Source organism: Archocentrus centrarchus, chromosome 20 (assembly GCF_007364275.1).
Source record: "Archocentrus centrarchus isolate MPI-CPG fArcCen1 chromosome 20, fArcCen1, whole genome shotgun sequence".
In the NCBI taxonomy this organism is placed as follows: Eukaryota; Metazoa; Chordata; class Actinopteri; order Cichliformes; family Cichlidae; genus Archocentrus; species Archocentrus centrarchus.
The window spans coordinates 21,052,280-21,124,368 of record NC_044365.1 but is presented as its reverse complement, the minus strand read 5'-3'; the positions used below and the strand labels follow the sequence as shown (position 1 = coordinate 21,124,368).

At 38.9% G+C, this 72,089-nt stretch overlaps 1 protein-coding gene across 5 annotated transcripts; it reads left to right on the top strand.

The window, feature by feature from the left end:
- The first annotated feature begins 28,701 nt into the window (after positions 1–28,701).
- On the top strand, positions 28,702–66,705 carry cdh19 (cadherin 19, type 2). 5 transcript variants are annotated; one of them, XM_030756029.1, is made up of 13 exons: positions 28,702–28,832; positions 35,350–35,728; positions 35,880–36,174; positions 37,997–38,116; positions 41,049–41,216; positions 42,314–42,501; positions 44,899–45,152; positions 46,391–46,527; positions 49,151–49,272; positions 51,523–51,640; positions 53,189–53,440; positions 65,160–65,198; positions 65,836–65,926. In XM_030756029.1, the coding sequence occupies exons 2-12, from the start codon at positions 35,483–35,485 to the stop codon at positions 65,171–65,173; spliced, it is 1,914 nt and encodes a 637-aa protein (XP_030611889.1). In that variant the 5' UTR covers positions 28,702–28,832; positions 35,350–35,482; the 3' UTR covers positions 65,174–65,198; positions 65,836–65,926. The 5 variants fall into 5 exon arrangements, with proteins under 5 accessions (XP_030611889.1, XP_030611888.1, XP_030611886.1 ...); XM_030756028.1 differs by having other exon boundaries at positions 65,157–65,198; positions 65,836–65,920; XM_030756026.1 differs by lacking the exon at positions 65,160–65,198 and having other exon boundaries at positions 42,347–42,501; positions 65,836–66,705.
- Positions 66,706–72,089: the final 5,384 nt, after the last annotated feature.

Below are 72,089 nucleotides of genomic sequence, written 5' to 3'. Positions count from 1 at the left end.
ACTACACTGACACTTATGTTCATACAAAGGTTTTCGACTAGTTAAAAAAAAAATTTTATTATTATTTTTGAGAGTTTTATCAGTGTATGCCAAAGTTGTGTTGCTGTCTTTAGATGTGGAAGACAGTGTATGGAATAAAATGATTTAAAAAGTAATCTGAACTTTAACTATTTTAATTTCACTCATATCCAAATTAGCTATTCATGCAAATGTTTAAAAATGCAGGTGTGACGTATTTCATGAAAGGCCAAATTACCAAAGCAAGTATTTGTTTTTGTCCTGTCCTGTAATAGCCTTTAAGTTGGAATGGCTAAAGCATTTGCATACTGTTGTCTATTTACACATTAAGCACAATGCAATATTCACTCAAAACAATATTCAGCGCTCATTTTGTATTTCTCTGATAGATATCAGTCCAGTATTCACTCTGCTTTTATTTCTGTTTTTGCTCTCCACTATCGCCTGCAGGAAATATCATTTTAACTACTCCTCCACAGTGTCCAGCAGGTAGCAATCAGCGAGGCCATCAGCCAGTCTTCACATTTAGCCTTGGGGGGTAAAGGCCAGATTTTCATTTTTATTTATTTATTTATTTTTTACATGTAGTATTTACCCACATACAGCCATGCTTTCTCAGCTTTGCCAGTGAACAACTGTTTGTTGTATATGGTTATGATGCTACAGTAATGAGCACTGTGAGATAAATGACGTATTACAAGAGCAAAGTTGTAGCCCCTAAAATCAAAACACTTAAAACACTTGGTAACATATTCTGGGAGTTTATTACTATGAGCAACCACCTTTATTGATATCTAGATTAAGATGCAATATTGAGACTAATTACATTGTTGAAACAAAATCAACTTCTGCCTCTTGATACATTTACAAAATAAAGCAGCAGGTGGCTGAAACAAAAAAATCATAAAATCATCTGTTAATTGCATCATAAACAGTTAAACTCAGCCAGAATTCACTGCAGTGCAAGCAACAAATCTCAGTTACTAATGAAACAACTTTAGCCTCATGTTTAAATGTGAGGTTATAACATCTTTCTCCATTTATAATGATTTTTAACCTGTATTGATTGGCATGTTTAAGTGGCAGTGGAGCACAGAGAGTAATCAAGTTTGGCTAGGAGGAGGACAGAGCTGAAGTGAGGCCTGAAGAGACAATGAGCAGTACTTTATTTGCATTAAGCAAATTGGAGTTTTAGTTATATAAACATTTCTCAGCGGCGGTGCTGCTCCAGAGGCAGAAGTAATCTCATTAGTTTGCTTCAACCTGGCAGAGCGAAATGACCAGTTTGTCTCTTCCCCAGTTATCCTGAGCTCTAGTTCTAAAGGTTTTTGTTTGAGGCCATTTGCAGAAACAATTTTACACTCAGTTTTTAAGTTAAGGAGTAAGTACACTGAGAGATTCAGTCTGTACTAACCAAAATCTATTATTAGCTTTCATAGTTTTTATAATGTGCGATTTGACTTATTTGTATCATATAACTACTTGTCACCTAGAACTTAGATTATTAACATAAAAAGAAAATGTTCCTTATTGTGTTTTGCACTGCAAGATGTGTTTGCAGTTCCTACAATACAGCATGACATAACTTTTTAATGGTTCTCTTTGGACACTGACATCACCCGATCATTTAAATGTTCATGCAACACTCGAGGCTTACAATTTTGGTTAATATTCAACAACATTTCATTTAAAATCATTTACATTGTGCTATTATTTCTCTTGCCTAACCACAATTGTGAGTCTTTATCATCCCTGGACTCATGTTGTGCTCCTGAGGGTTGCGTGTTTGCGCCAAACACACTCCTGAAATTCTAGTGAATTTCATAAATGTGGTGCGCTTTTTGTTTCAAACAAGTGATCATATTTCAGGAAGTTTTTCTTTTTTTTTGCCACCATGTGGTACTATATAACCAGAATTAATAGGCGACACACTGTCACTATCTTATATATTCAGATTATATGTTGCCAGTGAAAGCTGTCCAATTTAAATGCTTCTAAATTTGTTGGAATCAGCCAGTATAATATCCTCCATATGTGCCCCTTTTTTTACTTGTAAACATGAACCTTCTGCAGTTTGATAAAGACCTCAGATTCACTGAAAAAAAAACTAAGAGCATGCCTGATGTCCTCAGTTTTAGCTTTAACCATTGGCCTGCCCAGTACCTATCTGATCACATCATATAGCAAAGCCACCAAAATGTCCACCCAGGCCTAAAGTTGTTATATATACTCCAAGTGTTGCTGCAGCTTTGACCTCTAAAGCTTTTTGCAAGAACTTCAGAGAACTGCCTTGTCATATAGTACAGTGCAAACCAAGGAAGGTGCTGTTGATGTTACTATTTGTGCACTATTGTTGACACTATGTGCCTGTTGTGGAGACAATAAAAGCAAGGCTCAATAACCCCTCTAAAGAGCAGAAAACACAAGCTGATGTTTGCTGTACCCAAAAGAAATTTGAAAAAGTAATTAAAGGACAGTATAAATATTTAACATGATGATCCTGTTCTACAGTCACTCATGTTTACTTTTCTAGTTGTTTTCCAGCCACATTGCTTGTTTTGGTATAGTTTAATACCCAGAGTGAAATGTTTGAGGTTTTTTTTTTTTTTTTTCTGAACTCCACCCAGCCTGCATGTCAGTGACTGATTAACGAGCGCACCCTGTAGGTGGTTGTCTGCTGCAGAGATAATGCCTGGCCTACTTTTAAGTGTCCTCCATCTTCAGTGGTCCTGATTTCATTATGTTTTTTTTTTTGCCTCATGTTCATTTAATGAATACATTTTCTTATTAAATGAATAAAATGTGGTGTGTGTGTGATACCCCCCTACCACACACAAAACTACACAAAAAAGCTAAGAACCTACGAATAAATTAGAAACACAAAAAAAAGCATCCAAATTACCGTGTCAGAGAGTTTCCTCAACAGCTATATGTTTTGTTAAATTTTGTCTTTTTAATTTTGTCTTTCAAAACTAGGGTAGGTCTTAAAGTGTCAGAAGACCTCACAGGAAATGAAATACATATTAATGATATTTTTTGTGCTCTTGATTTGTTTTTAAAAGCAGCTCTGACTACTTAAAGGTGCCCTGTGGAGTTTTTAGACCCTGCTGGTCCCTGTTTTGTTTGTTTCATGCATGCACATGAGAACACACATGCTCGCTGATGATAAGCTTCATATCGAATACGGGGTACCTAAAATTCAGTTTGCATACAAACATTTTGTATAAACATAATTTAGTCTGATTTAGTCTGGAAAAAAAAAAAATGTTCTTCTTGTGATCAGCTCAGTTTTGTAGAAAACGATCTGACCAAGTCTTCATTCATGTCATGTTATGTCACACTGTGTCCATTTAGGGTATGGTGTACAATAAGTTATCAAAAAAACATACTGGAGAAAAATCAAATAGGAGTTATTGCACCACATTTATACCACATTTGTTTTAATTTGGTTGATTTATTAAACTAAATAACAAAATATATGATTCTATAAGCAAAAAAAATGTTGGGGTGCAATCTATTCAAATGTCAGTACATTTGTGCTGTTTGTCTGCCTGTAGGGCCACGCTGACCGGATTTGTTCGGTTTTTATGAGGTAATGCAGCTGCTGACCGTTCTTGGTTAAAAAGGCTGAGGCAGCCTGGTTTATTATAGCTGTGAAAATGACAATAAATAATTAACTGGTTACACTTTCTTTGCTGCTGTGTTCCTGTTTGTTAACTTTTTCAAAGAACAATTATGCAAATTTTCTTAATTATTTTGATCTCTTTAATTGGTTTCTTCCCCAAGCACTTGTGTCTCCAGGTGGATTCCATTCTGTGTCTTTTAATGTTGTATGTTTATCTAATTCACAGTATTAATAATGTATTCCAAAAGAGCTGCCTGATGTATTTTTTTGAGGGGGAAAAATTTTTAGTTTTTCTTTGATATTCTCACATTACCAACAGATGCTCATTTTGTGGCACTAGAAATATACTTGACACTATTAAAGAAGAATTTAGTGAGAGCGCACTGGGCTCTTGATTATTGACAGATGGAGGACCAAATGGTCTGAGTCTACTGTACAGCATGTCCCATCCTCACTGCCACTGGGATGCGTAAGGCACCAGAGCGCATATACTCAGTAACTGCTATGGAGTTTATAAATCAGTAGTGATGGTTTCTGTATCCTTTCAGGTCCGACTATGTGCACATATGGAGTATTAGCAGTGTCAGGCAGAAAACGCCACATCTGCAGTTCCATTATATTAGTTTGCCCTCACCAGCTCAGACGACAAAGACGACATTGCCATGTATCTGCTGACAGATCAGTCTCCTAGCAGTAGGAGAAACTCTTGTGTCAACTCAGTGAGACTGCATAGTTCACCCTCCCCTCTGAACAAATAAGATCAGAGTCAAAATGAAAAGCATTATTACTGCTGACATCTTTATCTCCGGTCTGCCTTATTTAATAACCAATTTCTTTCAAGGCTTCCTGGAGGAGTTTATCCTTTGGGCAAGCCTCTCCATGCTGCTGAGAATCTGCTGTTTAGTTATGTACACACTGTTGCCAGAGGGAAGAGGGTGCGTCATTGCTGTTAGCCTTATATGCACACTGACTGTCATCCTGTCTAGTATTATGTTTATTCCAATAAAGCTTTGCAGAAGTGTTTCATTGGATGAAGGTGTTAAGAAAACAGCGTGAAAGAGGAGGAAAGGAAAAGGCAGTTTGTTAAAAAATGTTTGCATAATCTCGAATGTAATTTGTCATTTAAAACAGGAAAATTAATCATATGATTAATCATTTATTCAAATTTTGTGCCATTCCTTTCATTTTAGCTGCTGTACATTTTCATGCACAAGATTAATGCAATCCTTCTTTACCTAGTGGCTAAGAAGTCTGTGTCATTAATAATAAAGTGAGACAAGTCCATGCTAAATACATGTATACAGAGTGTACTACATATTAACTGTTAAAGAATGTATACAATATACCCTTTACCAATTTAAATTAGTAGGAAATGATACAGTACTGTGTGATGTCAGTCAACCAAAATAAAAATTTAGATTGTATCTACCACCTACACTTACCTCCTTTTACAGATATTTACTGTTTCTGTTTTAGTTTGTGTGGGCACGGCAACATTTGTTAATTGCCAAAAAATGTTTATCAACCACTGATGCTAATGCTATTAGCTTTATGACCAAATTAAATTAACATTTTGACTTGAAGGTGATGCTAAATATCAAGTAAGGGGATTGTTAAATGATCCAGATTAGTATGAGTAGACATATACACTAAATCTCTGCATTTAAAAAAAAAAAATCAGTCGTGGCACAGTCAATTATTAAGAAATTCTATTAAAAAACACAAATGTACCTTAAGCTTTGCATACTGTTTGAGTCAAATTTGACCTGTTTTGACACGTGACAGTAATAAAATAACCCTAAATGTTATCCTGAACTTTGATGACATTTCCCAAAGTTACCCAAAATGCATCAATCCACTGGCATGGATGTGAGGCAGGTAAAGTGTTTGAAGTGTATAGAATAAAGTGGTGCCTGAATGTACAGTATAAAGCGTGACTTGTAGTTAAAAGTACTTCGTGTCGGTGAATCTAAAAAACCACTATATAAATACAACTACCCAACATTGCATTTGCAAGTGCAAGCACAAGTTCCTGCAGTGCAACAAAATAATGTAAAAAGGAAAATTAGAATCCATTTATTTTGATCTAACTGAGATTAAAACAGAGCTCAAAAGAGGGGTTGAGGGTCGTGAGATTTTAGAGTCATCTGAGCTGCCATTTCAGTGTGTACGAAACACGTGACAGTCCAACACATGCAAGATTTTCTACCACTGCTTTGGACGCACAGACAAGTTTCTAGTAATAATTTTTTGTATGTTTTGTGTTCTGTTAATTAATGTTGAATCAATATTGATAATTATAGATGATATGCAAGAGTATTTTTTGTTTTTTAACCCATACAGCAGTGAGGACAGCCTTCGACGGCTGTAATTTTTATTCTTGGTTGTATAATAAATCCCAACAGTTCCAGAAAGTTCTTGACATTTTCACTTTCAATGAAATATATTTAAATAATTAATGCTGTTTGTCTTAGCAAATTTTTTTCTTTAAAAATACACTACTATGCATTAACTATGATTTTTTAAATGTCAGCTGGGCTGTTTATACATTTTTACATAGATTTGTAGTTCAAAATTCTTTGTCACTCATGATGCAGGAATTCTTGGCCTGCCCATACTGTAAATAATGAAGGGTAAAAGTGGTGATAATAGAAAAGTCAAAAGATTAACAAAGGAAGGATTCAACTGTTGGAGTCTATGAGCATCTAAAAAATTAAAAACATGCACTTTCTCTAGATATTAAAAGTGGTGGACCACTTATTTACATCCCTGGAATAGTGCTACCGGAGTGGCTGAAAGGAATGAAAACATCAATTATTAAATTTGATTTGGTTTGCAATGTGGTGTTTTGACAACAGGCCTCAGTGTGTTGACATCTTGATGAGAGTGCTCAGCTGTTAGTTATCAACCTTGACCTTTAAGCCATCCAGACACCGCATACAGTGCAGCTCAACACTCTGAGCAAGGCTGTGTCTCCTAGCTCCAGTGCAGCCTGCCACAGCCCAGTCATATTGAAAACCGATGTAGCGTCCACTGATAAATTAAGTTTTAGTTTTAGAGTACAACATGTGTAGTGCAGAGTTTGTGATTGAGACAGGGTTTACAATTAATGGTACAGCGGAGGAGATCAATTGCAATTAGGCATCTGTAACACACTGTGGTTGATAAGCATCCCTACCATCGATCAACATGCCAGCAGTACGGTCTCGTGAACCTGAGGCACTCTCTGTGTCTTGCAGCAAACGTAATTGACCCCACAGGGTCACTAAACAAAGCACAGGATTTGTCATGGCTCCGGGATGATCTCTTACGCGAGGGGAAAATAGCAGGCTTTGCATTTTCAGTCATTTTTATTTTTATGCAAATGCTCAGTAATCTACAAACACAGTGACACAGTTGGGGCAATATGGTGGCATCATGCTGTATGCTAATGCTGAACAAAAAAACTGTGGGATGTTGTGAATTCTTCTGCATTCTCAGCACTGCTCAGCAATCCAAAGATTAGCTCATGGAGTAGATTCTCAAAACAGGCTGAAAATGTCAAGTCTAGTCTTTTGACATATTCGACTTTTTTTCACTTCCTACTGTCTTGGTAATGGTTGGATACTAAATGATACAGCTCTTTTCATAATGGGTAATGTTTCCATGTCTGGCTTATTTTCACTGCTGCACTATAAACAATCCTGCTGCCTGATTAGATGCTGTGACTTGGTTAAAGTCATGGTATATGTGCATGTTTTTTGGTCTTTTACAAAAAGGGAAATTCCGTGTACTTAAATTTAATGACCTGGTTTTGCCAGACAAGTTTTATTAATGAGATTTGAAATTCTAAACGCAAAAAGTACAAAACCTGTTATGGGAAAGTAAATGTGTTCCCATGTTCTCAAGATTACTAAAGTACTAGAAGTTGGTACCTATGAATTTCATGAATGTGTAAGAATCATCACTGAAAGCAGCGTGCTAGAGATCAGTCTCACACAGGCCTAGAGACAGGTTGGCGAAAACCTGGCAACCATAGTTTGCTATGGAAAAATGTGCATTCCCCAACCTGTTGGTGAGTAGTTGCTGGAGGTTGATGGCAACAGCTGTGAAATCAATTGCTGACGCTCCAGAGGGCTGATTAGTGACCCCCTGGCAACCGTAGCTTGTCAAGGAAAAATGTGTATTCCTTGATCTGTTGGCAAGTTGTTGGTGGAGATTGTTGGCCAACTCTACGCCTGTGTGACTGAGGCCTAACTTGCTTATATTTCAACATCTGAGTAGAAAATATAAAAACAAATATTTTATCATTTCTATTAAATGTCTTTAAACGCTCCATTGAATGTGTGCATGTTCTTCACCATAGTTACATCATCAAACCTTGCCACTATTTTACAGGGTTGACACTATTTCAGAGCAGTCTTTACTCAAACTATTAAGATTGTTCTAAAATTTATTCAAGGCTGGCTGTAATTTCACTTCATGAAGTCTTCAATGGCACCAATCACAGCAGCAGAGCACCAGAGACTGTGCTGTGCCCTGAGGGATCCTGACCTAGTCAAAGGCTTCCAAGGAATAGAGGCAGGACAGATTAAGACGGGGGGGCATTCAAGAACTGACTGTGAGAGGAGTGGCTGAAGTAACAGAGATAGAGATAAGCTAACGAGAAGTGTTGAAGCTACAGAAGCCAAATGTCATATGTCAAATTTATCCACTTTAAGTATGAAGTTCAGTTAACATGGAAACAGTTGAGCCTAAGATTGGGTGAGGCTGACTAAATACACAAATACTGCAAGAAAACAAAAGTAATTTGTTCAAATGCTTAAAAGGATTCTTGTAGATGTTTTGTGGCTGTGTGAATTTTAACTGTGGCCACAGGCAAAGGTGGAAGTGGTTGGACTATAGCACCTCAAAAAACTGCAAGGAAGGAGGTTGGGATGAATGAACGGATCAACACACAGTTGTGTGCAATTTTGTGAGTATGCATCCCATTTTCTAACAGAAGTGAATATTGATTTCTTGCATTCAGACCTTCCTCAACCTTTCCACGGGGTTGGTAAATCAAAAACTTGGCTTCCTTTGTTTCTGTCCAGACACCTCACACCCTGGTAGGCTCATTTTTCTCATTTTTTACATCTGTACATAATCAGCTACACTGATGTGATGCAAATGCTGAATTGTGGAAAATTGGACGACTGAATTATTCTCATAACTAATCTGTTATGCTAGGGTTACATTGGGGAAAACAGCATTTGGAGATTGTGGCATGATCAAAATTATTGCGACCGTCTGCAACAAATTTGCAGCCTTGTTGCCTTTAAAATGGTTGCTGCAAAGAGGGGAGGCAGGTCTGCAATCACACACAGTCAGCTGCCATCTTCAAAGCTACTTTTTATTGAGAAAATGGCAATAAAACAGAATCAGTGTGCTGTCAGTTTGTAATTATATTGGGTCAAGCTGGCAAAAACACGCAGTTTGTTTATTATAATATGATGATTAACTGTGATAAACCCTTGAAAACTAAACAGAAATTCACATTAAGTACTTAAATTGCATTTTAGGTATGGGGCAAATGTTAGTTAGCTCTGGTCTCAGTCTTGAATTTACTGTAAAATGATGTCATGACTAAATGATACCCGGCTAATTAGGACTGAGTGAAACTAGACTTTATCTTTATATTTTGTGTACTGAAAAAATATCTACTTAAATCACACACTACCAGATCACTACCTATTCTGTTTACACTTGATAGGCTTGATACATTTTTGCTCAAACCTTCCTGGTATGGCAAAACAAATATGAGATCAGTGACCTTGACCTTGACTTGTTCTTGTAGATTAATAATGATAAGTCTTCCTCTGAGCATTCGCTGTGCTGATTTATGATTCTGAGATGTTTTTCCTGCAGCTATAAACCCTTTAAGGATTCTGATACACTTAAGATGTTTGTGCACATACGCAACTACTCATTCAAGCAAAAACAAACAAATAAGGCACTGTACAGGAATACTGTATGTTGCTGTTAAATTGTTTATTAAAGACTTGAATTGTACCTACAAGGTCAAAAAAAGGGGACACGTCTGCCTTCAAAGTAGGGAGAAAAGGAGAAAACAAAACAGCAGAAAGAGAAGCCACAGGCTTGACATCACTTCGTACATTAGCATCCTACCTAGAATATAATACCAAACATTTGCCTCCAATTATCCACCATGTACTTATTGTAAAGTCAAGAAGCCTAATTGGTTTTTAACAATACACAATGTGCAACTTATTACCATACTATGAATAAATACTTGGAAGGATTATGCTTGCTTTCCCCTCATTATCTAATAATCTACTGTTTATACTACTTAGAAAGATCTGCCTTAAATTCCTATTTATAGTGCATTATGTTGTCCATTTTTTAATCGGGTCCACAATGGGAGCGTTGAAAGAAAGACCAAACCAATTACCAAAATGCTTTGCAAGGTCCTGAGACTGATGATCAAGTCAACCGTAACATCAAAAGCGCAGTGACGTGATCGTGTGTTTTTAATTCATTAGATTCATTTAACGAGTTCTGATAGCTCATCCTGCGCAAATTGAATATTTGTTCTCATCAAACTGACAAATAAATAGCAGTCAGTGGGAGAATATTTAATCTAAATCTGTGTTTTCTGCTGGTTGCAAAGCTCTTAATACCCCCCTTTAATGCAATATGCATTCAACTATTGCAGATCACAGCCAAAAGAGAGATTCTCTGAAACAGACAACTTTAAGTGCTGAAGTTAATTCACTTTTTCCAGGAGCTAAATATAGAGAGGCAAAATGAAAAAAAAAAACCAAAATCTTGCAGCAGATCTTCAATATTCTTTAGTTTGGGGGGACATTTTTTATTGGGACTACCCTGTTGGTTTGTTTTTGGTGCCAAGAGGATTACATGAGCAATTACTTTCTCATATATTAAAATGTAACAATATAACTCTAAGAGGCCTAACACCTTGAGTCTTAGCAGGAATAGCTTGGTGTGTGTAAACACAATCCTATTCAAATTCATATTCAACAGATTGCTTTATTTAATTGGTTATGAATCTGTATCAACACTGTGTTGTGTGTATGTCCTTAGTTAATATTATTGTCCCAGATGCCTGTAGCTAAAGATAAGGTTCCAATGTGTTAACACCATTTCTATTTAAATTTACAGTCATGTGAAAAAAAGTTTTCTTTATGCAGTCCTGTGAAAAACTAAGTATGCCCAATGTTTCAGTAGCTTGTAGAACCCCCTTTAACAGCAGTTACATGAGATACTTGAGTTTTCATGTATAACTTGTGGAGGAATTTTGGCCCATCCTTCTTTGCAACATTGCTTCAGTTTATTGAGGTTTATTTATTTATTTTTTTTTTTTTAACCTTTATTTTACCAGGTAAAATGTTTGAGAACCAGTTCTCATTTACAAACATGACCAGGTTTGTGCACAGCTCTCTTAAGGTTGTGTCATGGTCCTGGGCTGTGTGCCCAGAGTTTTGTGTTTTAGTTCCTTTACGTTCTGTTTTCACTGAGTTCTGTTATGTTCCTAGTTTGTTTTGGTTTTGATTATCCATCATCATAGTGTTTCCTCCGCTGTGTGCCTCTCTGTCTTCCTGAGTTTCTGCAATAAAGCTGTGTCCAGAGTCCTGCTTTGGGGTCCTCATCGTGTCTGCCACACAGCGGTACATGACAGGTTGAGGTCTGGACTTTGACTGGGCCATTGCAACATTTTGACCAAGCTTTAGCTGTCAGACAGATGACCTCACACTTGGCTCTGTAATACTTTGGTATACAGAGGAGTTCATATCAACTAAATGGCTGCAGGCTCCCCAGGTCCTGTGGCTGCAAAACAAGCCCAAATCATCACCCCTCCACCACCGTACCTGACAGTTGGTATGAGTTGTTTGTGCTGATATGCTTTTGCCAAATGTGGTTCTGTGCATTATGTCCAAACATCTCCACCTTGGTCGCATCTGTCCAAAGGACATTGTTCCTTTGCAAACCTAAGCGTCATGTTTTTTTTTTAGAGGTGAGAGGCTTTCTTCTGGCAACTGTTCCAAACAAACCATACTCATTCAGTTTTTTTTTTTCTAATTGTACTGTTATGAGATTCAATGTTTAACATGCTAACTGAGGTCTTTAGAGTCTGAGATGTAGCTCTTGGGTTTTCTGCAATTTCTCTGAGTGCTGTACTGCACAGTTTCACCTTTGGGTGAATTTGCTGGGATCTCCACTCTGAGGAAGATTGTGGAATTGTTTTAACATATAAATGAATACTCAAGACCAGCAAAGTGCCATAATGTCAGCAAATGATGACATTTGCTGATGATTAACCAAGTACATATGCTTATCAGTACCTGCCTGCTACTTACCGGCATAAGTTTAAAAGGTGTACTGTGAAAGCTTTTACACATGACTACATCCTGACTGCTTGCCCAGCATGCACATTGCATGCCTCTCGGATGAGAACGTCTTCAAGAAACTTAAAGAAGTCCAGTCGCCTTTTTTTTTTTTCTTTTTTTTTAAAGCTCCATAGAGTCCTCTGACCTGGATCACCTACACAGATATTACATGCACATTTTCACACAGCTGCTAGATGCTCCTTAACTTCAAAACATTAATGTAATAGCTTGTAAAATACATGGTCATTTTTTAAAATCTTGACTATTAACTTTTGCTATCAAACATGCCAACTAAAAACAAGGCTTAAAGATGTACCTCATGTACATACTGTACACACAATGTGTGACTCTAAAGCTGGATGCCCATGACACAAATTTAGCATTGTTACCATCCTACCAAAGAAACATATTTGTTCTAATACTGTAGTGTGGAACTGGGTAACTTTAGAATTGTGCTCAGTTATACATACAGTACTTGTGTGTTTCAAAGTTTTTGCTCAGATATTCAAATGGTGTAGTTATCCTCTTTTGTTTTTAACTCTGATGCTCCTGTGCAGAAAAAAATGAATTTTTTTCTAATGTAACAGGAACCTCAGTGAAATCATATAACTTCTAATAGTATTCTCTTAATAAATAAAGCCAGGCTACCTGTGTAAGTAGTGAGCTGGTTAGTCTGCTTTACATAGATCAGCTTAGAATTAACACAGAATACTTTATTTATACTTATTTACTCATATAATTACTTACCTTTCTTTGACAGTAGGCCTACTAATTACTGGACAGCAGCAACTACATCAATGTTGCTTATTGCCTCAGAATTTTAATTTTACTCTACTATTCAGTAGAAGCTGCCTATATTTATTACTGCTCCGTGTCATCTTTGGATCACTGTGAGTAAATGAGACATAATGTATGCTTCTATCTCTTGTCATTATGAAATAATAAGAGACAGTTCAACTATTGCAATTATTCAATTGATTGTGATGATACTGATGTTCCCAGGCTTTTATTCTTTGTGATCTATGATGTAATAGTTGCACGAGGTGCATCAATAAATCATTACACAAATATAAATGCCAACAAGCTGTGTGACATATGAATATGCTGATTAGTCGACTCAACTTTAATTTTTTAAATGGTTTGAAACTTTACTAATGACGCCATTTTCTTTTTCAACCAGATGCAGTTCAGGCTGACAGACTTAGGTAAAATAAATTTCACATGTCATTTGGCAACCTTGAAGATACTAGCTCTGCTCCAGTTTTTACTTGTACAGATTGACAGAGCCACAGACAAGGTCAGCTCAGCTGATTATGAATCAAACCAAAGAGGGCATGCTCAGATCAAAAGCAAAGTTAGAAGAGGTAGAGATTTGCAAAGTCAATCCTCACCACCCTGTTAGTTTCAGATACACTCTTTGATAAGGTCTTTGGATCAATACCCTGATGGACACAGTGACTGAGACAGGTTGGTTATGTATTCCCAAGAGCTAGGATCTTTTGATGCTTGTGCTGTTAGACCCACTGCATGCTGCTGCCTACTGTATTGGATATTTATTGAATATCTTGAGTATCTATTTTGTATTGCTATACTACTGTCACGATCCTGGGTCTGTGACTATGTTTTAGACTTTTATTTTCTGTTTTTAATGTTTCTGCTTGATTCCTAGTTTATTATAGTTTTTGCAGTTTTGTAACCTTTTAGGGATATTTCTGAGTTGGTTTCTTTATGTTTATGTTCTCAGGCCTTCTTAGTTTCGCTCTTTCTTTGTCAGTATAGCTATCTGAATTCTGCTTATGGTTGTAGTTTGTTTATATTTAAGTCTTTGAGTTTTCAGTTTATTTTACCTCCTTGTGTTTAGTTAAGTCTCCATCCCCCTGTTAGAGTTCCCTGTTTAGTTACTTTGTGATGGGAGAGTGGAGCAGGATATTGATAGATGGATTGATGTTGCTGTGGTAAAGAGAGCTGAGCGTGAAAACAAAGCTGTCGATTTACCTCTCCTGCTATGTTCCTGCTCTTACCTATGGTCACAAGCTCCAGGTGAGGAGCTCAGTCACTCAGGAGGGACTCAGAGTAGAGCCGCTACTCCTCCACATCAGAAAGAGCCAGTTGAGGTGATATAGGCATCTTCTGTAACTAGGATGCCTCCTGGACACCTCTTGGATGAGATACTCCAGCCATGCCCTACTGGGAGGAGGCTCAGGGTCAGACCCAGGACAAGCTGCAGAGATTATATCTGGGTTGGGGACACGTAGGTGACCCCCGGAAGAGCTGGAGGAGGTGGCCTGGGAGAGGGTGGTCTGGGCTTCTGTGATAAAACTGCTGCGTTGACAACCTGGAACCGGATAAGCTGCAGTAAATGGATAGATGGATGGAAGGATGAATAGATACACCATTTATTACTGATCATTATTAAAAAGGTTATCGCAGTGGCTCCATAGTATAGTGGTTTACATATTTACCTAACAAGTGAAAGATTACTGGTTCCTGGGAGGAGACACAAATCTCTTGGGGGGATTGCATCAGGAGGGCCATCTGGTATAAAAACCAAATCAAATATGTGGAACTGCCCGCTGTGGTGATCCCTTGTGAATAAGGGAGTAGTCTTAAATAATTAAATGGGGATGTCATGCTTGGTTGTCCACTACTGGATAAGTATACACAGGTAGGATCAGATTCTGCAAAATGAACATTTCTTTTGTTTTCAGACATTTTTTTTTTTTTACTTTTGTAGGATTTTGAATGTCTTAAATTTGGCTGAACTCCAAAAACACAGCATTTAACATGCCCCATAACTGAATTCCTGCATGTATTATAATATTTGTATCAGTCTCTTTTTATCAGATGAAGCTACTATAATATTGCTGAGAAATGTGAGAATTTTTCTTAAACTCAAAAAACAGCTGTAAAGTCAAATAAGGTGTTATATAACTGTTTTCAGAATCTGAGTAATAATTCATGTCATTTCTAAATCTTACATGTAAAATTGATGATATCCCAACTGAAGTAAAAAACAATTTAGTACTCTTTTCACCATGACATTTCATTATCTATAATACAGAACAGTTTCCTTATCCAAAGAAGGTATCTGCATTGTTAGCACCTTTTTGAAGTCCATGCGTATGACCTCAAACAGCATTTACTAAAATACAACAAAGCACAAAGCTTTCCACTTTAGCTTCCCCTGAAAACTGAAACCTTACTGCTGTGGAAAATGCATTGAGCTGAACTGCAGGAGATGTGCTCACAAATGTTGTTTTCCTCACTAGTCTGATGGAGATTCTGCTGTTACCGGCACTAGGTCATCAACAAAACAAAGCCAGCCACGCCACCCCCCACTTCGTACCGCTCACAGACACTCTCTGTTCTTATCAGCAGGAGGGAGATTGAAAGTTTCAATTGGGTTTATCGTATCAATTGTCCAGACTGACATTCAGTGTTAGGCTTGGCGGCACTGTCATGGCAAAGGAAAAATTCGCTCTAAACTAAGTTGTAAAGCGCTTGTGACAGAGATACAAGTCAAGGTGCCAAAGAGTCAGTTTAATGTGTAATTCAAGAATCTCTCTCTCAATAAAGGTTGTAAATTTGATTTAAGCTGTTTGATATGATCAAATTATTGCACTGTATTTAAGATCAATAACTGAGAAGCAACTGATGTGGAGGCTCTAAGCTTTTTACATAAAAAATACCACTATTTTTGTACACAATTCCATGTTGTCAGGAGTTCAGATATCATTGGACAATTAACATTAAAATGCACCCTAGAAAAATAGCTAACTTCAACTGTGTTAGCAGGTTAGCAGTCTTTATCAACTGCTCACTGGCAGGTTTTCTTCAACAAACTGAGTTTGTCTGACTACTGACCTCCTGCTGCACACAAAGCAGCTGTCTGACACTCGGTTTAATTTCCTCATTCACATGGTTGGCATCAAAGCACACAAGCAGAAGATTAAATCTTCACAGACACTGAAATCCCCGTTAGATGTTCTTTTGTTTATTATTATATTTAACGTGAAGATTTCTATAATCAAGGACAGAGAAAGGACATGGAATTATTATGAGCTCAGAACAAAATCTATGGGTGCCATCTTTCTCTTGTGTGACTCTGTGGTGGGTAAGAGCTGTCAGGTTGTCAATCAGTTCCCATGCACTGAGACACTCATCATTCATTACTGTAGTAGTCACTTTTTAAAATAAAACAAGTCTGCGTGGAGCTTTACACTCATTAAACACTGATGAATGATCAATTTTTTGTCATATTGTGATCAGTCACACTGACTGAAAAATGCCTGTCACAGTTGTTGGAGATCCTCTCTGCAAACTTCCACCTTACCTTAGTGGAAAGATTTGTGTGTCCCAGGGATCCCAGGGGCCATGTTGTCAGCTTTTGCCCCAAGTAGGGTCTCCCACCGCAAATTGGTCCTGGGTGAGGGGCCAGACAAAGAGTGATAAGATGACCCCTACTGTATGAAAGAAAGACCAAGGGAACAGTTTACCCTGCCTGGGATAGGGTTACCAGGGCCCCACCCTATTTGATATATGAAGCTAAACTTTCACAGCAATCATTCTATATGTTCAAACTTGAACTTATCCTCAAGAAGGTAGTCAATCCAGAAACATCAAAAACAAAACTAAACATAAATAAAATCTAACTTATGGGGCTTTAATTGCATCATTCAGGGTCGTAAATCAATAGTACTATGATATATTGTCTTGAATCATGGATCAGAAATAAAATGCAGTGAGAAACCTTGTAAATCTTAAGATATCACTTGATGGTTGCAAACTTTGACATGGTTAAAGATAAAAAATCACAGCAATCCATCCTGTAGTTTTTGTGACACATCACTAAACATGTCAGCCTGTTAGCATCAGAAGGAAAATCAGTAGAATTCATTCTCCTTTGACCAGGAATCTTATATTCCCATTCCCTGGAGGTCTCATAAAACATTTTAGCCATTCTTACAGTAACTGCTGAGATTTTTAAATCTGAACAGAAAACCGTGGACTGGAAAAAACATTGTCATTCCAGATCCATGCTGCTAGTTTAGCAGAGTCTATTTCAATATGTTTCCATATTAAGTTTAACATTAGAAGAGTAATGTTCTCAGTATAACAGAGCTGATTAAGCATGCAGTCCTTTAGTCCTTCAACAGGCACATGGAATATTTTTGTGATAGATAGAGAAAGTAGTTGTGTTTTGAAGCTAAAAAAGAAGAGATTATACACTGTATATCATATGACTGGTGCTCACTGAATTCAGTTCATGATCTTTTTATTCTACCACTGTGGCAGGTGAGAGCTGAGGGTGGAAGAACTTCAACTCATGGCTTCTAGGATCTAGGTGTCTCATCTGGATTGTCTCACCGCTTTGATTAACTTCAACCAACAAAAAAAAACTCACCAGTGATGATCTTACTCATTTTCTTTCTAAAATGCCAGAAACGGTCAATTCTATTACCTCTAGTAACAAAGAACATAGGACAAGTGATTTTAAATAGCATTTACTTAAAAAACAAAACAAACAAAAAAGGAGTTTAAACTTGGCACATAGTTGACTTACTGTGGCTTTCCATTATGTTCAGTAATCCTATATCTATGCCAATTAAAAAGTAACATGTTGTTCCAGTATAAATCAGGTAAATAGCTATATTAACTACACAAAAATAAGCAAACATTTAACTTTTTTAGACGTATTTCAGTTTGAATGGTAAAAACTGTTTTAATTTAGTTCCACAACAGTGCTCTAATGGCACTCCTTATCATTGCTCCACTCGTTGCTTCTAATTTTGCTAGCTCCAGGCTTCTTCTCACAAACTCATTAGCTTAGCCCAGCAACTAATTATGCAGCATTTATTTATCTTTACTATGACTCACCGATTGAGAGGTCCGCTCAGCAGGATTCAGGAAGCAAAGACAAAATCCATCAAACATCTAGAAGCTTGTAACAAAGTGTTGACTGCTTCTAATAATTTTATTAATTTTCTTTGTTTTATCTTGCAGCCAAAAGTCTCTTGTAAGTTTATCCCAGCCTTGGATAGCATATCATTGCCTATGTTACGACTGGTTTGCAACAGCACTGAGATCCAAAACTGGCCTGTAATATGCTGTTCCGTAAGGGTTGGTGTAAGAATGTGTGCTGCTGCTATTGGATGATATTCTAAAGACAACTACTTATCTGAAAATGGCGGGATCACCTTGATATTGGTTGTCCCACTTGACCAGTGATCAGACCGTCACATTATCTGTGTATACTTGTGTAAATCTAATAGCCATGACCTAATGCTGCTTTTCCACTGGTACCTACTCAGCTTGACTCGACTTAACTCGGCTCAGTTTTCAGAGTTTCCATTGGGTGCTAGTACGTGGTACCAGGTACTTTTTTAGTATCCACTCAGCCTCGGTTCTAAGTGTGCTGAGTGAGTCTGAAAATGTGACGTCAACAGAATGCATGTCGCTGATTGGCCAGCCACTGATGTCACTGGATAACTCATGTGAGTGACTCCTTCACAAGAATTAAACCCACCTTTTTTGATACCTGGGAGTGAGGGAAATAGCTACACGCATATTCTGCTACACAGATGTTTTTGTGCTTGGTGGCCGACAAGCAAATTGACTGAGTGACTATTTGTGTTTGTGTCGCATACAAATGATGGGCCGCCTTGCTAAGGGGTACTCGATTGTAATGGAAAAAAAACAAAACCGAGTACAGCAGAGTCAAGCCGAGCAGGTACTAGTGGAGAAGAGGCATAAGTCTGCTGCAACTAGTATGCCATAAATGTATATATAGCAACATTCTTAATCAAATTCCAAATCAAACTATTAACCAAATAGCGGAAGTTTTTAACCATAATGTTTGTCATTTATTGGGAAGAAAATGTAATAACACAAATAATCAGCTTAATGTGAGGGGAAGAACACGAGTGAAACAGAACATTGTTTTGTGGTTTGTGTATTTATTTGTCTGCATTAAAATTAACTCGGAATGCACAACATTGTTTTTTTCATTGCTTAAGAATGAATATAATGAAGGTGCTGTCAGTGTTATGCCCACCAAAAGCACAGTTTTAAATGACTGACCACAACAGATCAAGCAGCATGTCTTCCTCTACTGAACAACCACCATACATTCAATGAACACGGAAAAAAATAAGTAAATTGAAATTTATGATTACTTTTTACTTCATAGAAATGATGCATTTTAACAGTATGCAACTGATGTGCTTCACATAGTTTACAGCTACTGCTTAATTTCAACTCTTGTCCCCCCTTGTGCTTTTAACATGATGATTTGACAGGATGATTGCAGTAAACTTAAGTCATTGCTGTACAATTTATGCATGCATGTGACAGCCTGATCACCAGCCAAGCATGACCAGCCAGTATCACCAACCAGTATCGCCTAAACACGTTCATTAGCAGATACTAGAGACACAGATATGCACTAATGTGTCAGGTGAGGACTCATTAATCACTGGTTGTGGTGTTACTTTGCACTCTATCTTCCTCCAAATAGGACCCCAGTTTACAACATTAAGAACAGGCTTAACTGAAGAAAACTGGTGATTGAAAGCATAAACTCATTAGGAACTGAGCTTACCTATATAGACTGAATTATTTAAATATGGTCTGAGGTCAAAGTCAAATCAATAATTAAATAGTTTGTATTAATGTTACTAGGGCTGCTTTGTTTTGCTTGCTTTTATTATGGCCTGTCTGTACTTCTCGAGTTAATAGAAAATACAAAATTTGTTCAACAAGTGACCACATTTGGGTTGGAAGCTCAGCAGCTGATTTGTAGGTATGAGCGGTGTACAGATGTAACAACAATTCAATTTCATTTTTATTTTCTCAGCAGAGACACTGTACATCATAAATGCTGACATTCTCCCCAGCATTGAGTTTGATTCACTTCAGCTTGAAATGAATTATTTCTGTGCTTTTGAAGCAACAGCTCTAAAACATGTAAAAGAAACAAACGCCTGAGGGAAAGTGGGTTTGTGATGGAAATTGATTAGTTGGACTCTAAAAAGAGAAATGGATACAAATGTTTCACTAATAGTGTTATTTGCTGCTTACTTAATGTCACAACCACATTTTTACTATGTTACACATTGCAATGGAAAAATTTCATACTCCCTGGATTTGTGCTTGTATTCTTCACTTGATATTATGCTTTAACATTAGAAGCATCTACATCTGTGCGTGTCAGACTTAAGTGTGGTTAAGTTAAGGCCTAACTTTAAACCAGGTGCTTCTGTTTGTGTCTGCAAAAAACAGGAATAAATTATCCTGTGATGTTCGAGGTGAATGGAGCATCCCAAAAATAGGTGAATGTCTAAAATAGATTAAAAACTTTAAATGAGAAAATAAAAATGCAGCCCTGTGACACTGTCTCACAAAAAACACTTTCCTGCACGAGTGTTCCCAGCATGTAATAATCAGTCCTTTGTAGATGGAAATGCAGCTAATTTGTCATTAATGTGTGTAAAATGATATAGCTTACTGTTGGTGTTTTTAGAGCAGACAATGCAGATAATTTAACAGTAGCTTCTTCCACCTTCACCACCTCCCTAAAATTCAAGGAGAGAAGCAAATGAATGAGCGCAGACTTCCAGCCAGAGAGAAATGCACAAATGTCCAAAAAATCTCCCAAACTATTATGAAATATTAGCTAATCTTTTTACAATTCAGAATGACACGGATGGGGATTTTTTAACAGGTGCATTACTGCTGAAGTGCCTTAGGGGTAGAGATTAGGTGCTGCGCCAATGCATGACTGCAGGACTGAATGAATAATGCCACGAGCTGAGTATTACTGTGACTAGCTACTATGAAGATGGATTTGGCTGCAATCTGAATGTCAATATTTAAGCTTATACGGTCTGTCCCAAACTGACATTTGTTCACCTTCTAGATATTTTTGCAGCTTATGAAAATCACGTCAGAATCTGTAGTTATTTGCAAATTCATCTCATTTACCGTAGACCAGCAAGTCTGTTAAACAGTTTTGCTGTACTGACATGAAGTATCTACACATTAACTACTTAAGCAGTTGTGATAATTTTATTGTTTTTTTCTTTCTTTTTTTTAAAGAAAGGGTGTGTGCAAGATTAGGTGCAAAAATCAAGGTGGTAAAAGCTAACAAGGCATGCTGTTCCCATCGCTTGTTAACCTGTGTCAAAATGTCCTTTGGCAAAGATTTCCAGTATGCTCAGATGAGCTGCTTGTGGCTATAACAAGTGGCTTCTGTATCTTTTCTGTATCTATATCTCTAATACTCTTTTGTCATATAGCAATAATTAAACAGTGTTGACACTGAACTGAAATTGCCCTCTTGGTTTTTGTTTTGTTTAAACTACGTACCCTCACTCAAAGTTGTAATTACCAAATCCAACAAACACAACTGTCAACCTAGAGTACACAAATAAAGCTTTAGTTAAATGACGTGCACCTCTGTAGTGCCTTTTAACCTCAACAGTTTCACAAAGCTGTTTCTAATTAACTCTCTCTCTCTCTCTCTCACACACACACACACACACACACACACACACACACACACACACACACACACACACACACACACACACACACACACACACACACACACACACACACACACACACACACCAGTGCCTGCCATCAGGAGCAACTTGGGTTTCAGTGTTTTGCCCAAGGAAACTTGAGCCCATGGTTGATTTGGAGACTGAACCATCAGACCTGCAATTAATGGAGTACCCTCTCTACCACCTGAGCCACAGCCACTGGGTTCATGTAATGGCCAGTCTGGGAACTCATAGCCTAGTCTGACTCTCAAGAAGCAATGTCCAGAACTGAAAAATTAAGGCAATATGGACGTGCCAAAAACCACAGTTCCTCTAGTGGCCGCTTGAGACTGACTCCAAAAGAGGATCAGTCCCTGCAGACTCCAGTGTTAAAATGCTCAACTTTACAGCTTTAAAAACCATGTGAACAGTCTGCTACAAAAATGTTTTTGGCCTCTGTGGATAGTTACAGAGTGAATTTATTTATAACTCTTCCATCTGGATACTGGTATTGGGGGCATGGCCGCTTTGATTGACACGTGTCCCACCCTCTCGTTCAATTTTAGTAACTTTTGGCTCCATAAAACTAACATGGTGGCAGCCAAAAAGGGGAAAAGGAGTCCAAAACCAGTGGGCGATATCACAGTGGTCACATTCATGTTTCATAGACAGTTTCTGGGATTCCTGGGACAACATATAATTATTCAGCGGTTCCTGCGTGGTCAGTGGATATATGAGCAAAGACTTCCTCTTGTGTGTGCCTGTATCATTGTTTACAAAGCTCAATAAAACAAAACAAAACAAACAAAGAAAAAAACTACATTGTCATGAGAAGATCGCCAAGATTTCAATATTGCATTTGCTCAAACCTGATTAGCCGATAGAAATCGGAATATAATATCCAGATAAAAGATCTGATACCACAGTGAGCCTCGGGTGCTATGAAAGGTAGACAAAAAGGTTAATTCAAAACACTTTATGATTACATTTATTCATTAAAACATAGCTGCTAAAAATAAGCACTGTCAGAGATTTTGTGAACTCATTTAAAATTAAGTCTAAGCTTGTGTTTTTACTTTTTAATACACCATTCTTTTAGCTGTCAAACTTCTCTCCTGAATATTGAATGCTTCTACTTTCAGCTTTTAACAATAAACTGGACTCATGAGTAAAGTGAAGGCCTTAGAGACTAAACAATTATTGAGTATGTTTAAGATGTCTTTTGAAAAATATGGCAAATAGCTGTTACAGGATTAAATCATTGCATTTTGAGTTTATCCATAAGGAACCTTGTGTGTAGTTATTGTGTACTTGTACCATGCATATATACTCTGGCGTTTCTTTTAGAAATGTACTAACTGTCAAATTCTCTAGCACAGCATGTTAGTCATTTTCCTGGTAATGGATCTCATAAGCAATGCACTCTATAGAAAGACCTTGACAAACAGTTCTCTACAGCTCCACCCATGGAACAGCTGTCTACCAGCAATACCAACACAAATCACTCATTAATCACCTGTTTGCCTTAAATACTGCAGCCCAGAAATGGCTAGAGAGGTGCCAGCAATTTTATGCTTTTATTAACAGGTTACAGTGATGATTACCTGGAGGGCACTTGAAGGTGATATTCAAGTTTTTACACAGTTCAGAGATTAACCATATACCCTGAGCAGAAAAGCTGTGCTGGAGCATCAGCGGCTTCATAATAGACATATTCTGTATGAGATACAGAGATAGGGAGCCACCGCTCTGACAGAGATGAGATCATAAAGGAGCTGAGATGTTGACATAGTCACTGTTGTCCTTATATAATGCATTTCTGTCACAGGTCTTAGACTTACCACTTTTGTTCATGTCCCCAGAGATGGCTGCTTTCCCACCAACTCAAGGTAGAGGACATTGCCGGGACACAGCAGCTTATACATGTTAATGTTCCCTTTTTCCTATTCTACTCCTGTTAGATTGATGGCTCAGCAGTGGTTCTCATTGATCAATCAGACACAATCTGCGTCTCAAATGAACCCAGGCCAGAGGGATTGTGCATTCTTCCAGGGGAACCACATCCCTAAGGGTATGACAGTATGATGCACTGGATCAATTGTTTTCAACTTTTTTTTGTGTAAATACTTTGCAACCTTGCTAATTTATTATCTTAATTTCTCTGTGAGAAAACCACAATAGATGCCACCCATCCTGCTAACAGAGGCTCGGCTTATAATTTTCATCTTTGCGGTCAAGGCTGGAGAAGGATTACAGGAATGATGAGAATTAATTATGCATTTCATCAGCATGATGGATACCACACGTTAACTCAAAACTATATTTCCCCTGAGAAGAGAGAGGAGTCGACTCATTCCTTGAGTGAATCCTTGAGAGCAATGCTGTCAGTTCAGAAGAGAAAATTTTGTTGACATTAAATTGGAAAGTATTAATATGACTTTCTTTCTGCAGGTGCTACCATAGGATACATTATGTTTGTACTGAGCTACTTAACATTATGTAGATATATTTTTAAAATAATAGGTTTAGATTTTAAAGCTATGTAACCTTATTTAGAGTGCATATGATACTAGGAAGTTTTTCTTGAAAAGCCCTTCAGCACTTCAGGGACTGCACTTTTTGCTGTCTTGAGTTGTTCCCCTTTGATATCATTAAGTCTAAGATAATTTTGAAGTGTATTACTACACACATTCAATGGCACTCAGCGTTTGTTTTAATTGTTCAATTGTTTCCACAAGTGTTTATTATACAAGCTATCAGGTTGATTTGATTATTTGAGATTTATTTCTGCAAAAATGTATTGTTTGTCAGTTGGGTATGATGGACAACGCCACATTTCACAGTTCATAATTCCTCCAGCAAAAGATGCAGGCATCGGCTGCAGCAATTTTAAAACACCTTGTTGCATTTGGGAATAAAACAATGTAATGCAGTTGCTGAATCCCTTTAAAATTGACCTAAAATGTAAAATATTCAATAAAAGAGGCAGATTGTATTAACCTGTCGTTTTTTTCAGCATTTGAATCTTCATCATCATATTAGCCAAATATTTAATGTCATTTTAAACTTGAATTTCACCCCACACTAACAAAAAAAACCAAACAAACAAAAAAAATGTTTTTAAGCAGTTGCACAGATGATATTTAGATTTGTACATCCATCCAATCTACAGAAATCATTGTAATTATACTTTTTAGTTAATTTTTAAAAGTTTTGTTTACACAAAATATTTTGAAGAAACATTTGCGTATTGTGTTGCAGAGATAATGAATGAAACTGAAATAGCATTGGACTGTATTCTTGTGTAATACCACTTTAAACCATAAAATGGTGCAGTGAGTCAGTGAAGCATCCAATCCAACATGATACATACAAGTCAGTTTTCACCTACTATTTGTATTGTATTGCCTACTTAGTTTGTAGCTAGAAAAGCAAAGATATGCAATTTTCTAAAAAATAAGCACTGAACACAAAGTTCATCTTTCAAGGTAGAAATATAAAAACATATAATTTATTAGTGCTTAGATGGATGCAGTGCTAATTTGGTGAGGACAGCTGTACTTGAACTTTCTGGTAAAATGTCACCATTTTTTTGTTTGTACAAAAATTACCTTTAAGCTTAATCTTTATCAAGGCATTAAACTTAAACTTAACAATATTACATATTTTTAAATCCATCCATCCATCCATCCATCCATCCATCCATCCATCCATCCATCCATCCCTTTTCTTCCACTGGAGCCTATCCCAGCTGTCATAGGGCAAAAGGTGGAGTACACCCTGGATAGGCTGCTAGTCTATTGTCGAGCAAACACAGAGACATCAACATCCATCCATGCCTATGGTCTATTTAGAATCACCAATGAACACTCCATTACATATCTTTAGATTGTTGAAGGAATCTGGAGAACCCATAGAGAACCCACATAAGCACACAAGGGGAACATGCAAACTTCACATAGAAAGGCCCAAATTGGCTGGTGGTTGCTATTCAGCAAGGCCCTTCTTGCTGTGAGGCTCTTTTATCTGTAAATAATCAAGTAATTACAGCTTACAGATAAATATAACATGAGTATTCAATTGCACAGAACACTCTGGTGTAACTAACTCGATTCTCACACACTGAGTAAATTTACTTTACTACATTCTACCTAAAGCTATATATTTTACGAATGGGAGCACTTCAAGTAATTATTGAAACAAAATATGGCAGTCTGATTCCAGTGGTTTTCCCACGCTGCCCGCAAGTGCAGAGTAACTTCTTATTTGTGGCAGATTCATCGAGGATACAGGAAACATGTCTCACAATTGTTGGTTCAAATAATCATATACAAAATAATAGACTGAGAGCTAAGAAATTACTCTAAAAATAGTTAAGATTGAGCTAAGGAAATGACCATAAGTTTTCATGCATAATCATTACTTATCATCAGGTAAGAAATCTTGTTTTTGCTTGCTTTTTTATCCTTGAGCAATGTTTATAAGTCTGTGCAACTTTTCTTTTGTGACCCAATTTCTTTTCCCTTCCATCAGCTCTGGCGCTTGACAAATATGCAGTCTCATGCGGAGAAGGCAGGGAGTGGGAGAAGATGCTGATGTTTCCTGTCGAACAGAGAGATCCACCTCAGGCAGCATCAGCTCTGTCCGTATTTGTCATAAGCTTTCCCATGGCTAAAGACAAAGGCCAAAGAACGTATGAGGAACATGCATTTTTAATGTGACATCCTCATCAAATTCACCACAGCGGACTGAACTGAATGCGAATGATGTTTTATTTTTCTTCCAATTACAGAAACACAGTGCAACAGTACAAACGTAAGCTGTGAAGGATACATTTGTGGAACATTTTAGAACTCGCAGAACTTGCAGAACTGTGTTTGATTAGACAATAACTTGTTTTTTCCCCCTAAAGATAGTTATTTAACATATGTCCTTATGTAAGGGTGAAAAGTATTGGTTTAATGTCAAAGCCACATTATTCCCATTTTTGTACCTCTTGCAAAGAGAATGTCTTCATTGATAGTGAATAATACAGGACACTATATAAACAAGCAGTGTATCACAATTACAGCTTTCATTATTTATATAACATGACATCCTGTTGAATGCTGATTTGACCAGACTCACCTTTATCTTGCTACGAATATGCTGACCATTACTCTGTACCCATTATTTGACAGCGCTGAAATGTCATGAGAGACTGAGAGATAGTTGGATTCACTGCTGTGTTCAGAGAGAGAATGAGGACAAGAATGTAAATAATTCTTGCTGGCACTAAACCGTAGCTTTCATCTCTGATGTTCTTTTTCAGTGGTCGCCCCACACTCCATCATTATAATGAGGGAGGCTCAATTAGACAAGGTCTGCAATGGGGGTTTTAAATGTCACAGTGCAGGTCCTGACATTTCTCTGTTTGATATGGAATCAAAATGGGAGTGGAGTTCACAGGGAGAACTAATCTCAACTCCTGGAATAACAAATTCCACCCTGTCACAAAGCTCTGAGGGAAGGCTGGTGTGGTCACTTTGGAGACATTTAAAACCAACAATCCTAGCTTGGCCTTCTTAGATATTTCTAATGATGGAATCTATTTGCATTGCTTAAGTTTGTAATTAGCCCTCTGAGATTTATGTTTACAACAAGCATGCATTCTATCCAAAAGGTAATTGGTTTGTCACATAAATAGACTCAGGAATTACAAACTTTTAACTTGCAGTAATTGGAGTCACCACCATTACTAGTGGACATCTATTTGTCTTCAGGCATACTTTACTGTCATGTTGCTGCTACTGTTCTTAGCATCATGTTGGTATTATAATATCAACAGAAGATGGCTAGATGGTAGTAGCAGTAATTTGCTGCATAATAAATACTATAAATACACCATATACACTTACTGGCCATTTCATTAGTTGTGTCGCTTTAACTGCTTATCTAATATCTAATCAGCCAATCACGTGGCAGCAATGCAATGCATTTAGCGATGTAGATATGGTCAAGACAACCTGCTGAAGTTCAAACTGAGCATCAAAATGAGGAAGAAAGGTGATTTAAGAGTGACTTTAACAGTGGAATGTTTATTGGTACCAGATGGGTTGTTCTGAGTATTTACTGGGATTTTCCCACACAACCATCTCTAGGGTTTATTAGAGTTCAGATGAGAATGGCCAGACTGCTATGAGCTGATAAGAAGGCAGCAGTAACTCAAGTAACCACTTGATGCAACAAAGGTATACAGAAGAGCATCTCTGAATGTGCAGCACATCAAACCTTGAAGCAGATGGGCTACAGCAGCAGAAGACCAAAATTGGACAAATTTTGGGAAAAAATGTTGCCTGGTCTGATAAGTCTCAATTTGTGACATGCAGATTGAAGAGGTGTAAACAGTATGAAAGTATGGATCTATCCTGCCTTGCTTCAACAGTTCAGGCCATATTTTTAATAATGAAGAAAAATTGCCCCATTAGTATAATTTCTGATCACTTGAAAAAGAAAAACTGACCACTCAAACTGTTCACCTTATATGTAGTTTGGCTTAGTTATAACAAATATGTTTCTCAGTCATACTGTATGTATACCGTAGTTAAGGCAGAGTTAACCTACCCTTTATTTACCACTATAGCCCTGATTAACACTTTAACAACTGGGAGGATGTGGATTACAATCAACATAGAAAATTATTTTACAAATCTGTGTTGTTACATAGTTTAAATGTGACCATACCAGGGCAAAGCATGAGAGAACAGCATGCTCCCTCAGCTTGAATGTCAAAAAACAGACTGTTGCCCTCCTATCGCTTGCAAAAATAGTGACCTTACAGTGGATGAATTACCATCCTGTCAATGCTCTAGCTCGACTCTAATAAGCACAGGATTGTTCACAGAAATGGGGAGAAAAGAAGATAGAAATCCATTTGTAAGTCTGGGCTGTGACTATTTGCATGGTGATGAAGGCCCCGAGTGTTCTGCAGTGTTCAGATGTGAGTCCCTGACAATAGATCCTGTGTTTGTTCTTCTTCAGGAAGTTTGAGAAGGACAGAAAAGGGGCGAAGAAGAAGAAGAAAAGGGGAGGTCGTCAGTGGAGGGGATTACGCATTGTGAGGGCTGAGCATTTGCTTCTGCTATTGTGGTGACTGAATTGCTTTCCAGTACCAGGGTATTTAGTTAAGCAGATTGCATTTTCTTACACCCAGTGATGATCTTTCTTGATGGCAGCTGGTGACAAGTGGCTTGGGTGACAGCAGAATTACACAAACAGGTAGGTGTGGTCGTGGCTGCTAAAGTGATTATCTTTTGTAAGAAGATAAGTAGATGCAGGTTTATATTTTCTGTAAAAGAAGAAAAAGGAGTAACAAGAATAACAGCTTGAAACATAAAAGCAGGGCAGCGATTCACTCCATGAATTCCAAATGAGTCCATGGGTTCTGTGTATTAGTCACAGCAAGACATCTGTAAAGTTTTTGCTCTTTATAGTTGGCTGCCAATGGAAAATAGCTTTGTATGAAATACACTTTTTATTTTATTGAGCAATTGACCTCTGAGTATATTCCACATTTTAAATAGATTGAATTAATAAAAAAAAGTGACATAGTTAAATAGATTATTCTTACCTAAAATAATGTGTGTCCATTCTTTTATATATATATATATATATATATATATATATATATATATATATATATATATATATATATGGGGACAGGAAACACAGCGGTACAAATACTTGAATAGACGAGGATTAAACACTGGAACAGTCAGTACATCAAACTTCAATGCTCAGTTGAAGTATATAGAGGACTATAATTGCCAAAATTAAAAATAAGTATAGAAAGGAAAAAGAAAAATACTCATTAAACTTCTATAGACCTTCAAATGTACAGAAATCATATTTAGAATAAACATAGGGATTAAATTAATTATATAAAATGCTGCATAATTTGTGCTGTATTTATTATTATTTATTTATTTTACCATTAAAGTTTCCATTTTACCTTCTAATTTAATTATATACAAATACATTAATTTCTGTATTATTTTCAGTTTGTATTTTCTCCATTCTTGTATTTTTTATGTATATTTCTGCTGGATAATACAAATGAGGGGGCTTGTCATTCAAAGTGTCTTGTGAGACCTCTTGTATGATCAGTGATACAATCACAACAGAAATGGCTGCTTCATTAAATAATTTACTACATTGCCTTAAATATTACATAAATAAATACAGGGGTTTAGGGGTTTGATTCTTGCTTCTGGTGTGAGAGGTCCCAGGTCCAGATCCCAGATGAGCCCCCAAATATGTTATGGCCCGTAAATCATGTTTCAAAAGAAATTTAATCAGAACTCAAATAGAAATGCTGTGAATTCCCAGCTCTAATTTCTAATAATTACTGTCAAATAATAATAATAATAATAATAATAATAAAGCACACTGCAAAAAGCAACTGAAAAATAGTGAGAATAACTATGCTTCACCTTACCTGGTTTTATATTCATGCAGAATGGCCTTCTGCAGCCAATCAGTGCTAGGGATAAATCAGATAAGAGCAGATTAATAGGAATGACAGAAAATATAGCAGGATGGTCAGTACACCAGTACACTGAGTCATGCACAACAAATATGAAAACAAATTGATAAATTAAAATTAATAAATTGATTTGTAAAATGAAAAGAAAATGCAAATTAAATGGGGCATTAAATGAATATGATAACTAATACAAAGGTATATAAACACAAAAGCAAATTAAAAAAATTACGATTTTTTAAATTAATTCCTTAATTCAACAGCATATTGATTTATTTATTCTATGTGATTCTGCCTTTGAAGTGTATAATTATGTTCTCTCAAAATGTTGATGTCTACAAGCTTGATGTAATTCTTTTTTCACAAGCTTTTTTATTATAATGAAATCTAAATTCACTGATTCCTTTTATATTCTTTAGTAATAACTTTAGGCATATCACTTAATTGCCATTGATGAAAAATAAAGGAGACAAATAATAGAATGTAGGGCTATTGCTGATTAACGTCAGTGGGAATTTGTGACATTTTGATAAGCAGCAATGATTTCCACTTGTGCACATAATAAAACCAAACAAATTACTTACTAACAAGTACGTGATGGCTTGACATTCCCTGGTTGTTCTAGCTCATTCTCTGGACTTGTTTGACACTTCGAATTAGAAAACAAATGCTACTTGTCAGTGTTAGTGTTTTATGAAGCTGAACAGTAAACAGTAAGTCCCATGGTAGGCTCCCAAATGACCAATTAAGGGTATTTGTCTTAGAAGCCTGATCTTAAAGAAGTGAGGCTTAACATATGTCTTTTTTTGTCTTGAAGATTTCAATAGTTGTAGTCAAATTACAGATCTGGGTTTACATTTACACATTTTCCATTGTCACATTTTCAGTGCTTCCTGTTTTTTCAATTATCACACATGACACCAAGTAAGAAGATTGATAGTTGATGCTCGAAAAACACCATAATTAATTCTTTCATGAAGCTAGAATTATTTAGCAGTTAGCGTCAGCATTGTATATTGATATCGACATGTCATCCACAATGTCAAGTGGAAGCTGCTTTTTCTTTATTGCTGTGTTGCAACATTTGTGTTGGCACATTAGACACAATTTAATGGCATCCTAGAACCATTCCTACAAAAGAGCGACATTTTATTAGCTAGAACATATCACTATATAGGAAAATGATGTGATGGTCTCAGCGCATCTAGTGCTTAACATTGTGAGACTGCAGCTCATTGTCATTCTGTCATGTGGTAGAGTAGCGTTCTGTACATACAGGCTACAGGAGGTCTGCTAGAAATGGGAAGAAGGCCTATTAGAGGTAATGAATGGCTGTCAACCACAGGGCACTCTGCATGTACAGCATGTCATGCAGAATGAAAATTTCTTCTGAAAAGAACCATGGAGTCCAGTGATGTTTCTTTCCGTTTTTTTTTATTTCAGATTTTTTTTCTCAAACCATATAGATACCTGTAACAAGTAATAAGTAAGTGATAGCTGATAGACTCATAATATAAAAGTCTCTTATGGAGACTTTGGCAGGGTCACCATTATTATTAAGTGCTATTAAGATAGTTGTCACCCATGGACATATGTTTCACTTGCTCCTTAATGCTTGCTATTTACAGGCCCCAAGCTATTTTTTGCCATATTATTTTCCCAGAATTTCATCAGTTATTTGTAGAAAAGCCGATCTTGTTAAATTGGCATTAAAAAAAGAAAAAAAACAACAAAACAAAAAAAAACATCTGTTGACCTGTGCACTATTTCAGCCACACACAAAAATCTGATATCCTCAGGAAGATTTTGAGGCTGACTCCTTGGCATGTTGGCAGCTGAATAGTTGCTCAGAGAAACATCATTGAGGGCTCTTGTCTAGTTTTGGCTCAAGGCGTTCAGTTTGGGCGCATGCTTGGCAGCCCTATGAAAGACCATAACGCCTCACGATTCACTGGCCACTAATTGGAATGTCACTCCACGATGCTCAGAGATATGAATACAGCTTGTAAAGACATACATAAGCACAAACACATACTCTCTTTCACGTTCTGTATCGAAATTGGATTTAAGAAATAAAAGGCATCAGTAATTGATTTTACCAGCTCATTACAAATAGGTCTTGACAGCCAATTTACTTTTACAGGATTAAACATGAACACTATGGGCTGTTAAAACATTAATACTGCAACTGCTCTAACTGCTGAAACAACTTCCTGTGGTATAGTGTATATTTCCATGGGAACCAATGATGCTAAATAAGCATGCATTGCTCCTGTGCAGCACTCTGTATTAGAGTGCTCACATAGAGGGGCAGTATATGTTATGTGGTTATATTACAGTGTCAAAAAACTCCTATTAAGATGGTTTAGAATTATGGCTGTTGTGAATTCTAGCCCTTAATGAGAACTGATCCCACTGAGTGCTGATGTACAGTTTGCTGCTTGACCAGAGAGCAGTATAAAGTTAAGTTAAGGTTTAATGAGAAGATAAATAATTTGTGTTGCTTTCCATGTAAGACAAAAGTCAAAAATGAAAAGTGAAGTGTCCTACAATAATAGGACAGAAATAGTTCTGGGGAAGTTGCTGATGTACTGTTAATAGTGAGCTGCCTGTGCAATATACAGTGGGGGGAATAATTTCATCTCCTACTGAATTTGTAAGTTTGCTCTCTTATAAAGAAACAGTCTCTAATTTGTATGGTAGTTTTATTTTAATGGAGAGAGAAAGAATATGAACCAAAAATGAAGAAAAAAAACATATTACATAAAAGTTTTAAACTGATTTTCATGTCATTGAGTGAAACAAGTGTGATCCACAAACAAAACATGACTTAGTAAGGCATTTCTTGTAGTTCAGCTCCCTCCACAGATAGGACTGAGGTCTGGAGATGGTCATTTTATATTTCTTCTATATCTGAATAATCAGCAGTTGTTACCTTCTCACCAAGTTTCTTGCTGATGGTCTTGTAGCCCATCCCAGCCTTGTGCAGGTCTACAGTCTTGTCCCTGACAGTCTTTGACAACTCTTTGGTCTTACCCATGGTGTTGGAGATCGAAGAAAGTTGTAAGAAACTGATTCTGTACACAGGTGTGCTTTATCCACATAACGACTGTGACCAGGAGTATCTGTAATTTACTGCACACAGCAAATCTGTGGGAGCCAGAATTGTGCCTGGGATTTAGGAGACTGAATACTTTTTTCACTCAAATCATATCCAAATCAATTTATAACTTTTATGTAACATGTTTTTTTTTCTGGGATTTTGGTTGATATTCTCTACCATAACAATTAGAGACTGTTCATTTCTTTGTAAGTGAGCAAATTTATAAATTCGGCAGGCGATCAAATAATTTTTTCCCCCACTGTAAAATTACAAGCTGTCCTTTTGACAGTGACATATCAACACAGTAGATGGTTATTGTCACAAGAAGAAAGGGGAAAAAAAACCCAACAAAAAACAGCATAGTTAATTCCTATGAAGGGGATTGATGAATTTGTTCAAATTAAAGTCTTCGAACTTGAGCAACGCTGTCAGTGCAATATAATGTATCTGTATGGTCCTAACTAATTTGCTGTCTTGCCTGACTTTCATTGTCCTTACACTCTTGACCCTGATCTTGGTGCACATTATAATTGGTGCATCGATTTGACTCATAGTTTGTCAGAAGCATGTGTGTCTCTGTTTTCCATGTCTGGGGAGACACTGATCTAATTAGAAGTCTTCATTAGTCAGCTGCAGAGTGCAGTGTCATGCTTAAGGAATGATGTTCTGCCCCACCCTCGCCCTAGCCCCTTTCACCACCACCGCCATCAGAATAACACAATACAGGCCCTTGTTCGGGTTGAAAACAAAGGACTGTTTTCAGCTACTTGTGTAGGATTCTGGGATGCAAAGCCAAAAACACAAACAAAAAAATGGTTCTCCTCTGATCTTCTTTTTCACATTTGTTAGATATCTGCTTTGTTGTTGTCACTCACTGACATTGAACTGTGCAGTATTTGACAATCTTTTTTATCAGATGAACTCGAGTAAGCATTCAATAACACCTTCCTAAACACTGAGCTGAATTTGAACACCACTGTTAAATTTTTATTTTTTCTTAACTTAAGATTATTTGAATACAAGCGGTTGTCAAATTTTTGCATTTTCACATGCGTCTTGTTTTCAAGCCTGGGGCATCAAATGCTGCTGTTTTGTCAAAGCTGCTGGCATCCCAAAATCACACACAAGATGTTCCATACCACGATGCACTGGAATTAGGCAGTGGTTTCAGTCATGTCTCACTCCCAACTAATCATGTATGGATGCTTGCAAAAGACCCCTTGGCATCTAAATCTTCTGGGTAATGTGTGATTTATAATTTTACATTAAATCTCTGTAGAATCAACAATGTAGCCTGCTGCGGTTGCCAGCATTTATAGTGGTGTGTAGCAGAAGAAAAAGTGTCTAGAAATGTATAGGAGGAAACAAAGGTACTGATCACAGTCAATCGCAGTCGACATGACCAGTGGTTACATTTCTAGGGAATAGTACATCAGGTTAAGGCACAAATTTCGGCATAAATTTTCAGAAGGATTTGCGTTTATGTTATTTCAGTGGCATTGCTTTAATGCAGGAGCATAAATCCCACATAAGCATCATTGCTCACTGTGTGAAGGAATGTATTTAAATGAAGTGGTCTTTGGTCATTAAACCTAATAAATTTTATTTTGTTTTTCACTGACCATTGTTATGTCGTTTTGTTCTCAGCAAATTTATGTCACAAAATGTGTTTTTTTTTTTTTAGTAGTATATTTCAGCTGCTTAGCAAGTATAATGCAATAATGTATCCAGTACTTTTAACAGAGGTAATTTAGACAATTGTTCATCAATTTAAGGAAATTCTAAAACCAAGTTCCTTCCAGATATTTTTCTGCATGTTTAGAACTTTACTAATAGTCAGTGTTATAGCTCCATCAATACTACAGATATTCACTAAATATTAATCAAATGGAGATGTTCTAAATAGTTTTTACATACCCTTGACAAAAGACTAGTAATTTTTAATAAGAGTATGTAAATATTTGCTGGCCTGCACATAAATACATTTTAATTAATTCCCTTTTAATAATCCCATTTTTAAAATGTACCTTTTGAATAATAAAGATAATATTTTACCACTAATACAGCTTTCCATTTCATTTTTCAATCTCTGTGCCACTCTGAGAATTTCTTATTGCAGACATTAATTGAATTGTTGACTTTTATTTTAGAGACATGGACGTGCATACAAACCACATCATAACAAGATGGGATGCGGCACTGCCAGGATAATGAATTATTGTGCTGGTGAATGAAGAATTAGTAACACTGACCAGTGATACTGCTATCCTCTGTCCACTATCCATGGGAAGTGCAGAGGAAATGTACGGATGGACTGTAAAAATGAGCATGCCGAATGTTTTGGCTGTGGTGATGGTCTTTTTTATGATTCCTGGTGGGGTGCTGAGTGATATGAGAGGTACTCAGGGTCTGGAAGCCCAACAATTGGCTCAGGGGTCCACTCATTTGCACAGTCGCCTGAAGAGAGGCTGGATCTGGAAACAGCTGTTTGTCCCCGAGGAAGATCCCACTCCTCGTGTTATTGGCCAGGTACTGCTTCACATTGAATGTCTGCCATGTCCTTGATACGGTACTTCCCTTTGAAAATGGATGCTTTCTAGTTACCTCATGTAAAAAAACCCCCCAAAAATAAACAAAAAAAAAAAAACAGCTTTAATATATCCCCCTCTTCTTTTTGCAGCTGAAATCTGATTCAGATCAAGGTGAGTCTTCCATCAAGTACATATTATCAGGAGAAGGTGCTGGAGATGTGTTCGAGATAAATGAGTATACTGGTGAAATCCGGACACTAAAGAAGCTTGACCGCGAAGAAAAGGCCTTCTATGTCCTTCAAGCCCAGGCCATCAATAGGTGGTCCAACGAACCAGAGGAACCCCAGTCAGAATTCATCATCAAGGTGCAGGACATTAATGACAATGTCCCCCATTTCCAGAATGAGCCATATGTGTCCAGCATTCCCGAGATGTGTCCAGCAGGTATGTTTGGGGAAAAAGAATTAGCAAAAAGGTCCCTTTATCTTGAAGTATTGAAAAAACAGACATGCAATTAAATTTAAAGAGTTAGCTTACCCACATTTCCCTCACAGGAGACATTTCTAACAGCCTGGGCTATACTTTGTTAATGGTGTGCTAGCTAGCACATGTAACTGTGGATGCATGCTAAATTAGTAGTGAACCACATATATCTGCCAAACATGATCATGTTCATATTCTGAGCAAGTGTGAGCAAGCTACCACTGTGATGTTAGCATGCTGATATCGGCGTATTAGTATTAGAATTCGAACCCATTTTTGTCCAAGTCCAGCCTTTTAAAGCCAGTGGTTTAGCACCAAAATTACCATCAGCTGTAGAAGATAAGTCTGAGTTTCTAAATCTTAAATTCCAACTCTTAGTACATAATGTATAAGCAGTTACTATAAACAGATTTAATATTAAAAGAATAAGATTAAAATTGTATTATTTATTGATTTATATCAGAGAATTTCTAAACTTCCACTTTTCTAGATGGCACTCACGAAACAGTCAAGAATGAATGGGCTGTTCTGTAAGTACTTTATTGCATTCACTGCCTGGTTGAACTTATGATCTGGAGACAGATGCTTTCAAGGGAAGATGTCCTGTCACAATCAGTTGTAAATCCTTAACACACTAATCAGCCTTCTTTTTAAGAAAAACAACAGGAACAAATGGACATTAGCATTTTAGACATTATTTGAGATTAATAATCAGTATTTCATCTGAAATTTCTTTTTTTTTCTTTTTTGTCTTAAAATAGGGATACTGATACCCAGAAAACTTTTACCATTTAGCTCCATTCACTCTTTTTCATTGCCCTTCTAGATGATTTTGTACAATTTCTGGCATTAATAGGGCATGAACAGATCCATTTCCTCTGTATTAAAAATATAATTCATAAAAGCGAGCAATTTATTTGCAAATAAACTTTTTCCATTGTTAATATAAATAAAGACATACTACTGAAACTGAAATTTTCTTAAATTAAATCTTGACTGAAGACAGTGAACAAAAGGTTATATGAATGTCTGTCATCTGTCCCTATTCAGGAAGTTAAAAGTATTGGATTCTGTATCATAGCTTGAATGCCTTTATGGATAAATTTCTTAAATAATGTTATTATAACCACTGCCCTTTCATACCACAGACATTACCATTTCAATTTATATGTAATCTGCTTTAGCAGCATAATATCTCACTCATAATAAATCATAATGCATTTGACTCAGAAAGAGAAAGTGAGAGGGGAAGGTTGGAGTGAGGGCATTGGAAAATAAGAAACGCTGCGGTAAATCCCTGACTGTGTGAACGAGAGAGCACTCTGTGGGAAGAAAGAACTAGATAGGGAAGAGGGCTGAGGGAGTGAAAGATACTGTAAAAAGCAAGGTGAGGACAAGGATATGGTCAGTGGAGAAAATGCAAGTAAGTGTGAAAGATAGACAGATAAAACTGAATGAACACGAAGGAGGGAAAACAAGGGACAGGTGGAAAGTGAGATGTCGCAATAGGGCTGGAGAGGCTGTCAAGCACACCTGCACTGCCTTACTGAGTGGTGAAAGGCCAAGCCTGCTCCCCACCCCACCTCCTCAACCCTTTTACCTTAGTCAACATCCTCCTCTAACCCTACCTCAACTCTCTCCCATCTTCCATTTCCACCACTCCCTTCCTGAGCCAGACAGACAGACCCTGCGGGACTGTAGTATAATCACTTTATTTCCCCATCGACTGGAACTGCTGTTTGTGCTAACTCTGACTGTGTGATCTGCTCCCCACCCCCAACAGGGACCACAGTGGCACAGGTGACAGCCACAGATGCTGATGATCCCATGTTTGGAAACAACGCCAAGCTCATCTACTCCATCCTGCAGGGGGAACCCTATTTCTCTGTGGAGCCAAAAACCGGTACAAGATGTTGACAGATATAAAGGCTTTTAGTTTAAACTGTCCATTGGGCTTAATCAGGAAAATGTCTTGGCTTCCTTTGGTCTTAATCACTTTTGACAAGTTTAAAATGTAATTTTAATTTTTTTAAAAATTGCATAAACTTCCCCAGTAACTTTATCTGTAAGGCCTCAGTCACACTAGAGTAAACATAGGAAGGCAACCTCCATGCAACCAGGGAAAACTGGTGGTTGGTGGGAATGTCTTTGCTGCCTGGGACCAATTGCACGTAATTGCAGTGACAAACTGAGTGTGTGAACCCTTTCCCTGATGGGAGACAACCTCTCCCTGTCCAGTTCAAATTGTCAGTAATCACTCTCAGATAGATTTGATAAGGTTTGTAATTAATCACCATCTAATTTATAAATGCAGACAGATTGCCAGCATATTGTAATCAGTTGGAATCAGTCTGTGCCAATGAGTACAACTCATCTGCTTCATCAAATAATGAAACACACAAACGTGAGATACTAAGGTTTGTGGCAGGCAATTTATTGTAAATTATGCTAAATTTAACACCGAAAAGCGTGTCTTATTTTGTGCCCAATATGTCTGCTAGTTGCTGCTAGGAGTGTTTTTTTTTTTAACGAGAAAGAGAGAAAGAGTGCGTAATTGGCAAAGCTGTCCTGTAGCTCTTTACTCAGTCCTCAGTCTCAGAGTGTTTACAGCTTGGAACCAGATACAGTACCAGTCAAAATGCAGCTAATAATGGGACTATGTTAGTGTGTTACATTAATGTCTGAGTATTATAATATTTTAGGGTTAGTCAGGAATCAAATGCAACAATACAAATATGCCAGAGTTAAATTTCCTGTCTACTTAGTGCTATCTGATGAGCTCTTCCGTTTAACTTCAGTATTTAATATGACATCATTACAAAATGCAACAGCACAAAATGCTGAAGAATGAAAGAATGTGTTTTACAGCATTAGGGATCACAAGTGATAGGTTCAGTGAATGATGCAATGAATGGTGGTCAGGTAAGGGTAGCTCTTTTCACTCATGAATGTGGCTGCTCCTCTCTACCAACCCATCACAGCAGCTGCACCATCAGTCGCAAAGTCAACAAACGGTGTGTGAGACAACAGCCCCAGTGCAGATCTCCAATTCAGTTTCACACACCACCCAGAGCAATGTGTGCATTTACAGTAATTACCTGGGCACAGTGACAATATCTTCATTAACATGTGGACAGGTGGAGATCTGACAGTAAATAATGTTTTGTGTTCTTCTACACATCGACTGTGTCAACTGTCACACGCAGATTTCAGGTTTATATGGAGGAACAGTTTGTAATAAAGCAACTCTCTGGATAAATCCAGCACGCCACCTGAGTCTTAGTTCTCTTCACCCTTATATCATAAACATATTGATTCTTCTTCAGCCTTCTCTCATTTATCTGAACTGCTGTGCTGTTTTCAGAGAGAAACATCTGTGCTTACAGTCTTATTTTGTTAGCACATTACTCGCGCCCTCATTTTTGAACCACAGATTTGCACTGCTCTTGGTAGAAAGCTGGTCATTAATGAAATGAACTAGCTACCTCTGTTTGTTTATAAATTTATAAATTATAAATTTGCCTCTTTTAGATGTGGCCCACTCTGTGGCTAAAAGACTTGTGCCTGATGTGTAGATTCAGTCCCCTGGTGGCAAGTCCGCCCCTGGCTTCAGTACAGCACTACACGTCTGATATAGACAGCAACAGATTTGAGAGTCATCACAGTTAATCAGGGTATTCTCGCAAAGAGACTGCATGTAAGTGCCAACTTGACCCAGTTCAATCAAAAACTGATAGGATAGAATGATTCCGTCTTATTGCCATTTTATCCCTGTTTTATCACCATCTTGATGCACCAAAGTTGGTTTGAAGATGACAACTAACTGCAAGTGGTCTCACAGCTGGTCCCCATCTTTGAAGCAACCATTTCAAAGGCAAGGAGATGGCAAGCTGATTGCGCACGGTTGCAATACTTTTGGTCGTGCAGCCTTCTCCAACCACTTTTTCATAGTGTGACTGAAGCCTGAAACAGCTATTGGCAGATTTAGCTCCATTTTAGGACTGCAGGACAAGTTCACACAGTGACAGACAGCTGATTTTAATAATGCTCATGTACATTCCTGCTGTTTTCTTGTGTAAAACAAAGGTCAGTTACAGCACTTCCCACACATGTTGTTGACCTTAACTGTAAAAAGTTGGGGGAGTAGGCAGCAGTTGACTCCAAATGACTCCAGCTTGTAATTCTGCACATGGCTTCAGTTGGGTGTTAGGATAAATTTGAAACTATATACTAATGTTTTTTTGTTTGCTTGCTTGTTTTTTGATTTATTTTATTTTTTAAGTGCCACTAGTTTGGGGTCTTTTCATATTAAAAATGGTAAAAACAAAAATATCTCTTTCCTGAGCACAAGTCAGATATTTTAGTCCAGTTAGCTGATTGGATATCTGGTTAGTGAAGGCTTCTGAAATGTTTAGGTCATTTCAACACAAGATTCAATGAACCAGTGATTGAGATTAATTCAAATCCACAAATGGCATATAAATTTGCTGGGTCAATCTAATTTGTTTGATTTAAATTGTTTACCGTTTACTGTTGCCCTCATCTTCCAGTTTGTCCAGACAGAGGAAGCATTAAGTCATCTGAAAGCCCTCTTAATATTCATTTCTGTACTGATTAAATTTGAAGCCTGGACATTTATTGTGATGCAGTTTTACTGCACATTGTGCATGGTGCTCTCAAAGACTACTTCAGGCAAAGTTTGTTTACTTACATTTGGCTGGAAAAAAAAAAAAAAAAAACATAAAAAAACCACCCACGGATACATTTAATGCTGTCTTAATGAACCAACCTCTCGTCTTGGCCTCCTTCGCTCTGCCTGTCTTATCTACCTGCAGGGATTATTGTAACATCTTGGCCAAATATGGACCGTGAAGCCAGAGAGCAGTACCTGGTGGTGGTGCAGGTGAAGGATATGCTGGGCCTCAGCGGCGGTTATTCCTCTTCTACTACGGTTACGGTCAGCTTGACTGATGTCAATGACAATGGACCCACATTCCAGCAGCGTGAGTCACAAATATGACTCACAGTGATGCAAATGCTAGGCCATACACAGTAAGGGAATCAATGAAAGTGTGCAGAGGATTGCAGACTGTGAGGACATGTTTAATATTGTACCTACAAGCTATTTATTTGATCACACTTCTCCAGTTCGAGTGGGTGGTTTGTGCTGCATTCTGCTGTCTGTTATTTAGCCAGCAGCCAAAATTAAAAGATGGCAGTCGAAGAATGAGAGAGAGAGAGTAAAAGAGACAGGAAAGGAGATGCTGATGTTTTGCTTATAATGTGTGTGTGTGTGTGTGTGTGTGTGTGTGTGTGTGTGTGTGTGTGTGTATACATGTTCCATACACTGGATGAATTTAATCATTTACACAAGAGAGGACATTTGTCATGACCTTTGGAAGCAAACTAGCCTTCTCAGTGATAAACCTCACTAAATGAATTCCATGGGAAGAAATCAATTCTGCAGGACTGAGGCAGCAAGGATGATACCTTTAACTATTAATGTCACATTCACATTCACTGAATGTATCCCGTGGATTTTATGTTCAGTCAAAAGGCCTTTTTAAATATTGTATGGCCACACTTTGCTTTGAACCGTGCCCTGTGTTTTGTCGCATAATTGCAAATTATTATCAGCACAGACTTTTTTTTTTTCTCAGAAGCAGCTGGTTGCCTGTTGAGTTTCACCCAGCTGTGGCAGCCGTCCAAATGGAGTTGCTCAAAGACACAATCGCATTTTCTCATCTTCTTATTGCAGTTAGGCTGGGATTATGTGTTGCCACAACTTATCTGTGACTCACACAAATTGACCCTCCACCACAATGTTCTTCCTTCTTATCACTTTTCACACAAGCAGCCTCTCTTGACTAGCTATTAACAACTTACTGTCAAGTTCTGCATACAGTGTTTTGGTGGAGAAACTTTTTATTTGTTGTTTTTGTTCTTCAGATGCATCAACTTTTCAGTGTCGTTGCAGATTGCACAAGTACCAGTTTGGTATCAGCTGGATTTTGTATTCCTTTTGATATCCTATTCCAGCGTTCACCTTCTGAGCCTAGTGGTATCAAAATGATTTTTTAAAACACTCTTGTTTCTTCAGACCTATACAGCTTTGCTGTCCCTGAAAATGCAGCCATCGGCACCACAGTGGGCAGAATCATGGCAGAGGATGGAGACGCTGGCATCAATGCCAAAATGGCCTATAGTCTGGAGGGTGACCTGGAAGAAAGCACTTTTATCATTAAAACAGACCCAGTAACACAAGAGGGAGTGATTCTACTGGCCAAGGTGAATCCATTTACAATATTTAGCTCAAATATTTAAATTTTAAAATTATATGTGCTTATGAATGTGTACAATTGGTAGCCCAAGACTGGTACTCAAAATTTTCTGCTTTCTGTTTGTAGTCTGCTTGTAATCTGAATTTACCAGTCACATTTAAGCAAGCTTTGGTTACATTTAGTTAAACGGTTCATGTGGAGAGCAAAGGACAGATTGCATTTGTTGAAATACAATCTAAAAACCACCAGCTATATTCAGTGATTGTTGCATGGATCAGGAAGCCTTGAACTGCTATTTAGAGAAATGGCTGTTATTCTGGAGAGGATAAGTCAAACAACTAACTCAAGATTTGTATGTGTGTTTTAAGGGATTCACTGTGTAGCCACAAGTCCATCTCTAGGTTTGCCTTTGGGTTCTGTCATACTTAAAACAGCCGAGTAGTGTCCTTAGCTAATGTCCCATCTCCACAGCCAAGTCTGCCCACCTGAGTTTAGCTCATTAACGCACAGCTGCTGGACTCTCTAGACAATGCCTGGTGTAGATGAGTTAGTGAAATTGTACTTCAGAATCCGTTTTCGCACATAAACACAGTGTGGTGATAAGGACTTTGAAGAGATGGTGCACAAAGCTGTGTCTGTTCAGAGGAAAAAAATACACAAACTTGGAAGAGTTGGCCTCATTTGTGCAAAGTGAAAAAGCTTAGCAGTGGACAGATGCGGGGATTTTAGCCGTTACATCTTTGTGCAGCACGGGGGGGGGGGGGGGGGGGGTATGTTGTATCAGATCAGGCTAGAGCTGATGACATTTCACAAGTCCAGAAGAACACAAGTACACACAAGACTGCTTATTGAAATGGACGAAGGCAGTTGACCTTAATCCTGACATTTCAACCTTGTTCTCAAAATTTCAAGTTCATTCTCAAAATGAAAACAATAAAACAATAAAAAAAAAATCTTTAGACTATTTATTTCTTGAGCCCTAATACTCCTTTGTAAAAATCTTATGTTTACCTAATTCATAGGTGTTATATAGAATATTAGGAACCAGAATTTAGACAAGACTGAGCACATGGCACCAAAACAAAATGGACCAGTACCATCAGCTCACAGACTTTACCAGTGCTTCATCTCATATTTAAGACCATAGACACTGGTCTTATGCTCCCCTTTGGCTGAGGTCTTTTGTCAAGAAGACAAGTGAGACAGACACACATGCACATGCACACACACACACACACACACACACACACACACACACACACACACACACACACACATATATATATATATATATATATATATATGAGCGTATAATCTCATTTGGTTGGTTGCATACTCACCTTCTCACATTCTGTTTTCAGTCAGTGTTCACAGTTAAGCTAAATGCCATGTTTCTCTCCCTTGCAAACAGTCTGACTCCTGTGTCTATTGACAGACTGTGATTGACAGCCATAGTGTGCTGTGCAAATGATCAGCAACTACTTTGACTGAGCCAATCCAAATGCTGGCCCAAAATTGCTTGAAATTGTGTGTATGTGTCTGTGTGTCTGTGTGTATGTGCGCGTGCGCTTGCGTGTTTGTTTATTTTTAATCAGTTGCTGAAAATAGTAAAATAATCACTGATGTAGGCCATTTTTATATAATTACTAATAGATGAAACTTTACAAAACCACAACTGGCCCTTATTTGAATAATGTGGATGCATTTGCTCTGCTTAATTTATTCACTAATCGAGAGAACACTGAAAGTGTATCACCTGACTTTGGTTAAATTATAAATATACACGTCCGTTAGAAGTTCTCACTGAGCAGCTTTGAGTTCCAAATCAGTAAATTTGGACAACCTTGGATAAACATATGTTCAACAATATTACCTGATTATTTAGAAAGTCCCAAACACTGTTGGCAGACTTATATAATAGATACAATAGATGGTCGTTAGATTTCTCCTGAACATGTGAATCACCTTATTGTCTTTACTTTTCACAGTTATATGCAATATATCTCTCAATTATTGAGAGGAGATTTCATTTTAGATACCATGATAATGAAATAAAATAACAAACCTTATTGACTCTGCCTCTGAATCACTCTGGGAATGTGGTAATGGTGTGCATGCTGTTTTCTTATTACTAGCAGTGTAATGTTAATCGAAACCACAGCATTATTTAAGTGCATACTCACAGCTGGTAGCTTATTGACACTGACTAAACAATTTTAACATCCAGTCGTAGTCATGTCCGGCTCTCAGCAGGAAAATCTGTTATATCTGTTTTAAGCACAAGCTTTTTTTGTTTTTCAAAAGTTGTTACCCTTTCTTTATTTGATTAATAAACTGATAAACAGCGCTTGTAACAGCCTCTGTATATAAACTGTTAATGATTCAGTACTTCTTTCCATCACAGCCTTTGGACTATGAAGTCAAGAGACGTTTTGACATGACTGCTGAGGCGGTCAACGAGCACGTGGACACTCGTTTTCTGACTTTGGAGGAGTTCAGGGATAGCACGACACTGAAAATCATTGTGAAGGATGATGATGAGCCACCTGTTTTCCTCTCTCCAGTCTACGAGTGGAAAGTTCCTGAAAATGCTGCTGTGGGAACTGTGGTTGGCAGCGTCAGTGCCAGAGACACTGACACAGTCAACAATCCCATCAGGTAATGTGAACTGTCTAAACTAGGAAGAATGGCATATGCCATCCGACTACCAATATGATAATGATAAGGTAGATACCCAAGCTGGCATGGGCTGAGCATCCTTAGACAGCTTCCTCCACAGGGTGAAAAATCATTTCATTTCAAATAGCGTTACCGGTTCGGTGCATCCATTTTTACCCTTGATCTCTGGATACCCTGTACATGGTCATATTTATCTCATATTACTTTAGTAGGAAATGAGCCCTGCTGAATAAATCATGACAATTTTTTTTTTTTTTTTTTACCTCACAGGCTTTTCTATCTATTGCTGTGGTATTATCACAAAGCAACGTTGCTAGGACGTGGGAATGTAATAAAGCACCATACGAGGTGGCATATGGAATTGAGATTTGCAGTCATTTGCAAGTGGGGCACGTTGCACAGGAGACAGCCGCACTACTGGTGCCTGTAGTCCATCTCAGCAGAGCTTAAGAGTGGCAGGTGCTGCATATCATCTTCAGCCTAGCGTCTATTACTGTCCCTTTGGTGACAGTGTCTCATTGATTAATAAATTCAGGCTGACATTTTAGTGGCTTCCACAGTTCTAGTAAATCTGATTAAATTTGTTATGGTCAAATTCCCCATGTTGTTATCAGCAAAGTAACTCACAGGAAGGATTCATTACTGTGTTATCCTAATTCAGCAGGTTGTTCTAATCACTTATTATTCTGAGTCCTGTGATGATGTGAAAGTACTATGCAATTGAAAAAAAATGACCTGGTTTGCTTGTGGTTTATGTTTCTTAAAGACTATTTTTTACATGAAAAAAAATTACAAACACACAACACAGAATGTAACTTCATGTAAGACAGTTATTTAACTGCCAAAAAAAAAAAAAAAAAGCTCCTCTCTTCTTCCGTGTTTACAAATTTCCATGGCTACCTGTTTTCAGTTCTGTGTCTACACATCATAACAGAAAATGTCTGTGGTCAGATTAAAAACAATATTCATTTAAAGTAACTGAGAAAATACACACCAAGCTGCGTCTGTGCCATCTGCACGAGGTGCTTTGTTTTCACAGTGTTGTTGTCGCTGTGTCAGACTAGCTTGTGTGTGTACTTGCTTTGTTGGATATCTGTCAACAGATTAAAAAATTGAGCAGTTTGCCTAATTAATCTCCCTGTGGTATCACAATGTTTTGTTTGCCCAGAAAACAACCTTGCCTTCTAAATGGTATGTCTCTGTGATTTTTCTTCCAGATACGCAATTGACAAAAGAAGTGATACCGCAAAAGCTTTCAAAATAGACCCAAACAATGGAACTATAACTGTCGCTAAAGCTTTGGACCGAGAGACGGAAGCCTGGCACAATGTGACTGTTGAAGCCAAGGAAACAAGTAAGGAGAGTTTCATAGTTTGATCATATCCTAATGTTAATGGTGACTTATGGCACATTTATTCACAAATGTGTACAGATTATGTTCCAGCAATTTGCTCATGAGAAATCTTCAAGAGCAGCGATTTACAAGGCGAGACCCCTTTACTTGTGCTGTTGACAGGAAGTATGTGGAACTACTGGATTGACTGAGCTAATTTGGAAAAAAAAAATGTTAATAATCACTTTGATAGATGGGCAACCTGTCTCAGGTGTACCCTGCTTCTTGTCCTACAATAGCACCTTTGACCCTCATAAGTAGAAGAAAATGGATGGATGGGTGTTAATAGTTATCACAGATCGTTGATTAAAGAAAAAAAAATAAAGGCCCAGAGTTGAGGGAGCCGTAACACGCACCATAATCTGTGCTACTTATCTTTACATAAACAGCTGTGGTCAGACATTTACATCCACTCATCATGGGCATGAATGTCTTGGTAATTTTGGACCTTTAGTAATTTCTTTGAACTGTTCTTTTCCCAGGGTGGAATAATTATACAGAATACTTCTTTAATGGCTTAAAAAAAAAAACAAGAATTGTGTGTACAAGTTTGAATTTATTTTGGATTTTCTCTAATGCACACAGGGTCAAAATCCAAAGTATATTCAAATTTGTGCATCCAATTCTTGTTCTTTTATATTTCAATTGAACATCTATAATAAAGCAATTTCTCCCCATGGATTAATAAAGTGTTCTCATGATGATTATGAGTGAGAGTGCATGAAAATGAGCATGCAACCAGTTAGGAGGTCGTAAGAGATAAATAGTTACAAAATGCATCACGAACATGTCATTTTCATACTTCCCATTCATTGTGTATGCAACCAGCCATACAATACAGTAGGCTTGAGTTTCGAATGAGGGACAGTCGAGTAGCATACTGCTCATTTACTTAAAGTTGAGGTTTAGGCTACTTTATCCAGTTCTGTGGTGTCTGACAAAATGCAGTTCCCCTAAAAACAAACATGTTTGGCAACCAAATGCCCTATTTGTCACCTCAGCTTCTTTGAGAAATGAATTTTTGCTTTTTGTAATGAAGGAAAACATTCACAGGAGTCAGGTGTGGTGCCATGTTTCAACAGGAGAGAGCGAGCGAGCGACAGAGCGCGTTTATACATCATCTGTCCTAACTGTCAGTGAGTCGCCCACAAAGTTTCCAGTGCTGGAAAGCAGGGTGAACCCTAATGTGCAAACACGCTCCTGTGGCACATATCATTAGTAAGCCAAATATAATGTTAAATGGTTGAAATAACTCAAAGTAGTGGATTAATGGTTGAAATATTGATTTAGACTGTTCACCTTCAAAATAAAAGTTGCACCAAGTTTCACTACATCTTGGAGAGTAAATTGCAAGTGTTTACTGACAAGTCTGTGTCTTCCATGCAAACTACGGGCAACAGCAGCAATCTACTAGTGACCAAAGCAATCACAAGGAGGTTTTTGGTGCAGCAACCTAGTTTACAACCTATTTAACACAGTGACAGCCAGCAAAGTCCAGCAACCACATGCCAACCAGTTGTGCGTTACAGAGGCCAGTGAGATTTGGGGAAGGGGGGGTCAACTGGTCTGTAGGCCTGTGTGAGGCCTTAACTCAATCTGCAACTGTGAACAAAGTTTTCAACAACTTATCATTCATCTTTGGTTTTATTTCTTAACAATTTCATCTGTTTTCCCAGCAAAAAAAGTCAAAAAAGTAATATAATACAAATTATTACTTTTTTTTTTTTTTTTAAAGTAACACCTTACTCTACATATTTATTTTCTAAATAGAGCAGTTTGTTACTTTGGGATGAATTTCATTATACTACACAGTTAACATTTTAAACCTTAGGCTACAAGCACGCATATCGATACACAATCAACACAAAGCCAACAGCGTAGTTAGTAAAACTCAACCCAAAGATCCTTAGCAACTCTACTTTAGATATAGGTGCATGTACAAATGGAAGCTATGCTGAAACAAGCCTGACTGCTCATTACTATTTTTGTTACATGTTGAAAACCTAGTTTGTCTTCTTGGTTGGGGTCAGCGTGCACTGAACTTTAATGTCATTCTGGATCCAGGTTTCTTCAGTGCTAGCTTTGTGTTAGCATGCTGACTTTACAGCTACAGATACAATTCATATTCTTGTCATTCTTTTGTGCCAAAAAAAACAAAAAGAAAAGAAAAAGAATGATATCTCCACTCCTCAAAAGTCTACAACTTTTGAACATTGGCAATTGTAGATTGTAACATAAGTTTGAAGAAAAAAAAAAAGGCACATTTCATTTTTTTTTTCTACCCACCAGTTGTTCAGTTTCCACCTCGCAGGTCAGTGGGTACACCTCTGAAAAAAAGATTGGAAACAACTAGTCCAGCCTGAACCCTTAAATTTCCAAAATAGGCTTAACTGTTTACTGTTGAATCATTTATTTTATTTTGATAAAAGCAATGTGATTTTTGGTGCCCATTTTTTCCACATTCCTGATGCCAGAAGACGAAACATTTCTCAGTCTTAAGTGTTATTTTGACAGAGCTTTTACAAAGCATTTATGATACATGGACCCAGTGGACTCCAGCAAATGTCTATCTTCACTACTGCAGCTCAGAACCATTTATCCTCCTCTGTGGTGGTGTTCATCAAAGTACTGGACATAAACGACAATGTGCCAAGGCTTGCAAGAGATTACCAGCCATATATCTGTGAGGGGACGCAGGCGGGAGAAGTATGTATATTATGATGCACTGATGTTTATGATTTACTACATTGCAGTGTGGAAAGCTGAATATACATAAATGTGAACAGTAAAAGTTGTCATATTGTGTCATATTGTATTTCTGTTACCATTTTCTTTATATTTTGCTAGGAAAAAGGGGAAATAGCTGTGGTGATTTATTGAAACATACAAAATGCAGTGTATAAGGCAAAGGCAGAGTTTGTACAATTCTAATGAATCTGAAGTCAATATTTGGTATGGCTATTTTTATTCTTCAATGCAGCCTGAATTCTCTTTAAGTAGTCTTCACAAATAGTTCTCCAGGCTTCTTGAAGGACATCTCAAAGTTCTTCGCTGGATGCTGGCCACCTTTTGTTCTTTGTTCTGTCAAGATGATCCCACACTGCTGCAATAATGTTAAGGTCTGAGCTCTGGGGAAGCCAATCCATTGCTGATAGTTGACAGATGCATCTCTCTGGCCCTTCAGATGAGAAAAGCATTTAGCCAGAAAAGATCAAATTTTTTTCCTGTTTCTTAAGGACATGACTTTCAGATACTGTTCATCTGCTGTAGATAGGTTTTTTGGCCTGCCACTTCTTCAATTGTCCTCCAGCTGTCCAATTTCCTCAAAATGTTTACAGACACACTGCCAAGATATGCCAAGTTTGGATACTAAGTTGTACACTATGGTTATGGTGTATGCCCTGCCTGCTAGCATTTTGCACCCTGCTGTTATGTGCTGGATTGTCTCAGTGGCATCCCTGCACAGCCTGCACCTGTGCTCTTGCCTTGTGTGGTAGACCCCAGCCTTTGCCAAATTTGTGCTTAGAACTTGTTCCTGTGCTGCCATGATTAGTGCCTCTGTGCTATCCTTCAGCCCAGCTTTGTGCAGCCATTGGTAGGATTTTTTTGATATCAGCCACTTCATCTATCTGCTGGTGGTACATGCCATACAGGGGTCTGTCCTTCCATGATGGTTCCTGTTCTTTCTCCTCTTCTTTCTCGGATTTCTCCTCCTTTGACCAGCTTGTTATCCCATCAGGGTATCTGATGACTGGCAGGGCGTAGGTTTTGATTGCCCAGATCGTGTTCTTCCCATTCAGCTGATTCTTCAGGACATCCCTTACTTTCTGCAGGTGCTTGATGGTTGCAGCTTTCCTAGAGGCATCTTGATGGTTCCCATTTGCCTGTGGGATTCCAAGGTACTTGTAGTTGTCCACAGTGTCTGCAGTGCTGCCTCAGTTCTGACTAGCTTCCCTCTTTTTGTGACCATTCGACTACACTTCTCCAGTCCAAATGACGTTCCAATGTCATTACTGTAGATCCGAGTGATGTGGATCAGTGAATTGATATCTTGTTCACTCCTGGCATACAGCTTGATCTCATCCATGTAGAGGAGATGGCTGATGATTGCTCCGTTCAATATCTGTAGCCAGTCTTGTTAATGATCTGGCTGAGGGGATTCATTCATGTATTGAGCCATGAATCTGCTCATCTTAGCTGCTTTGATGCCTTTCCATGTTGCGGCAGGATATTGGCCAGTAGTTGGATGGGACTGGTCCCTTCTGGGGTTCCTTGAGGATAAGGGCTGTCCGGCCTTCAGTCAGTCATTCCGGGTGTGCCTTAGCTTTTAGCAACTGGTTCATTTGTGCTGCCAGGTGCTCATGGAGTACAGTTATCATCTTTTGCTAGTAGGTGTGTATCATGTCAGGGCCTGGTGCTGCCCAGTTCTTCATATGTGAGACTCTTTCCTGGATGTCTGTCACTGTGGTGATTACTGGAGCCTGTTCAGAGAGGTTGCTGTGGTCTGCTCTTACGTCCACTAGCCACTGAGCATTGGCGTCATGCATTGCATCCTTTTCCCATATGCTCCTCCAGTATTGTGCTGTCTCCAGCCTTGGTAGAGGTGCTGTTTTCATATTGTTCCTCTCTCACTGAGAGCACACCCTGGACTTGTCTCCATGCTGCCTTGATATTAGCCTCTAGCCGTCTTTTCCATGGAGGGTACTGCTCCTTGTGGCTGTTTATCCTATAGCCAAGCATCTCAAGGATCACTGTTGCCATGGTATGCATCACTTGATTGGTTTCACTGATGGTCGAAGTAGGGATTGTTTGTAGTGCTGCATTTGCATTGTCTAGTAGACTTTCAGAGGGTGTGTTTGTGTAGGGAGAGAGAGAAAAGGAGAATTCCTTCTTACTTACTTATATTACCACTTGCAGGGCTGTTTTTTTCAATATTGTGTGTTTTTGTTCTCTTAGCTCATTCAGATGCTCAGTGCTGTTGATCCAGACGACCCCGTGGAAGGACATCATTTCTACTTCTCTATGGTTCCTGAGAAGCGCATTAATCCAAACTTCACTATCAGAGATAATCAAGGTTATACTCACATCAGTGACATACAAATGCACATAAATGTGTCTCATAAGCTTTAGAATTACTAGATTCAGTGACTACTGAGTTAGAGCCTACAGCGGGTTAGTGTAAAAACTTACAACGAGGGAAGCATCTAGCCTCTGTTTCTGTTTAATGCTAACAAAGTTGGTAAATTAGAGCCTCTAAAACTCAGTTATTACAGTGCATTATCTAATTCATTCAGTTCATGCCAAAATGTCACCATAAGGTGATGCCAGGGTTGGTTTTATCACAGCATGACAACTAAGTGTGAATTTTAAAAGTGCTGCAGCTTTAGGAAGAATTGGATTTACTGTTTCCATTTTCACAATGTGCTAAACCTGTCTATCTAATCTGTGGCTGGCTGAAGCTTCATGTGTTCTATAAAGACATGTAAGTGAGAGTGGTGTTGATTGTTTCACTTTAAAAGCAGATTATTTCCCAAATTTATTCCCAGATTTATTTCCCAAAGTCCACCCCAAAACTTGTGCAATGAATAATTAACAGAAACACTTAAGAAATTACAAAAGTAGTAATACAGAGATTAATGTGATGTCAGTCTAACAACAAAAATCAGTCACAGTCTGACTTGTTTTTCCTTTAAATGCAATGAAACAGCTGCTGAGTGACTCAGGGCTATTGCAGTGAGACCCTTACCATAAACTAAATGTGTATAATTATACTTCTTGCTCCAAAAAATGTCATCCTGCAAATCACTGACATTTTCCACCAGAGGCTTTAGGCTGTGGAGCAAAAATGAACACATGAAACCAGAAGAAGCCATGCTATCCCATATGGTTCCCAACAGAACAGCAGTGAACAACAGCTAAACCACAACCTGAAATGATCTTACACTATGAAAAAAAACATATAATATTTTGTGATTAAAGAAAAAAAATAATAAATGCGATGTACTCATCCCAGAACAGTCTGGGATGAAAATCCTTCTGTAGGTTGTATTTTTTTCTAGCCGATACCCTTTTGAGTTAGTAAATTGAGGTGTTTGCCTTAGTGTGCACTCAACCCTTTTTCAAAGTTTATAACGAAAATGGGCAGTAAATTGAACAGACAGCATTGTTAAAGTACAGAGCATGTTTAAATGTGTTGAGTAAGTTAAAATAAAATGTATGCAGGTGTAATGTATGGGTGGTTAGCCACTCAAGCACAGCAGTCCAGTCAGCAACCAGGAAATGAATAATGAATCAAGAAACAAGTTTAATAAAACACATTTCCATATGCCACAAGGCTTATTTGACTCCAAAGAAGTTTTTTTGTTCAGTGCCTTCACAAAATCTTACAGGCGCACTCAAAAGTGAAACTCATTTTCCAAATTTACTTTTATACATTGACCAGAAATTGATTTGACAAGCTGCTGGGCATTTCAGAGAGCTTGGTTTGTATATTAAATCGCATTAAGTGTGTCAGTTCACAGGATTTTCTCCTTGTTTTTGAATTCCCTCAATATATCAGCATTCACAATGGGACTAGTCAATTTTTAAAGAATACTGAAAAGTGTGTCTCTCGTGCTTTTAGACAACACAGCTGGAATAGTGGCACGCAGGAGTACTTTTACCCGAAAAGATCGAACCCAGTACCTCTTGCCCGTGGTGGTGGTAGACAGTGGCTCTCCGGCTCTTTCTAGTACCAGCACTTTGACCATCAGTGTGTGCAGCTGTCAGCCTGCAGGGCATTGTCCCACAGGAGGGGTGGAAGCCCTCGCTCTTTCCATGGGGGTGAGCCTGCAAACCTTGTTAGGGATCCTGCTCTGCCTGGTAACAGTCACAGGTAAGCAAGCATAATGTTGCCATGCTGTACAACCTGTTTAAGTTTTGAATATCACATTCCTCCAATTTTGAGTTTTTTCTCTTAAAAATCCTAATTTAAAGATCTCAAACATGATGATTCACTTGAATGATGGGTGTTTGAATACAGAGCCCTAAAACATTGTTAGATAACTGGAAAACTGCTATACAGTGCTGTGAAAAAGTATTTGCCCCCTTCCTGATTTCTTATTTTTTTGTGTGTTCTCACATGTTTCAGATCATCAAACAAATTTAAAACCTACCTGGTCCTGTGTGAAAAAATTAATTGCCCCCCACTTGTTAAATCATGAATTAACTGAGATTAACCACATTTTTTGGAATGATGAGTTCAGTTTCACAGGTCACACCCAGGCCTGATTTCTGCCAGACCTGTTGAATCAAGAGAACCTGTCTGACAGAGTGAAGAAGGCTAAAAGATCTCAAAAAGCAACACATCATGTCACAACCTAAAGAAACTCAAGAACAGATAAGAAACAAAATCAGTTGTTCATTGGTCAACAGTAAGAATGAGACTGACCCAAAATAACACAAAGGCTCATCTCATGTTTGCCAAAAAACATCTTGGTGATCCAAAAGGACAAAAGTTTAACTTTTTGGAAGGTTTGCATCCCGTTACATCAGCATTAGTCAATCATGGTGGTGGTAGTATGATGGTCTGGGGCTGCTTTGCTGCTTCAGGACCTGGAGGATTTGCTGTAATTCATGGAACCATGAATTCTGCTCTTTACCAGAAAATCTTGGAGGAGAATGTCCAGCAATCAGTTTGTGGTCTGATGCTCAAGTGCACTTGAGTTATGCAGCAGGACAATAATCCAAAACATGCCTGTAGGTCCACCTCTTTATGGATTAAAAAAAAAAAAAAAAGAATGAAGGCTTTGGAGTGGTGCAGTCAAAGTCCAGACTTAAATCCAATTGAGATGATCAAAAACCCTCCAATGTGACTGAGTTAAAAGAATTCTACAAAGAAGAGTAGGCAAAAAATCTTCCACAGCGATGTGAAAGACAGTTATCACAAATGCTTGATTGCAGGTCTTGCTGCCAAGGGTGACAGAGACTGCATTTTGTCAGGGTTGGGGCTGTGGCAAGCAAGGCAGAGGGCCTCAATGCAGGACTCATAAGGCGAGGAGCTTAATAAGTCAAAGCTTTAATAGCAAAACGTAGCATGAACTTGGAACTTAGATATAAACATGAACTTGGAGCATAGACATGAACATAGCATAAAGCACACAGCGGGAAAAACCAACGACAAAGTGACAAGGAACTAAACAACACTGAGACCTAAAATACACTAGGTGACAATGAGGGAAAAGGAAACAGGTGAGAACACAGGTGAACGAAATACACTGACGCGACAAGGGGAAGTAAACCTAAACACAAAGCACAAGGAACACAAAATTGTCAAAATAAAACAGGAAGTGACCAAACGTAACACACACACACACACGCAGACCTAACACAGAAAACCATACAAAGGGAATCAAACCGTACACAAAGAAATGACAGTAAGGGAAACTAAACACAGAAGGGCCAAGACACAGAGACAACACACACAGGAACACAGGGAAGACCAGAACTAACATGGAAAACTGAACAGGAAACAAAGTGTAACACGTACAGGAAAATATATAAATGGATAGGCTCTGAATAATTAACCTACTTGCTGGACCAGGTTCTAGGCTCCTAGGAGGGTTAGGGCAGTGAGTGACATGCACAGAATGAATGGAGTCACGGATAGTGAACACAACAACTGTATTAATAACAATGAAAAAACACAATAGGAAAATATGTACAACACTGTAATAACCCAATAATAGATTGTTCTTGACTCTTTGAGTTCAATTTAGTTCAGTTCAGTTCAGCCGGCAATAATTAGTTAAGTCAGTAGGGTAAGTCAGTCAAGTCACTTGCTCCGTGCCAGGAGGCAATGTCTTAGGGCAGTAGCACGGCAATTGTCCTACCGCACAGTTGAGAGCTGATAGTGTGAAAGAACAACCCGTTCTTTGTAGGCCAAGGGTTGGGCCGCTCAGTTCCAGAATCTCAATGGGTGGCTCGCCATCCCCCTCGTCAGGGAGAAATCCATCGGATCCAGTCCAAGTTTCACGATGTCTAAAAAACCTAGCCTGTATAAATACAGGACCATCACAATAAGAATTCACTTTAGCTCAATATAGCTCAAGTATTTCTTAACTCAGTTTCTCATATCTTAACTGTACAGTTCAACCATGGAATATATTTCAAATCCAATTTCACTTCACATTCAGGCATACTACTTAAAATGTACAGGAATGTAATCAAGCAGTATGATGAACCATATAATTCAATAACATTAAATTCCAACTTAAAACCTAAGAGGAATAATCACAAATCAAATAGAAATGCATAAAAGTACATTTCTCCGGTGCAGCATTAGCTTATTTGCAATAAGACTTTGATGGTAACACACGCGTCCTGTATCACAGCTTAACACGGTTACAATAAATAAAATAAATGTTCAGCTTTAGCTATGCTTGAAACATGGCTTCAATAAAATAAACATTACAAAATATACAATTCAACTCAAGAACAAAACAGTACCAACATAAACTTAACATGGGTTACTAATATGTAGCACCCATTTCCCACAGCCATCAGGACTGCTGCCACATGTTGGCACTAATTAGCTGCTAATCAAGCTCCGATGCTATCTTAGTCTCCGAGCTATTTTTGCCTCTGCGCTAGCCCAGCCCAATTCACTCACCAAGACGCTCACACTGCTCGAAACCACCGAGAGGTCGGTTCCGTCTCTCTCACTCGCATACAGGTTTTTAGTCAACCAGGTTGTCGTGTTGTCCACTTCCTCCAGTTTATTTCCAAGCTAGAAACTCAGCTCGGCAGACACGCTGGCCTCTAGCCTCCTGCTCTCTGCGCTTCTGCAGCACGTACATGCCTCTGCTGCGTAGGTGGGCGGGGTTAGCAATTTCAGCCAATGGGGCTCAGATTACCAAAGATCAGTCCATAGAAGGTTTGAACAGAGGGGGGTATCTGTGATTGACACACAACTAAAACATGACATATGAATGATAGGGAGAAATGCGATTTTGAACCTACTGGGTTACACCCTCCCCTCTTAAATGTCATGTACGTCCCTGTACATGGCTACTCTGCCATGATCAGTGTCAGGGGCAAGGGAATCAGTCATCGCTTGGGTTAACCCTTGGAAAAGTGATTTGACAACTGTTAACATGGGATTTCCCAGCTCAGCATAATGTAGTCTTCGGGACGGCTGGCGATCTCTCTCAGATCTCCGGAGTTGAAGAGATTCTTGAGAGTCAATCTGCAGTGTCTCTGATTCACTGTGATCTGTCCCAGTATTCAATAGGTGCGTTCCGGTTCCTTTTTCCATTTCAGTTAAGTTGGTTTCAGGTTCGCTGTTCATTACAGGTGAGTTGGTTGCTTGCCTCTGTTCATCAGTCAGAGAAGACTTGGATGTCTGATTGTCTCCTGTAGATGTCTCAGATAAGTTATTTTCTGAAGGTACTTTCTCGGTTTGCTCCAAAGTTTCTGATCCAGTAGATTGTAGGCAGTGTTCTCCTGCAGGTTCTTTGTTTGTCTGATTTCCGGGCATTATTGGATAGTCGTAGATTTGGAAAAAATGTCTCTCTGTGATTTGTGGAGAATTGATCTCAAGACAAAAATCATTATCCTCTTCTTCAACCAATGTGTCATTATCGGGTTGGAAAGAACTTTGCCTTGTTTGTGGTTTACGGGGTTTGATCATTTGCTGAGGTTCATCCTCTGTGGGTGCTAGAAATCCACAAGGGAGCAAAAGATCCCTGTGAAGTGTTCGGGGAGGTCCATCTCCTTTCTCTGGTGTCACTGTGTAGACAGGTAAATTCTCTTTCTGTTTAGTGACAACATACACAGTCTGTTCCCATTTGTCCGCCAATTTGTGTTTGTCTCTAAGGCGAAGGTTACGAACCAAGACTCGGTCCCCCACATCCAGTGTGGACTCGCGGATGACTTTGTCGAACCTTTTCTTGTTTCTGTCAGCCACTTTCTGAGAGTTTTTTATGGCTATTTTGTAACTGTCTTCAAGGTGATTTTTCAGCTGTTTGACATACTGTGAATGAGATATGGACTGCTTGTTAATCTGTGGCAGTCCGAAAGCAATGTCTATGGGCAGACGGGGTTGTCTTCCGAACATTAACTGGTACGGGGAAAAACCAGTTACATCATTTCTTGTACAGTTGTAAGCATGAGTGAGTGGTTTCACATAGTCACACCAATGACGTTTTTCTGTGTCTTTTAGAGTACCAAGCATACCTAGTAGGGTACGGTTGTAACGTTCCACTGGGTTACCACGGGGATGATATGGACTCGTTCTGACTTTGTGTATACCAAGCAGCGAACAAAGTTCCTTTATGGTTTGTGATTCAAAGTCTCTCCCCTGGTCGCTGTGGAGTCGCTCTGGGAAACCGTAATGGACTAGGAATTGTTCCCACAAACACTTTGCGACTGTAGTGGCCTTTTGATTTCTCGTGGGAATGGCCACGGCATATTTGGTGAAGTGATCGGTTATTACCAATATGTCCTTCATGTTCTTACTGTCGGGTTCTACTGAAAGGAAATCCATACAGACCAACTCCATGGGTCTGGTGGTCTGAATGTTAACAAGTGGAGCAGCTTTATCAGGCAGGGCTTTTCTGCGGACACACCTCTCACAAGCTTTCACCTTGTTTTCAACATCTGCGGCCATCTTAGGCCAATAGAATCGGGATCGAATGAGCTCAAGCGTGCGCTCAGTTCCCAAATGTCCCATGTTGTCATGGAGATTTTGCATCACACTGGGTCTTAGAGCTTCAGGGAGGACAAATTGCAACAGGGTCTCTGATCCAGACTGACGCTTCCTGTAGAGCAGATCATTTTGAAGCTCTAACCGCTTCCACTCTTTCAAAAGCATAAGTAGATCAAGGGACTCAGCCTTCACGTTGGCTGAAGGACTAGCATCTGCTGCTATCAACTCAATGACTTTGCCAATGGCTGGGTCATTCCTTTGCATTTGGACAAGATCAGTGTGACTGTATTTGGGTAAGGTTAACAGATTACAGTCATCACCTTCCTCCTGAAACATTTCAGGAATAGCTGTCGCAGACATAGATAGTGATTGCACAAGTGCACAAGAAGTGGATTCAGATTGGGCTAAGACAATGTGTCTTTGGCATGTGGCAGCCACTGTGTCAGTATGAAGTTGGAGCTCAACCTCCTTAACTGAGGACAACAAGTGAGATCTGAATTTGTCAATGCGCTGACATTCTTCTTTGAAGATTTTATCATCTTCAGATTGACTTTGGGGCTTTCGAGATAGCCCGTCTGCATCCATATTTTGTTTACCAGCTCTGTATCTGATGTCAAAGTTATAGGTGGATAATGCAGCTAACCAGCGGTAACTAGTTGCATCAAGCTTAGCTGTCGTGAGAAGGTACGTCAATGGGTTATTATCTGTGATAACCGTGAATGTGGTTCCGTACAGATAATCATGAAATTTGTCTGTTATAGCCCACTTTAAAGCCAAGAACTCTAATTTGTGGGCTGGGTATCTGGCTTCACAACGGGATAAGCCTCGGCTTGCATAGGCGATAACCCGTGTGCTTCCATTCTGTTGCTGATAGAGGGCTGCACCAAGTCCAATAGTACTAGCATCTGTGTGTAACAGATATGAGAGCTTTGGATCGGCATAGCCCAGTACAGGTGAAGTGGTGAGTTTCTCAATTATGCCCTCAAACGCTCTCTGACACTCTGGACTCCAACGCCCACCAAAGGGCTCTTTGGGGTTCAAGTACTTCGGGTCATGGGGGGTGCTTTTACAGCCTTTACGTTTGGGTGGGTAGCCGCCTGTAAGGGATGTGAGGGGCTTAACTATTTTTGAGTAGTCCTTCACAAACCTCCGGTAGTAGCCGGTGAAACCCAAGAACGACTGTAGTTCTTTGAGAGTCTGGGGCCTTGGCCAGGTTTTTAATGCCTCGATCTTCTCAGGGTCAGTTTTCACCCCCTCTCTAGACACAATGTGTCCTAGGTAGCGGACTGAGGTTTGGAAGAACCTACATTTGTCAGGTGAGAGTTTGAGTCCATACCCCCTCAAGCGTTCGAGGACATGACCGAGCCTGGTTTCGTGCTCTTCAAGGGAACTTGAGAAGACAATTAAATCATCCAGAAAGACTAGGACTTCTCTGAGATTTATGTCTTTCATGCACTTTTCCATAAGCCTTTGGAATGTGCTAGGGGCATTCGTTATTCCCTGGGGCATACGGTTAAATTCAAAAAACCCAAAGGGGCACACAAATGCTGTTTTTGGTTTGTCTGTCTCATTCATCTCAATTTGATAATACCCCGACTTGAGGTCCATCACAGAGAACCACTGCGACCCAGCAAGAGCTGAAAGGGACTCCTCTAGATTGGGCAGTGCATAGGCATCACGGATAGTCTGAAGGTTAAGCTTCCTGTAGTCAATGCATAACCTTATATCACCGTTCTTTTTCCGAACCACCACAATGGGTGATGAAAACGGGGATTCAGATTCACGAATGATACCTGCATCTAAAAGGGCTTGTAGATGCTTTTTGACTGCCTCATAATCATGAGGATGAATGGGTCGGGATCTCTGTTTGAATGGGGTTTCATCTTTCAGGTTAATGTGATGTTGGATTTTTGAGGCATGCCCAAAATCGAGTTCATGCTGAGAGAAAACATCAGAGAAACTGTTCAGCTTTGCAGTTATCCTTTGCTTCCATTCCTCGGATAATGGTGAAACACCAAAATCGAAGCTCAGCTTAGAGTTTAAGGTCTGCTGCTGGGATGAACGTGTTGCAGAGACCTTTTGGCCACTTTTCTCTGGTTCAGGGCATGGAATGATGCAATCAGGGGTCGCTAACTCAGCAATCACACAATTGGTGGGTAGTGTAATATCATGGTTAGTTTCATTTCTGAGTAGTACAGGGACTTTATATGGTCCTCGCTTTGGTAAGGTGATAAGACAGCAATCAACAAAAATACCCCCGGGTAGGGGAGAGGTAGTTGGTTGCTCAATGAGTGCGCACTGGTCCGGGTTAACTTGATTAGCATACACAAAGCCTTCAACCAGTAGTTTCTGGTTGGCTGGCAGGACTTCCTGAGTTCTGCCTTTCAGCTTAACGAAACCAATCCTGCCACTGTCACTCTGTCTTTTTCTGATTTCCAGTGTTTTTAACAACTGCCAGTAACCATAAGAAAGTGACAGTGAGTGGGGTAAAGTGACCTTGTCAATTTGCTCATACAGGGGATCAAGTGTGTTTGTGCCAATTAGCAGGGGTGTATCTGAGTTTGAACGGAGGTCAGGTACAACTAAAGCTAGGGTAGGCAGTTCAGGCTCAGTCTCAACAAAATCTTTTGGAAACTTGATGCTTGCTTCCACATATCCCAAATAGGGGACTGACTGACCATTTGCTCCTTCGACCTCAAGGAGATCAGTGATTGGCTTGATAGGGTGGTCAGATAAATGTTCTTGATAGAATGATTTGGCAATGGTCGTTACTTGTGAGCCTGTATCAAGCAAACAATTGCAATCAACCCCATTGATAGCAACCTTGGCTGTACATTTTCTGCCCACAAGTCTTTTTGGGAGTTTTGGTTTCTGGTTTACCTTAGTTGTTAAGCATGCAGCTTCTTTTGTCTTGGTTTTAGTGGGACGATATTTAGGCTTAGCTCCTGTTTGTCCCACAACAGAAGCTTTTCCTAGTTTAAATCAGGGTGTTCACTGACTTTGTGGTGGTGTTCCCACTCTCGCTGCTTTTGTTTGAAGGCATTTCTTTTATAGCTACTAGTGCTGGGTTGTGGCCATTGCTGCAGCTGGAAGCAATATGGCCGTCCTCCCCACATCTGAAGCAATACCCGGGTTTAGGCTTGGGCATCGATACATTTATCTGTTGTGTCTCTCTCGATTCAACTTGGCTTTTGTTTTTATGCTTTGTCCCCTTAGGGTGCCTCTTGGACTCTTGCCCTGTTTTTTCAGCTTTGAGTTGTGCTATTTGAGTCTGGAGGTCTGTAATTTGCTTTTGAAGATCAGCAGAGGTGTCATTAATTGCAGGCTCTAGGCCGTTCCTACCTGATGAGCACGTGGACTGCATATTGGAGAAAACTCGTGGTTTTTGCATCCCCAGATGCTGTTTCATGCGGGTGATTTTACTTGCCTGTTTATCTTCTTCTGTCCGCAGTAGGAGAAGTAGCTCAGCAAATTGAGGTGGGTCATTCTTCCTTTGTTCAAGCTGGAGGCTGGCGATCAGCGGACTGTCCCAACAGCCTCGGCAAAATTGCCTCAGAAGTTGTTTGTTTGCATCACCTGGGGCAATTCCATTTCTGCTTATGACTAAGTTTAAGGCGGTGTGTAATCTCTGCAGGAAGTCTGAGGGTTTTTCACCAACATTCTGGTTGGTGTTCAAGAAACGAGCAAAGAGTTCATCACCATCTTCCACAGCAGCATAAGCAGAGTCAAGAAGTTCAAGGTAAGTGTTTGGGCTTGCTTTAGGCCCGAGAGATTTCACAATGTTGGCTGCAGGAGGAGCCAAGCTTTCAGCAATTTTCCTCACGATCTGGGTTTCTGAAAGTAAGGGATCAGTCAAGCAGAATTCTACACTCCTACGCCAGGTGTCATAATCGGTTTCAAAAGTAGGATGTGGAACTCTTCCCGAAAAGGGTTTCAACTTGCAAGGTAAGTTCGGGGTTGAAGCTATGTCACTGCTTTTAACAATGTGTTCAACAATGACACGTTGTACCTCAGGAGTGCTTAATAAACTGGCAGGTACCTGTGATTCAACAGTTTCTGTGATTGGGTGAGGGTCATTATGAACAACACTGGCATGTTCACTAGTTGGTGACACAGGAGATGAGGCTGGGGGTGTTTCAGTAGAAGGCAATGGCTCTTCGACTGAGTGGCCAACAGTGTCAGCATGGATCGTTCCTCCCAATGACTCCCCAATCTTAGCCAGTTCCTCCCTCAAAATGCTTTCAAATGAACGGTTGCTTCGCAACGCCATATCTTTTAACTCTGACAGGTAAGTTGCTGTTGCAGAAGCACCAGACTCAATGCTATAAGCGCTGGCTAGGCTTTGAATGTGGTGAATAACCTCTGGTTTTGCAGTGCATGGTCTGTCAAGAGGTAAATAGCTTTTTTCCAGTTCTTTAGCAGTAGCTTCATGCTGAAACTCTACAATGACCTTTACTGTACCTGTAGTGTGAACTTCAACTAGCCTATTGACAGGACCAAACTGTTTCAGGAAGTCAAAAACTTCATTGTCGATTTCACTGTTAGATAGACCACTGACTAAAACAGAATTTTGAACTTTAACATTCTGAGTTTTCACAACTTCCATTGTTAAGATACCTTTCTGTTCAGCAATGTGGATAGCCAAGTAGCTGTGAAGCTCCAGTCACTCTGGCTTAAGTCACTCAACGGTTGGATGTAAAACTTTAGAAAAGCCACAATTAACCCTCCTGGCTGGCTCGCCAAGTCTGTAACACGTACAGGAAAATATATAAATGGATAGGCTCTGAATAATTAACCTACTTGCTGGACCAGGTTCTAGGCTCCTAGGAGGGTTAGGGCAGTGAGTGACATGCACAGAATGAATGGAGTCACGGATAGTGAACACAACAACTGTATTAATAACAATGAAAAAACACAATAGGAAAATATGTACAACACTGTAATAACCCAATAATAGATTGTTCTTGACTCTTTGAGTTCAATTTAGTTCAGTTCAGTTCAGCCGGCAATAATTAGTTAAGTCAGTAGGGTAAGTCAGTCAAGTCACTTGCTCCGTGCCAGGAGGCAATGTCTTAGGGCAGTAGCACGGCAATTGTCCTACCGCACAGTTGAGAGCTGATAGTGTGAAAGAACAACCCGTTCTTTGTAGGCCAAGGGTTGGGCCGCTCAGTTCCAGAATCTCAATGGGTGGCTCGCCATCCCCCTCGTCAGGGAGAAATCCATCGGATCCAGTCCAAGTTTCACGATGTCTAAAAAACCTAGCCTGTATAAATACAGGACCATCACAATAAGAATTCACTTTAGCTCAATATAGCTCAAGTATTTCTTAACTCAGTTTCTCATATCTTAACTGTACAGTTCAACCATGGAATATATTTCAAATCCAATTTCACTTCACATTCAGGCATACTACTTAAAATGTACAGGAATGTAATCAAGCAGTATGATGAACCATATAATTCAATAACATTAAATTCCAACTTAAAACCTAAGAGGAATAATCACAAATCAAATAGAAATGCATAAAAGTACATTTCTCCGGTGCAGCATTAGCTTATTTGCAATAAGACTTTGATGGTAACACACGCGTCCTGTATCACAGCTTAACACGGTTACAATAAATAAAATAAATGTTCAGCTTTAGCTATGCTTGAAACATGGCTTCAATAAAATAAACATTACAAAATATACAATTCAACTCAAGAACAAAACAGTACCAACATAAACTTAACATGGGTTACTAATATGTAGCACCCATTTCCCACAGCCATCAGGACTGCTGCCACATGTTGGCACTAATTAGCTGCTAATCAAGCTCCGATGCTATCTTAGTCTCCGAGCTATTTTTGCCTCTGCGCTAGCCCAGCCCAATTCACTCACCAAGACGCTCACACTGCTCGAAACCACCGAGAGGTCGGTTCCGTCTCTCTCACTCGCATACAGGTTTTTAGTCAACCAGGTTGTCGTGTTGTCCACTTCCTCCAGTTTATTTCCAAGCTAGAAACTCAGCTCGGCAGACACGCTGGCCTCTAGCCTCCTGCTCTCTGCGCTTCTGCAGCACGTACATGCCTCTGCTGCGTAGGTGGGCGGGGTTAGCAATTTCAGCCAATGGGGCTCAGATTACCAAAGATCAGTCCATAGAAGGTTTGAACAGAGGGGGGTATCTGTGATTGACACACAACTAAAACATGACATATGAATGATAGGGAGAAATGCGATTTTGAACCTACTGGGTTACAAAAGGCAAACTAAAGTCATAATACTAAACTACAAACAACGAGAAATAAAACCAAACAGAACTTCACAAAAAGAAACTCAAAACACTGGGCCACCGGACCAGGACCATGACACATTTTGTATTTACTCAGGTTATTTTTGTGTAATATTAAAATTTGTTTGATGAGCTAAATGTGACAAGGATGCAAAAAAAAAAAAAAAAAGAAAGAAATCAGCAAGGGGCAAATACTTTTTCACAGCATTGTAACAATTTACCGATGGTGACTCAAGAGTTTCTTAAAATAGAAATTTAGATTTTATTAAGAATAATTTAATTCCATCAGTTGAAGAACTTTTGCACAGCTACAGTTCTTTCTGACTGAGGTTTGGAGAAAGTGTGGAAACATTATAAAGCATTTACAGAAAATCATAATTTTCCACTTTGAAATAACGCTTCAGAGTTGATGTAATGTCACTAGAAAGGCTGACTGAAATGACAGATGTCTAACCAAACAAAAGTATTCCATTTAAAATAACCACTCTTCACAGAAGAGAAACCCCTGCCACTCACTATTACTTAGAAACAAGAAAACTAGTAGATTAAAAACTCCCAAGATGATGGAGTTTCATTACGTCAAATGGTAATTCCACTGAAACTTTGTTGTTAAATCAAGTCACTCTTTTCCAGCAGGTCTGCTAAGCTAAAGCAGTTCCAGCTCACATCACCTTGGCAAGTATATGAATGTGTTTTAAACAGTGGGATTTTTTCATTAACAGATTTGCACTTTCATTTGAATCTGCCTTTTAAGACTCACCAGCGTGCCTTTAACACACACTTTTAAAATGCTGAAAGCTTGCAGAGCAATGATGTCAGGTAATGTGCATATTGGTTGCAATACATCAGTAGCAATGCCATCCTGGGACACTGATGGGTTTGCATAGTGAAGAGCTTTATTATGACCTCGGCTGCTTTGTGTCCTCCCTGTGCCCATCACATGAAAGATTAATGACAAAACCTGCTATGCTAACATTCTGTCGGATGAGAACAATAGTCGGTGAAAACGCGGCAGAAGAAAATAACAACAGTTTTAATATTCTGTGCCACATGGAGCAAAAGAAGGAACACTGACTTTGTGTGTGAGCTGAAATTAAAAAAAGAAAAAAATTATAATTTATTGCCTAATTTGCCCTCATTTATATTTTTTGCATCCACAAAAAACAAATCTGGCTGCTGTTATTTTTGGTGCGCTTGTACATTCAAAGTGCATGCTCCATCAGGCACCGTAGTTTTTTTTTTTTTTTTTTCCCAACAAAGCTCATGGCCTGGTGTTTAACTGTAATGATCTCCTACTGTGTTGTGTCTGCAGTGCTGTCAGTTGTAATGCTGATGGTGAGGAGACACAGGAGAAAACAGCAGGTGGAACGTGAGGTGGAGGTGAAGGAGCTGGAGCTGCCTGAGACTGTGTCGCAGAAGGTGCTTTATTACGGGAAATCTGGAGTTGGAGGAGCAGAGCTGGACTTCTGCCAGCCTACTGTCCCACTGCGCCCCCACCCCAGGAGAAAGGAGAGGAGGCTGCGAAGGGAAGATGTCAGGGCCAGCATACGAATGTCCCTCCGAGAGTCACACCTCATTGGCCCAGAGGACGAGGTCTTCAGGCAGTTTATTCTGGACAGGCTGGCAGAAGCTGATCAGGATCCGTACGCTCCTCCGTTTGACTGCCTTCGAACTTATGCATATGAGGGGTCAGGGTCTCCCACAGGGTCTCTGAGCTCATTGGATTCTTCTACTTTGGAGCCTGAGCAGCCTGTTTGTAATCCCAGACCATCTTTAGCAAGACTCACACCGTGGTATGTTGCAAGAGAGGAGGACACAATCTTTTAAGCTATTCTATTTTTAAACAGCTGTTCTTACAGTTTTTTGCATGATAGACCAGGGCAGTGCATGTCCAAGAGGCACTCTTGAGCAACATACATACAGAATGCATGTTAGGCTAATTGCTGATCCTAAATTGGCTGTAGGTGTGAGTGTTTCTGTCTGTCTCTCTGTTAACCCTACGATAGACTGCTGACCTGTCCAGGATGTACCCCACCTCCTGCTTTATGACAGATGTATTAAGAGCCGACTTGAACAAAAAAGTTTGGCATTTTGTGAAAGCGAATTTTCCCCTCTGAGAAAGTGTATTTATCAAAATGTCAGTCTGCTGCATTCCTTTAAGGATAAGATCAAGCTGTATATAAAAACAGCTACTGCGAGCATGAAACATTTTGTTTATCTTGTGTATCACTGTTCAATAACATAAATAACTTAAACATCATGTTTTTTTTATTACAATTGAGACTGAGAGCATAATTAATCACTAAGTTGATTATGTTGACTGCGTCACTGATTTAAATGACCCGGGCATGAAATATTGACCTGCCATTTTGCATTAATCAAACGATCAGAGGTCAGGGTGCAATGTTGGATGCAGTCACCAATATCTTCAGAGACTGCACTTTGCATCCTGTTTCTACTCAAAGCCAGTGATAGTTGTGTCATGACCTTTTTCTTCTTAAAGCTTAAATTTCTGTTTTTATTGGCTATATCGGGGAAACAGAACAGGCTGAAATGACAACAGTGCCATGTTGTTGTTTATCCTATAAAGCTGTTACAATACATACTTTGGGAGCAGTCGCCTTTTGATCAAACGGTATCGGGGAGTCCAAATTGTAGTCAAGTCAATATTTGCTTGTAGCTGTGTTTTGTCCTCCACCAACAGCCGATGAAAATTAAATGGCTCCTTGGAATCTTAACTTGGTGACTGTGTTCAGCTGTGAGCTGACGAGCTGTTGTTTTGCATTGAGTAGGCAGTGCAGTGTGGGGGTTTTTCTTTAGTTTTTTGCTAAAAACAGCTCCCCGCCGCAGCAGGAAAATAGGCTGCTGATAACAGTGTTCTTAGGCTGGAAAACTGAAACAATGACTTTAAATGAGCTAAAGTGTTTCTCAAGCTGAAGAAAATGCTAGGCCACTTACATGACATTGGTTTATCCCTACACGCAGTCCCTTGACTTTGTGCACCATCATTACTTGTAAAAAGAAAAAAGTTTACCAAGTTTTACTTCCTAATGATGACTAGAATTCATAAAGATGGCAGATCAGACTATTAGAAAATCATCTCATCTGTTTATGAAAAGTTACACATGTCACACATGACAATATTAACTGAAGTATTGAATGCTATCTATATTCAACTCTTGTCAGTTTTTCTTTATTTCTTTCAGAATTTAATTAAAAAAAGGTAAACTTTCATATATTCTATATTTATTACATATAAAGTGAAATATTTTAAGCCTTTTTTTTTTTTTTACTTTGATGATTATGGCTCATAGCTCATGAGAAATCCAATATCACAAATGATTAAAAATTCCATTTCAGTTCGAGTAAATTACTATTCAAACAGTATGAATGCCCTTTAACTCTCACTTTAGTTCAGTATATTCAACCACAATCATGGGGAATACTGCTGACTTGACTATTGTCCAGATGACAATTATCGGCACCCTCCATGAGGAGGGTAATCCACAGGTCACTGCTGAAAAGGCCGGCTCTTCAGATGAAAAATTTTACATTTCTTTTGGAAATCAAGATCCTGAAGTTTGGAAGAAGAGTGGAGAAGAGTGGAGAGGTACAGAATCCAAGGTGTTCAAAGTCTAGTGGGAGGTTTTCCACAGTCTCTGATGAATTGGGGTGCCATGTCATCTACTGGTGTTGGTGGTGGTTGGTTCAGTTGTCTACAATGAGATTTTAGAGCAGCCAACTCACCTGGCCTGCTCCCCATGGAGAATCTATTGGAAATTGTTATGAAGAAGATGAGGAACACCAAACCCACAAATACAAATGAGATGAAGGTCACTATCAAAACAACCTGGGCTTTGAGAACACCTCAGCAGATCGCATCCATGCCACACCACACTGATGTAGTAATTTGTGGGAAAAGAGCCTCAACCAAGTACCGGGTATATAAAGGAACATACGTTTAAGAATCTGGTCATTTCTGTTATAATTCTTATAAACCGAGATGCTGGATTTCTGATTTTCATGAGCTAAAATCCATAATCATCAAAAATAAAGCAAAAATCAATTTCCACTTCATGAAAGTTTACCTTATTACTTTGTACTAGATGCTCTAGTAAATGACAAGACTTGTATTTACATTTGCATTTTACATTATGAAATTATGTAAGTAAATACACGTCTCCTGGATGTGTATATCCCAGTGTATTTTTCTACACAGAAATTATGCTTCCTGATTTTTTTCCTCTCATGCTCACATAAATTATAGTTTATAAGTACACTGAGAGTATTTCCCAAATTTCACAAAATTTCCCCTCTGTGGGACAATAAAGGCTGTTTCTTCTTCTTCTGAAATATCAAGTTTTTTTTTTAACATGTATTGTGCTGTATAATATGGCCCCTTTCTTTATGTGTTAAGCCAATCAGCATGTGGGTGACAAAGAAAGAAAGGAAGTTTGAGAGAGGAGAAAATGTTGGGCCAAGGCTTGGTTTGTATGATATAAAGAAAATGAAAGTTTGAAGAAACAACAGCTTGGGCAATGTGGAAAAAAATACATAAAATCTACAGTGTCTAGCTCTTTCTTCACAATCATTTGATAAACAATACATGCTCTTGTTTAGTTGTGTGGGTAGCTGCCGTGGGGTGACTTGAAGTAATTGTGTGGCAATCCAGCCCAGCCCTCTTTACCTTCTCATCCACTAATTGGGCTGTTTGCTGTCTGCGAAGGCCGGCTTTTGGACCAGAGAGAATATAGTTCCAACTGAAGAAGAAAATGAAGAATTTCATACACAAACCTATTTGGACGGTAGCTGGAACACCAGAGCTAAGAGACAATAAGACTGCAACAACTAATTGCTTGAGTCTATTCAGCGTTTCCTTTCCTGCCGTGGTTACTCGTATGAGTAGGTGCGGCACTCAGCAGGACAATTTCCAGACATCACTGCAACTCAAAGAGAGCTTCAAATAGCTTCCACTGTTGGAAACAATCTATCTGGCCAATGCTTTTTAGACTAAATCATTATCTCACAATGGCTTCTAAAGACACAGGTGTTCAGAAAAAAAAAAAGCCTTTTTAAAGTCTTTTCAAACCAATTGCTACCGACCAACATGTAGGGTATTGGATTTGCCCGTAAAGACTCTTTTATAATTCGCTTTTCAATAGTACCTTAATGTCAAAAGTCATTCAGCTCCTGGTGTCATTTAACCTTCTGAATTTCTGCCATTATCCATGGTGAATATCACGGGTAATTTAACCTAACAGCCCTTTTCTTTGTGTAATTATACCCATTACAGCAACGTGAAGGATTTCACTTCGTCAACTGTCTCTGTCCTCTGCTCCCCTGCACAGGTTATAGATTCAGCTCTTCTTTTGAAACCCAGTGCCAGACCCATCATACAATGCCACAATACCCACTGGAGGGTCTTTGAGGACTCTCGTTTTGCAGACAGGGAGTTGATTGAAAAGATACCTGAAAGGATTTCAAGAGACATTAAAACAAAAAAGCAACGTGTATGCCCTAAGGTTTGGCTGATGAGAGATCAAATCCTTCATGTGCAATTTGACAATATGAACATAATTATAGAGTAATAAACCTTAAAATCTGGAGGAGAGTTTGAGTATCACAATACTATTTTAGTATATGTGGAATATTAAATGAATGAAGGCCAGTCAAGTCTCAGTTGTCTCCTGATGCTATGTTGATAAGCTTCTTTTTACCAAAACTCAAGTTCAATCCTGCTTTCTTTGTTTATTTTGGGGGTGTGGGGCATGAACTTTTTTGGCATCATTAGTGAAAAAACCTGAAAATGTTTGAGAAGCACTCAAGCAAGCGAGGGTTGCAACCAAGTTGAGTGTGCATTATTCTATATCCCGATTGTTACTAAAACTGGCATTAGTGCATTTGAGTGCATGTGCAGCAAGTGACAACTTGTCACAGAGAAACCTTTGAACTGAAATATATCATTTTTATAAGAATTTTCAAACATTACAACAAAGATATTCAATCCCAAACAAAAAGAACCATATAAGGATTCTCATGAAGATTGATTATTGACAAAGTGTGACATTAAAAGTTGTTTTTTGTGCCTAAAACTGCCTGAATTGCAAATATGAAGAAGAAGTGAATAGAATGGAAAATATTCATTCACCTTTCCTAAAAAGGAAATCTGCCTCCAAGTTCACAGTGCAAAATTAGTTGTGGTGTAGGTTTTAGCTATATTGCTTAAGCTCAGTGGATGCTTTGCACTGGAACTGAACTAAGGACACAAAGGGGATCCAGTTAACCCTTTAACAGTGGGCGATCACCACCGATGCACCTGTTACCTGCCCTTACTTTCCATGAACAGCTGGTTAACGGCGAGCGTATCACCACTGACCACCACATCTGGTCAAACGCACTTTGAATTACCGTAATTACGCGACCGTTTTTCCTATCGGTTTCTGAAAGCTGAGAAATTGTCCTTCACATTGCCAGAAATCTGCAAATGGCGGCGCTTTTGAAGTTAACTGGCCAGCGGGCCTGTGGTAAATAAAGGGTTAACTAACCAGATTATTTTTCTATGTAGCTGCTTTGTTTTAATAGATGTAGTTTCTGTATGTATTTTGACATCATCTTGCTAAAATAAGCAAAGCCTTCCCAAAGAAAGACATCACTCCATAGCCTGTATAAATCATTTATCAGGGACCTTCAGAAATGTCCAGTGTTGCCAGTGCACTAGTGAACCTCAACAAGTCATAGTTGCTGGCTTTTGTGCTGATAACAAGCTGGCTGATCTCTCTGCTGGCCAGAACACAAGCTGATTTCCTCTCAGTCAATCTTAAATCATTTCTAGCCCAGAGAAAGTGACAGTAATTCTGGGCCTTGTTTATATACACATTTTTATCTTTGCATGGAGGAGATTTGACAGACAGATTGGGGCGGCAGCTGCAGTGATCCATCATGGTGAAGAGAGAGCAGAAGAGAGAGCAAAACTGTTGATTTACTGGTCAATCTACATCCTCACCTACTGTATGATCACGAGCTTTGGGCAATGACCAGAAGAACAAGATCGCAAATACAAGCGGTGGAAATGAGCGACTTCCAAAGGGTGGCTGGCCTGTCCCTTAAGAGATAAGTTGAAGAAAGCAGTCATTTGAGAGGGGCTCAGAGTAGAGCCACTACTAGTCCACTTTGAAAGGAGTCAGCTGAGGTCGTTCAGGCATCTGACTACGATGCCTCCTGGGCACCTCTTGGATGAGGTGTTCTGGGCATGTCCTACTAGGACAAGGCCCTGGGGCAGATCCAGGACACGGTTGAGAGATTAAATCTCTCGACTGGCCTGGGAATGTCTCAGTGTTCCCCCAGATAAGCCGGAGGAGCTGGCCGGGAGGAAGAGGTCTGAGTTTCTCTGCTCAGGCTGCTGCTCCCAAGACCCGGCCCCAGATAAGTGGAAGAGGATGGATGGATGGATGGATGGATGTTTTCAGTTGCATTTGCAACTATTCATCTACAATTAGATAATCAGAAGTGTGCATATGAGGTGATATCCAATGGAGAATCACAAGTGGTTTTAAAGCAGAGTTACCT

Bases quoted from the DNA above. Each gene is read 5' to 3' on its own strand.
- cdh19 (XM_030756025.1), top strand. From the start codon at position 35,483: ATGGGAAGTGCAGAGGAAATGTACGGATGGACTGTAAAAATGAGCATG. The intron at 45,153-46,390 runs GTAATGTGAACT...TTTTTCTTCCAG, and splicing joins ACAGTCAACAATCCCATCAG to ATACGCAATTGACAAAAGAA. The intron at 46,528-49,150 runs GTAAGGAGAGTT...TCACTACTGCAG, and splicing joins TGTTGAAGCCAAGGAAACAA to CTCAGAACCATTTATCCTCC.